At 46.7% G+C, this 72,089-nt stretch overlaps 1 protein-coding gene across 1 annotated transcript; it reads left to right on the forward strand.

Annotated features, from left to right (window-relative positions):
- Window positions 1-25,842: 25,842 nt before the first annotated feature.
- On the forward strand, window positions 25,843-55,747 carry LOC142819178 (uncharacterized). Its single transcript, XM_075904268.1, has 3 exons — window positions 25,843-26,313; window positions 26,509-26,828; window positions 55,118-55,747. The coding sequence occupies exons 1-3, from the start codon at window positions 25,968-25,970 to the stop codon at window positions 55,745-55,747; spliced, it is 1,296 nt and encodes a 431-aa protein (XP_075760383.1). The 5' UTR covers window positions 25,843-25,967.
- The last annotated feature ends 16,342 nt before the right edge of the window (window positions 55,748-72,089 follow it).

The raw sequence follows: 72,089 nt of genomic DNA on the forward strand, positions 1-72,089 counted from the left end.
TTAACTATACATAAAATAGCCTTTATAACATATAAAAAATAATCTGGGAATTTTTCATCAGATTTGGGAAATTTTTAGCGCTGGCCTGGGAAAAGTTGGCAACACCATATAGAAACACTGGACTCCATGAGCAAGCAGGCTGGCCAGATGCCTTTCTAAGGCCTGTGTGAGCTGGGGGAAACTGAGCCAGAAGCAGAGAGCAGGCTGCTGTTCCTCACTCTACAGCAGGTTAGTAATGGTGTTAACCTTCTTCCAGGGATCATGGGAAATTCTAATTATAGTAGGGAAAACTTGAGAGGGGAAAATACCTTCTTCTGTGTTAATTGTATGCTTTAAATGCTGTTTTGATTTTAGCCAAACTATTTTAGTTACTTTTTCAGTAACTGTAATTCTTCAGCTCCTCTTTAGATGTAGCAATGGGAAAAGAGTCACTTCTATTTTGTTGTTCTCAGTTTTTGTGTTTTCTTTAAATGTGTTCATTTGTGAGTTAACTGGCTGGATAATCAGGTGCCATATGCAGTGATCTACAAGAGAGGAAGAGTCTGTCTGGACTCCAACTGAGGATACCCTACAAGCAAGTGGAGAGATGGTTCAAACTTAGTATATGGTGCAGATTTGATGATCAGACACACAAACTGAGACTTCGCTGTAATTAAGCTTTCAGTTTCTTCTTATTGTGTTTGTGTGGACTAAACTGTTCAAATTTTACTTTTAGTTTTCTCTTTACGTTTACCGGAACTAGACAGTATCTGTCGGTTATAAAATATCTGTGTTATGTTGTAAGAATTAGATTTTCTTAAGATTTTATAAACTTATTCAGTTAAATTCATTTCTTTTGGAACTTGATTGTAAGTAGGCTGACACTGAGCAATCCTTGCTGAAATTCCTTAAGACTGAACTCTGGGTCTCCAGTTACTTTTTATGCGTATGACTACACTAGCCACCCTAGTTCGAACTAGGGTGGCTAATGTAGTCATTCGAACTTGCAAATGAAGCCTGGGTTTTAAATATCCCAGGCTTCATTTGCATGTTCCCAGGCGCCGCCATTTTTAAATGCCTGGTAGCTCGAACTACCTGCCCACGGCTACACGTTAGGCTACCTCTAGTCTTCACTCTAAAATTTCGAAATAAAGTGCTCTTTTGAGCCATCCCTTATTCTTCGTAGAATGAGGTTTTCAGGGATGGCGAAGAACACGTGCATTATTTTGAAAAAAAATTGAAATAGTGGACACATTCCTTTGATTCGTATCCCGAAGTAGCAACACAGTCTAGACGTACCCTTAGAAAGAGCTATTCAGGAGAAAGGAAGCTCTAGGAAAGAGTAGTTTTCAGAGAATGTGGACTAAGAAAAGGCTTCTCAGGCATAGAGAAATAACAGCAGAAAAGACTGAAGAGTTCTATAGGCTGCAGAGAATCTGAGGCCTTGCAGCAGAAGGATCTGTGGCTGGAACCTCAAGTTCTTTGTTTGGGACTTTTACGTTTTATCTGGGTTCTGAGGTAGAGCTTCTAAACTATTGTACCAGTGTTCCTCTCAGAAGGCCTTATTAAAAGGAGACAGAATGCTCTACTTGTTAGCTGAGTGATTTCTTCTTGATTGGGGTGGTTAAGTGATTTCATTAAAGGGGGGAGGGATAGCTCAGTGGTTATAGATTGTGAGTTCAATTCAGGGCTCACCCAGCGTGGTCAGTTCAATCCTTGAGGGGGTCATTTAGGGATCTGGGGCAAATCTGCCAGGGATGGTATTTGGTCCTGCTATGAGGGCAGTGGCATGGACTCAAGGTCTCTTCTAGTTTTATAAGATGGTATATCTTCATATATTATAAAGGGTGTGTGGCAAAGTCAGGCTGGACAGCTGCAAGAGGATAGTGGAAGGCAGGTATGTTGGACCTAGAATGATGAAGGTCTTTTCCCCCTGTAAGATGAAAAGGGGTCACCTCTTGTCAGCCAGGGACCCCTGAGTCCAATTAAGGGATGCTTGAGAACTTCTAAAAACTTTCCTTTTGTAAGAGAATAAGAGACAGTCTTCTGCAGGGCTAGTAGTAGCAGGGAGAAAATTTGCTCTCCTCCCAGCAGAGAAAATTAACTAACTGCCGGTGTATGGAAAGGACTGGCCTTCTGAGTCCAATTAACAAGGCCACCCCGGTCATCAGAAAGGGAGTAAGAAAAGGTATTCCTTTTGGTGTTGGGAATATGTTCCTTCTGTCTGGCAGAGGAGTTCCCCGGGCATACCCAGAGCCTTACATGGAAATTATTGAGAAACCCCAAGTGGGAAAATAAACACTATTTGGAGTGGGGACTGGCATATTACAGGCCCTTCCACAGCCAGAGGGGGAAGTGCTGAGCTCATAGATGGGGAAGATGTGCCACAGGGGAAACTGAGGCAGACTCATGCTTAGCCACAAGGGAGTGCTCAGAAGGTTACTGTCTCTTCTACACTTGTTCTTAAGAACAGGCTAGGCAAACACCTGTCAGACTGTCTAGGTGTACTTGGCCCTGTCTCAGCACGGGAATGGAGTTGGGGTTCTCTTGAGGTGTCTTCCAGCCCTGTGTTTCTGTCACTCTTTGTTTAGATCTCAGCACAAGACCAGGCCTTCTCAGAGACCTTGTCAACCCAGAAGTAGCATCTTCCCAGGACCATCCTGTGATTGGAGGAAGTAGAAGACAAGAAGGCTAGTAAAAACAACCAGGCTACGTCTACATTGGCCCCTTTTCCGGAAGGGGCATGTTAATTTCAGCGATCGAAATAGGGAAATCCGCGGGGAATTTAAATATCCCCCGTGGCATTTAAATAAAAATGTCCGCCGCTTTTTTCCAGCTTTTAGAAAAGCCGGAAAAGAGCGTCTACACTGGCCCCGATCCTCCGGAAAAAGCGCCCTTTTCCGGAGGATCTTATTCCTACTTCGAAGTAGGAATAAGATCCTCCGGAAAAGGGCGCTTTTTCCGGAGGATCGGGGCCAGTGTAGACGCTCTTTTCCGGCTTTTCTAAAAGCCGGAAAAAAGCGGCGGACATTTTTATTTAAATGCCGCGGGGGATATTTAAATCCCCCGCGGATTTCCCTATTACGATCGCTGAAATTAACATGCCCCTTCCGGAAAAGGGGCCAATGTAGACGTAGCCCCACAGAATGCAACACTCAAGCATCCACCAATGGGCCAAGAGGAGCCTATTAGAATATTGCGCGTTAGGAAAGGCTGATTGTGAGCTTTGATTTTTGGATGGCACTTGATGCATTTTCAATGTACATAAGCTGGACAGGACAGGATTCTCCTGTCTCTTGCCAAGTTTTATAGTAGCATAACTCCATTGGCTTCAGTAGTTATTCTGACTTATCTCAGTATGACTTGTTGGAAAATGAAACCCACAGATAAATCAGACAGCATGCTTCTGATCAGACCAAGTGTGTAGTAATGAGTGGGCCTGAGTGGGCTGTGGGCCACCCACTTAACATCCACTCCCACCCAAACTGAAGACAGAGCTCCCTGCCCCAAAGCCAGAGCCTGGCTACGTTGCTGTCTTGCTAGTGTTGTGCACTGCTGCTCTGGTCTCTGGCCCCAGCACTACTCTGGCAGGGCTACTGCTGGGGCAGGAAACCGAGGCAGCCTTGTGTGCCACTGACAGAGGGATGCAGCAGGGCTACCTGCTGAGAAGTTGGGGGAAGCAGGCCCCTATTCCTACTGCCCCCTCTTGCCAGGGCCCTGGATCCCTCATGTGCCCCTTCATTTCCTACACCTCTCCCCAGGACTCTGGACCCTCGTGCTCCCCTCCTCTTCCTGCCTCCCAGAACACCGGATCCCTGCCGGACCTTCCTCATGGCACGGATCCTTTCTGCGCACACAATCTTTCCTGTCCCCCAGAGCCCTCCATCCCTATTGTCCACCCCCAGCATTGCCCGCTCACCTGGAGACTGGGCCCACCCCACTCTTCCTGGCTTAGCTATGCCACTGGGTCAGGCTTTAAGGAAAGACTCCCATTCACTTCAATGGGCTTTGGATGCGGCCTACTGAGTGTGTTCACTTTGACTGTGGTTTTTGGCTATGGACTGGTTCATTTATGGATTAATTGGAGATCTCTTTGTGTGTTTCCAAATCATAACTGGAAGGAGCCTCTTGCCAGAGGTGAAATAATCTGCACCACACCCAGGATAGTACCTCTCCCCTGTACCTGCTAGGGTGTACTGACTGATAGGCAAGAGGGAGTAGGAACAAGGCACCATCTCCACACCATTGTTCAGCTCTGCTTAGTTCCGTGGGGAGTAGTGCCCAAAAACTGCTCCCCTCTCTCCACAGATACAGGGAACACGACTCCTGTTTGCAGGAACAAGAAAGGGATCCTTAGATGTCTTTACTCCAATACATGGCTGCATTGCTGGGCCACAGATATGCCCAATCTTAAGAACTGAAAGAGAGGGTTTAAGAATATAGTTTTTGGTTATATCATTTTCACTTTTAGCCTCTAATTTACATTTAATAATCAAGTTATTTTTATTAATTTTCTGTTGCTATTAAATCCTAAAAATTCTCACCAATTCACTTTTTTTCCCCTGGATCTGTGACTGGAGCTTTGCAATGCAAAGAACTAATTACTGGTATATAGTCTCATGCATTTAACATTGTCAGTGATAGGGACAAATCCCCATGGACTGGCTGTATGTGTATGAATTCATTAGAGCACATACTCCAAGTTCAAAGTACATTTTTGTTTGGCTTATTTTCCTAGTTATTTTTCTTGGGCATTTAAATTAGTTTATATATAAAGAAAACTGTAATTTTATTAGCAGCAGAAGAATAAAATCTTATTTTTAATTTGAGAAGAAATTGAATACAATGCATGCCATTATCTTTGCATGTAAAGAGAAAGTTAAACGGTAAATAATTAACATTAAGATTTATTCATGTTTCTCCAGTGGAAGAGAATTAGCTTGCTAGACACAGAGCAAAATATATTATTCATTCTCTTATGGTAAAAACAGGGAAATTGATATGAGAGTGTTTGGCATGAACTATAAAATCTCATTAGCTGCAACATTCTGAGGCAGTTTAAGAGGTGAAATATCTATTTTAGCCAGAGTAATATATGACGGTGTCATGAAACAGCATGGTATCCTCATGTTATTTTTTTAATTTCAAGGTGGTAGATACGCTATTAAAAACAAGTTCAGGTACGTGCACAATCTGGCAAACAGGCTCTCAACATTAGAGCACTGAGTAACTTCCCTTGCAGAAATTATTTGCAGACTGGCTTATTCACTGGCTTTGCTGCTTTGGAAAAAACTCATTGTTTGCCGTTGCCTGGTTGGCCACATCATCATCTACACAGAGATCTGCCCTTGGAGCTGGAGGTGTAACTGGCTAGGTTTGATTGTACTATTGTGCTAACCCTGTGGACCTAAGGGGTACACAGGGACTCCATTTCAGATTTCGGGGGGGGGGGGAGAGGGAGGAAGGGGCAACCTGTGCATGCCGTGATGGGGGGGAGGAGTGGAAGCATGCGGGGTGGACTGAGGACAGAGGCTTCAGCAGTGTTACTGAGCATGCTCAGTACAAGCCAAGCACCAAATGGTGCCAGGGGAACCAACTCCATCTGCCCTACCCCCCCCCCCACTTACACACCATCTCTATTTAGGGGCTCCTAAGGTACTGGAAAACTCTACTTTTTTGGCAGGTAACATTGCAGTTAGCTGACAGGAGCACTGTATCTAATTTCTATATAAAAGAAAGAAAATTAAATACATTTTAGACCCACTCAGCTCTAACACTAACATATTCTGACATCTTGTGGCAAGTCACTTAAGGGACACTGTTTAGGCTTAAATTTTAATGTTTATACTTACTTTGTTAGGGTATGTCTACACTACAAAGTTAATTTGAACTAACAGCCGTTATTTCAAATTAACTTTCATAGGCTCTACACATGCAAACCACTAATTCGAACTTCATTAGAACTAGCGGAGCGCTTAATTCGAACTAGGTAAACCTCATTCTACGAGGACTAACGCCTAGTTCGAATTAAGTAGTTTGAATTAAGGGCTGTGTAGCCACTTAATTCAAACTAGTTGGAGACTAGCCCTTCCCAGCTTGCCCTGGTGGCCACTCTGGGCCAAGCCAGGGAAACTCTTCTGCCCCCCTCCCAGCCCCGGAGTCCTTAAAGGGTACACCTCGTTCCACGAGAAGTAACGGTAGTTCGAATTAGAGAGCCTAATTCGAACTACCTACTCCGTGCCACGTGTAGCCGCAGGCACGGAGTCCGCACTAAGGAGAATTTAAAAATGGCAGCGCCCGGCAAGATGCAAATGAAGCCTGGGATATTTAAATGTTTTAATATTTTTAAATGTCCGCTAGTTTGGACTCCGTGCCCCGAGGAGTAACGGTAGTTCGGAATAGGAAGCCTAGTCTGAACTACCTAGTTCGTGCCGTGTGTAGCCGCGGGGCATGGAGTCCGAACTAGAGGACATTTAAAAATGGCGGCACCCGGCAACATGCAAATGAAGCCCGGGAAATTCAAATCCTGGGCTTCATTTGCAACTGCGGATGACTACATTACCCCCGCTAGTTCGAACCAGCAGGGTAGTGTAGACATACCCTCAGTCTCCTCTTTTCTAAGCTGAAAAGTCCCAGTCTCTTTAGCCTCTCTTCATATGGGACCTGTTCCAAACCTAGGCATTGTAGTTGCCCTTTTTTGAACCCTTTCCAAGGCCAAAATATATTTTTTGAAGTGAGGAGACCACATCTGAACACTGTACTGAAGATATGGAGTACCATAGTTGGATACTTCCCCTCCTCCTTCTTCCCCTGGCTTCCTCCGTCTAGCTCCCTCCTCCCAGATTTCCACCTCCCCTCTCCCACCCTCTCTCTTCCCCTCTCCTACCTCCTTATCCCAGTCTCCCCACAGGTTAATCCCTCCCCCCCCCAGTTTTGTTAAATAAAGAGAGTTTCTATTTTTGAACACACATGTCCTTTATTTTTTATATCAGGAAGGGGGGCTAGGGAGGGCGAAGTGGAAGGAGGTGAGGGAGGAATGGGCACGAGCCCCCAATGGGGAGGACTGGGGAGGCTCTGCGGGCTCCTTGGGGTGGAAGCTCTCCTGTAGGGCCTCCTGGATCCTGACAGCCCCCCGATTGACCCCTCCGGATGGCAGCCTGCGGCAAGTGCAGCCGGGCTGATGGTCAAGTGCTGTGATGTGCCGAGTGTGGGCACTCAGGGCACTCTAAGACAGGACTGCTTTGCTGTCTCTCATCGAGTTAAACAAGCAAGCAGGGAACCCTGAGAATTGTCTGTCTAGGGTGGGGGATCGGGTCCCTTTAAGCGCAGCTCTCGGCTAGCCTGAGGCAGCAGCTCCACACTCTAAGTCCTAACCTGGTGCCCTGCTGGCACTAGTTCCGGGCAGCCTTAACTTCGGTTCAGCGTCCACTCAATGTGGACATGCTAGTTTGAATTAGCAAAACGCTAATTCGAATTAGTTTTTAGGTCTAGATGCACTAATTCGAATTAGCTCAGTTTGAATTAACTAAACTAACTTTGAGGTAAATAGGATGAAGTTTAATAAGGACAAATGCAAAGTGCTCCACTTAGGAAGGAACAATCAGTTTCACACATACAGAATGGGAAGTGCCTTGCATGTAGAATAGTGATAGAAATGTAGCCGTGTTAGTCTAGGGTAGCTGAGAATGGGAAGTGACTGTCTAGGAAGGAGTGCTGCTGAAAGGGCTCTAGGGATCATAGTGGATCACAAGCTAAATATGAGCCAACAGTGTGATACTGTTGTAAAAAAAGCAAACATGATTCTGGAATGCCTTAACAGGAGTGCTGTGAGCAAGACATGAGACGTCATTCTTCTGCTCTTCTCTGTGCTGATTAGACCTCAATTGGAGTATTGTGTCCAGCCCTGAGCATCACATTTCAAGAAAGATGTGGAGAAACTGGAGAAGGCCTAAAGAAGAGAAACAAAAATGATTAAAGGTCTAGAAAACATGAGCTACGAGGGAAGACTGAAAGAATTGGGCTTGTTTTGTTTAGAAAAAAGAAGACTAAGAGGAAAAATGATAACTGTTCTCAAATATCTAAAAGGGTGTTATAAGGAGGAGGGAGAAAAATTGTTCTCCTTGACCTCTGATGATAGGACAAGAAGCAATGGGCTTAAATTGCAGCAAGGGAGGTTTAGGTTCAATATTAGGAAGTTTTCCCTAACTGTCAGGGTGGTTAAACACTGGAATATATTGCCTAGGCAGGTTATGGAATCTCCATCACTGGAGATATTTAAGACAAGAATGGATAGACATCTATCAGGGATGATCTAGACCATGGGTTCCCAAACTGGGGGGCATGCCTCCTTGGGGAGGTGACCCAGCCTCCCGCCCCCGTCAATATCCCCCAAGTTTTGCTGCTATTTTTGTTTTTCGTCCCCGGTCAGTTCCTTTTTTTTTTCCTCCACAAGTTTTGCTGCTATTTTGGAGAGGGGGAGGGGTATGAGGGTTTCTCAAAAATCAAAAAGGGTACGTGATGTTGAAAGGTTTGGGAACCACTGATCTGGTTCCTGTGCTTGGTCCTGCTGTGAGGACAAGGGACTGGACTCGATGACCTCGCGAGGTCCCTTCCAGTTCTATTTTTTTCCATGTGCATTACTTTTCACTTATCAACACTGAATTCCATCTGTCTTGGTGTTGCCCAATCACCAGAGGGTTCAAAGTCGGGAGGGGGACTACAGACCCTTAATCCTCCATAAATTGCACCCTTACCTTCCTGAATGAAGGAATTTGCTGGACCAGACGAGGTCTCCTGCCATCAGCCTCCCAGCTTGCCACCCTTCTCTGCCATCCGCTTGCCTTCTGGCCCTGGTTGGACCTGCTGCCAGGAGGCTCAGGCTGTCACATGCCAGTCCCAGGCCATAGCCCCACTGCTCCCAGGCTCAGGCTCCTGGACACCAACCCCAGGCCCAAGCCACACTGCCGCCAGGCTTGGGCTACTGGATTCCAGCCCCAAGCCCTGGCCTCACTGTCGCTGGGTTTGGATGCCATCCCCAGATGCTCGGCTTGGGTTGCTGAATGCTGGCCCCGGCCTTGCTGCCACTGTCTTCACCAGGGTCCCAGCTCTGGCAGGACTTCCAGCTGCCAGCCCCCCTGCCACAGGCGCCTAACAAGGCTACCAGCCCAGGCATCTCTGGTCCACCAACATCCATGATCCAGACCAAAGAGTCCTGGTTTAGGAAGGTAGGGTCTGTACTTATCTAGAGTCCCTGGGTTGTAGTTGGGGTGGTTAGTCTGTCTTGCTGCCTGTTCTATTGTTCCTCTTTCTAGGGTGCTAACTCAGAAGTAATTCACAAATGTCTACACAAGCTGAAAATTACACTTCCACCTTGGGTGTATATGTATCCTTAAATTATAGTTAGTATGTACCCCATTGTGTACAGTCATGAGCCTTTAAAATTCTCCCTGTCTAGCAAAGGATTTCCTGTCCTCCTGGGTGAATTCCACTGAGTAATATAAAATTCCTGTCAAAGCTAAAGGAAGCCACATGTTTCCCTTCCCCATCTTTTTTCTGAAGAACAGGATGAATTGTAAAAGCCCAAAAGTGTTATAACTAGGTCCAGCTCCTCTTAGCCTTGAGGGCGGGGGGCTGGACTCGATGACCTCTCGAGGTCCCTTCCAGTCCTATTATTCTATGATTCTATGATTAGTTATAAAGAATATGACGCATTTCTATACTGTAACATCCTTCTTGGGAAAACTCCGATGCTACCAAGCCAAAGTCCTGATTCTGTAAATAATTAACTTTACCCATTGTGAATAGCCTCCCTGACCTCATGGGGGTACCTACAGTCCACAGGTCTTTGTAGGCCCAGTTTCTGCAATTCACTCTGCACCAGCATAGCTGGATCCCATGCAAAGTGATTTTTAAAGTTGACAGGACTTTTGTGCTGAAGCAGGAATGCCTCTGCAGTCAGATGTAGGAGTGGTGCCTGATGTACTAATTGCCTGGATCACTTTGCCCACTGATAGCCAGCTAACTCTTCATTAAAATGCAGCAGACTTTGTATTATGCAGCAACGCTGGACACTACTGAAGTAAATTCCAGCTCAGGAAAGTACACTTTCCTACCTAGATTTTGATGTAGTGTCTGGTAAGTTATTCATTTTGATCAAAGAATAAGGGGTAACATTCTTATACGATAGAGTTTAAGAGCCATATCTGGTTAGGACCTTGTCTTCTTTCTTGTCTACAATATGGCACATCCAGTAGTAGAGAATTTGGGTGTTCACTTTTGATTGAGACTTCACCTCCCTACTTTGGAGTCTCAAATACTGATTTTGTCTTATGCATGCGCAGTGATCTTGTCACAAACATAATGCAAAGAAGGATAAAGAGGTCTCCTGCAGCATAATTATGTCCTCCCCCCTTCCCAGTAGACAAATAATAATTACCTGAACCAATTTATGTTTGACATATGGCAAAATTCTGTCCCCAGAATGTGGTGTCACTAATAATCTGACAGTTTGCAAATATACAGTCATGTGTGCTCTAATTCTTCAGCGAACTCTATGTTGGCAGATGCCTTGGAATAAATCTGGGCCCTGCTGGGGTCAACAGTAAAACTTGCATTGACATCTTCAGGGCCAGGATTTCACTAGAGAATTCAGGGGCACTCCTAGAAGATGCAGTCTCTGCCTGTATATGTATATGGCAGTAGAACAAATTAATAAGAAGCACCTGGATATCTAGGCACAAAATTAATATTACGAGCTTTGTTTAAAGGTACAATAGCAAGGACATATGGAGTTGAAGCTAGGAACAGTCTTGATCCGTAACCCATTTGTTTTTCATGGAAACACAAAATGGTAAATATTCAGCGTGCTTATTTTGTACAGATTTAGCTTCAGATGCCTTTCTAGTTCCTCTGTGTGCTACATTGTGGAAGAATATCACCTTAGGTGCCATTAGTTTAGTGAAAATTGCATCAGTCTTCTGAGCCCGTAATTGCCTCTCTAAATACAGTGTGCCATTATGTGGTTAGCTGAATTGCTTGGTGACCGAATGAATTTTTTTAAAGCAATCACTGGTACTGCTCTAGAGCCTCAGTTTCTGAGGTCAAGCTGTACCCTGAGTATTACAGAAAGCACTAATAGAGAAAGTACACCAGTCACTTGCCCATTCAGCTCTACTTCATTAAAAGTAGTTTATACAGACTCCATTTCAATGAAACTTCAGCCTGATCTTCAAACATTACTCATGTGCAGTCCTAAAACAGCTAACAGTTTTTTAACATGAATAATCCTGTTGATGATAACTAAATGACTTGAGTGAGGGTTGCAAGATCTGACTCAATCTGATTTATTTCCTTACTAGAGCATTTACTTGGTGTTGCCTGTGTCTTTCAGGGCAGGGTCTTAGGGATGTGTTTGGGGGGAATGCAGGAAGCTGGGGCAGAGGGAGGGTGTGAGATGGAAGGTTGAGGGAATGAGGAGGGTTTTAGGGTGGGGGTTTCCCCTGCTGTCCAGAAGCATATCCTCTCCCCCCACCCCAGCTCACCAGGGGACTGTTCTTTCCTCCCCATTTCCCTTCCCCCAGCCTGCCACAAGCCTGTTTTCTTCCCTCTCAGCCAGCTCCCCCTCCCTCCCGGGCCTGTTCTCCCCCTCCTGATCTCCCCCCACCACAGGAACCTTTTTGTTTCCTTCCAGAGGACAGGCTGTAGGATAGCTCTCCCCTGTGGGCTTGCTGACCCCAGTGGCCATTCTCATTTTGCATCCCTTTGAACAGCCCCTCCCTTTGCTTGTTATGGAAAACAGTCCTTTTCCTAGGACTTCCAGTTGTCCTGACACAGCCAAATCCTGACCTTGCTTTATGTTAGAAGAAGAGGAAGCTGCCTCCCAAATTTGGTGGCCTTAGCTCTCTCTGTTTAGGAGGAGTTCTTGAAGAAACAGACTTGCACACAGAAACACAGACAGACAAATGCACTCTAAAATATATAGTCTGTGTACTGTTAGTATAGGCCCTGTGTCAATTTCAGTTACGGAATGTCCATACTCAAAGCACCTTTGTCTTTCTAGAAACATACAGCAAAAAATTCTGATGTGGGCTCTGTGAGCTACTGTAATGTAAATACTATTAATTGTCTAATGTTAACATGCATCTTACTTCCTCCTATGTCCAGTAATATCAAGTCTCCCCACTCTCCTTTTTATTTTGCCTGCATTTTTACAAAGGTGGGGGATTTATCTGGTTGCATCTGTGTGTGGTGTATGAAAGAAGGAACAGAAATATCACACAAGCAGCTAGAGAAGAGCAAAGAAAAAGCAGAGAAAGAGAGCAAGAGAACTTTTGGATAAAGCGCTGGTTGAAAGAGGCTTGGGACTCTGAGCAGACTCAATTTCCTGTTTGATATTGCAGTCAGAGAAACAGGATTTTCTACCTTCTCTGTAGGCAAACTAGGTTGCACCAAATACCTGATTCCATCATCAATTTCTCTTCTTAAGCTGACTCCTAAAAATTGGTTAACTGCTTATGTCAAAAGGAGTAAAAACAGATAGCGTGAGCATGTTACAGAATCTCCTGAGAGTGTGTCACATTTAGAGATCACTTTGGCAAACCCTCTTGAAAGGTTATAATGATCAATGGACATCTGCTTTGAAAATAGATCTGCTTTTCTGGGTGAGTTTTGTATTTCATTTTAGCATTAATCACTCCCCTCCCTCATAACTTTAAGAGTTCAAGGCAAGAATGTTTTAAAAAGAGTCAGGTTTGGGGCGTGGGGGGTTGGGAAGAGCTTTCTTGAGGATAATCACCAATAGCTCATTAAGGCTGCTTGTGCTGACAGAACAGTCCCAAGAATCTGACCCTTTATTATTATCCTGTACGTGAGATTGAAAGCGTCTTCTTTAGCAAACATAAGCATCAGCCTTATTGTTCCATCATGCTTATTTTTAAACAGAGGGGGAGACTTTTTGTGAATTGATTTTATGTAGTCTGTTTAAAATTAGCATGTAACTGTGTGGCTGTCTAAACCAAAATAATCACTTCTTGCTCTGTCCTTAAACTATTCTTTCTCCTTCCTTCTGCCTTCCCCAACCTTTAGTGGAAAAGCAGCTATTTGAATACATTGCCTTATTACTGGCTGACACATCTCTTTCAGCAGCTTGTTCACCATCCACACAGACACAACAAAGTAAAAACAGAACAGCTATTTTGCCATTTTTCATCATTGACAACATTGCTAAACCTTCCGTGAAAGCGCTGTCTTTGGAAGAACAGGTGCCCGACAGAAACTGCTCCTGACTGAAATGAGCAGAATTGCTTTTTCCGTTCTGTGGACTTTTATTAGGACAAAAATTCAATTTCCAGACATTTGTCCAGGCACCTTTCATAGACCTTCCACTGCTCAGTGGCCATGAAGAATTCTTCAGTGTGTGGATAAAACAATACATGTAATTGACAACTACCCATAAGCCTTCCTGTTTAATTTAGGATTCACAGTGCTGGATATATGATTACTCAGTGAGCTGTTGGTGAAAATTGTACTTGCAAAATTAAGGTCTTATGTGACTCTAATGTATAACAATGTCTTGGGTTCCTACAACATCAGATGTTCCCTGTGTGAGCCCAGGAAGATGAATAGAATTAATATGTGTACGTCACCCTACGCTTTGAGCATGCAAATGAATTTCCTGCTCCTCAGGAATGCAAGCATGATCTATTGAGAGAACAGAATCAGACTGAAATTAGAAGCTAGAGCCTTGTGTAGCAAACTTGTAGAATGTGCTTGTGACTTTATAATTGTAAATTATAATGATGAAGAAATATCATGTTGAATATTTTAAGAACTATTTCCTCCAAAAATACACTGCACGAAATTGATCCTTGGCCTAATGCTGTATAATCCATATGGTCATAATTTTTAATCACTTCACAAATAGGATCAGCATTGGTAGGCAGGAACATACTTACTATTATCTACTGCATGTTACTGTTTTCTGTGAGGATTTTTCTCATCTTCATATTTATTTACCCCATCCAATATTTACATAGTTCAAAGAATAGATTTCTTCTTAAGAGAATTTGAATTATACTTTGTCTCAAAGCTTGATTTCATGTATGCAACATTGAACCACAAGACACCAGTTTTATAAGGTGGTATTTTGGGGAAATCTGTGCTTTTCCTTGTTCCTGCATAGTAGACAGGTTCTATCAATCTCTGTCATCTTGGCATGGGTAGGAATGGTTCAATCCAACCTTGACTTCAGGCGCTATCCTCCCTGTTTTTTATCTTCTCATCTTCATTGTAATTGTAGATTTTAATTAATAGTTCAGACTTTAGAAAATGAAGCATATTCCATGCCAGACTTTTGCCATTATTATACATTGATTACATCCTTGCTCTAGGAATTTGTTTTCCATATGAATTTAGAATTGGGTTTGTTTAGTTTAGAAAAGAGAAGACTCAGAGGGGAATATGATAGCAGCTTTCAAATATCTAAAAGGGTGTCACAAGGAAGAGGGATACAAATTATTCTCCTTACCTTTGATGATAGGACAAGAAGCGATGGGCAGCAAGGGAGGTTTAAGATGGACATTAGGAAAAACTTCCTAACTGCCAGGATGGTTAAACATTGGAATAAATTGCCTAGGGAGGTTGTGGAATCTCCATCATTAGAGATATTTAAGAACAGGTTAGACAAATATCTACTAGGGGTGATCTAGATGGTGCTTGGTGCTGCTGTACAGGTGGAGGGCTGGATTTGATGACCCCTCAAGGTCCCTTCCAGTTCTAGTATTCTGTGATTCTAGAAGGGGCAATCTAGAATTAGGTTGTGCTTTAAAAATCTAGCATGACCACCCTGACCTTGAGATATTGATTACCCACTTCTCCCATTGGGACTTTCTTATGTTCTGTCTTTTGTATGGGGAGTTGTGCTGTGCAGTTTTGGTCCATGGTCAGAGCTCCTATGAGCCTCTTTCAAGTTGTGTATCACCCTAACTCCCGTTAATTTCCAATTTAACACAATAAAAAACTGACAGCTGTGGGAAATTAAGGCAGTCAGACACAGGCTTTTACCAGAGAGAATGGGGCCCTCTATCAGGAATCTAGTAGAAATGTTCATCTTCTTGTTCTGGATACATATATTCCTCAATAACTGTGAATAAACATAGGGAATGCTTAATCTGCTAGTAGATACTCCATAAGGACAAATTCATTGGGCAAATTACTTTTTGCAAAGCTCTTTTTAATGAGTAATCTAGAAATTAGCAATTGTTTCCACTAGCATTGTTTGTGGGCTTGTAATATTTTCAAAGATTGTCAATTGGGTATTCAGTGGTAGGTATCTGTAATCTTCCTTGGGTGCAAACGCTACTGAGGTGGGTGGGGACTATCATTGATCTTAACTTCAGGTATAAACTTGGTAATGATCATTTGCCAGATTGGCTACTTGGTCTAAGACCCAAAATGATACCACAAATTGCAGTTCCCACCCACACTTCACAGCGGAGCAGATTCACCTTAACACTGCTCTCTAAAACAACCTCCAAAGTTTGTGTTGGGTTTGTTCTAACACCCCAACAGGCTAGCCATCTGGAACCTAGGCTCAAATTCTTTTGATCGTTCTTGCAAGTGGCAAGGGTGCTCAAAAACTCATAAGCTCAAGCTCTTTATTTTAAAGTGGTCTAGTGTGATTGAGAATCTCTTGAATGGCGGATCATGTGATTTGGCATTATAGGCTTTCACCCATGCTTCTTTTACAGTGAGCTTCAGCACTGAAGCTCCACTATGGGGGAAGGTAATTCAGTGTCTACACATTCAGGGCCTGACCAGTGCCTGCTAAGTCAGTGGGACACTTTAATGAGTTTTGAATTAGGTCCAACCCTATATAGCACTGCTTGTGGTTGTGAAGGAGGCCAGTTCCTACAGTGATTGAGTAATGTGAACAGTTGTCCATTGATAATTGTTGAGATGATCAACTTCTGCAAGAGGTTCTCCTGGAAAGATGATTTATTTCTAACCTCAACATTTTGTCTTCTCTTGAATATTGTTTTCCTTTATTCTGTCATATTAATTTATGACATTTTAATGTTAACCATCTTTCTGTGGTTGCATTGGCTTTATCCTCCCCCCAGCATGTATATTACTTCAAAGAGACTTTAACACCAGATTACAGAGGGAGACTTCAGAACTTGTATTTATGCTTAAATTTGACACTTTGTGCATGGCCCTTAATAAAGATACTAATTACCTTACACATTACAAAGACAGCCTCCCCACCTTTTGATATTCGCAGTAACTCCAGATTAGCCACTTACTTACAATAAGCTATTTCCTCCTTCCCTGTCTCTTCTTTGCCTCTCGCCCCACCTTTCTGTTTTAGTAGCTGCTTTGTTAGTTTATACTCTGTTTACTTTTTTCATTGTATTCCTTTGTTATATATGGTCATGCCAATTCACTTTCAGAATATGATCTGAAAAAGTGGGTCTGCCCCACAAAAGCTCAACATCTAATAAACTATCTTGTTAGACTTTAAAGCGCTACATAATTTTTTTCCTTCTGTTTTACCAAGATCAGACTAACATGGCTTCCTCTCTGTTACTTTTCAATCTTTCAAAATGTTCATTCATAGTAGGGATGTAAAGGACTAGTCGACCATCTGATAAGCAAATGCTAATTGGATAGACAACAGGATAGTTGACTAGTCGCTCTCCCCTCCCCCCCCCCCACATTCCCTCCCTGCCTCTATCAGAGAGAGGCAGCAAAGAGGGGAGAAGAGGGAAGTACTTAAAGTGGCAGCACCGCATGGTGCCTGGGGTCAGCTGTTCTATGTGGCGCTGCCACTTTGAATGCCCCGGGGAGCCCAGGATCATCTGGGGAGAAAGCGCACCATGGAGCCCAGGGCCAGCATGGAACTCAGAGTACCCCGCTGACTCCAGGCTCCATGTGGTGCTTTCGCTTTGAAATGCACAAGAACCCCTACTGGGGCTCTTGAGTATTTCAAAGTGGAAACACCCATGTGTAGCCTGGGGATTTCCCATTGGCCCTGGGCTTCATGCAGCATTCCAGGTTTGAAGAAAAACTTCCTTTTCTTTTAAACCTGCTCATTTGGTGCATTTCATTTCTTGTGTTATGGGAACAAATCAATAACTTTTCCTTATTCATTTTGGGTACGTCTACACAGCAACATTATTTCAAAATAACTTTACTGCCTCCTGTGTAGATGTGGACTATTTTGAAATGTCAAAACACTGTCAAGCTGGAGGTCTTCTTATTCCGACTCCTGTAACCTTCATTGTATGAGGAGGAGGGGAAGTTGGCGGAAGAGTGCTCTATTTCGAAATAAGTGCTGTGTAGACACTCCCTATTTTGAAATCAGCTATTTCGAATCAGATACACAATTGACGTAGCTCAGTTTGCATAGTTTATTTCGATTTTATAGACCCCCTCTCATATCCCCACTTAGTCTCCTCTTTTTTAAGTTGAAAATCACTCAATCCAATACCTTAAAAATAACATCTCTTCCTTTGATTTAACATTCCCTTGAATCAAATTAAGTCAATTAAACTTTACTGTCCTGACATGCCAAGAAATTGATGCCAAATTGTAGGAGAAAAACTCCTTCAGTATTGATCAGCAGTGGGCCTGATCCAATCATTTTTGTTTTGTTGTGTTCATGTCTTCCTGTATGTAGCTGTTTGGGAAAACTGCTGTTGAAACAGGTTTAATTTTCCCTTGGAAAATGCCATTTCCTCAAGTAAAACTTTTTGGAAAAGTGTATATTTCAACAATTTCTTGATGTAGACAGAGATGTCAGTAACAGTAGGGCATATTATGACTGTCTTGTCATTATGACATGATGATTTGAGACAATATAATAAACTTATGCCTTACTACTGGCATGTGGAAAAAATAATGTAAAATAAAGTGACATCAAATGAGAAATTGAAATGAGAACATCACTTTGAAATACAATTTTTCAAAACTAAGTTTCTCAGAACAAACGTTCTGGAATTTCTGCTTTTACAGGATCTCTCTCAAACATGGGTTTTTGTTTTCAGCTCGGACTGAGAACAGATGTCAAAAAATGGAAATTCCTAGTTTTTACCTGCTCTACTCCTGTATCCAGTGGTCAGCAATGTCCGTTCCTGATCTGGTGTCACGCTGCTACACAGTACAATACAGTGCTCTGCCATTTCTCTTCTTTCATTGCTTTGTACTAGAAGTCTTCTGATAACTTGAGGAAATAGCTTTCTTTTTGTCCCTCATATTTTGGACTTTGGTATGTGAAGTGCTTGTAGGTTCCAATGTTTCTTCTGGCACAATCTCATTGCTCAGGGTTGGCATTATGCTTTTTCTCCTGTTTCCCACCTATAAATGGTCACTAATTCTCTATTTGTGGAGAGTCTCCCTTAGTTTTGCACAGTTGATTGCAGTGAGATTTTCTTCAAGGGTATGTCTACACAGCGGGCTAAAGTTGAATTAAGCCATGCAACTTCAGCTGTGTCAATTTGCGTTGCTTAATTTGGCTTTTGGTGCTGTCTACACAGCAAGAAGTCGAAGGAAGAACACTTTTCCCTTGACTTCCCTTACTCCTCGTGAAATAAGGGTTTACAGGAGTCAGAGTTAGAAGTCCTTTTTCTTGAGATTTCGAAATAAAGGGTTGTAGTGTAGATGTGCACTATATTATTTCAGAATAATGTCAATTATTCCAAAATAACACTGCTTTGTAAACGTACCCTAAGGCTGTGTCTAGACTACACCTCTCTGTCGACAGAGAGATGTAGATTAGGCACATCAAAATTGCTAATGAGGCAGGGATTTAAATATCCTATGCTTCATTAGCATAAACATGGCTGCCGCTTTTTTCCAAAAAGGAGCTTTTTCAAAGAAAAAACGGCAGTTTAGACATGGATCTGTCGAAAATAAACCCTTTTTCAAAAGATCCTGTAAACCTCAGTGTTTGAGGAATACAGGTTTACAGGATCTTTCAAAAAAGGTTTATTTTCAACAGATCCGCGTCTAGACTTCCGTTCTTTTAAAAAGCTCCATTTCGAAAAAAATGGCGGCCATGTTTACACTAATGAAGCGCGGGATATTTAAATCCCTGCCTCATTAGCAATTTCGACGTGCCTAATCTATATCTCTCTGTCGACCACAGACGTACCCTAAGGGTATGTCTACACTACAAAGTTAGTTTGAACTAACAGACGTTAGTTCGAACTAACTTTGCTAGGCGCTACACTAGCGCTCCGTTAGTTCGAACTTAATTCAAACTAACGGAGCGCTTAGTTCGAACTAGGTAAACCTCATTTTACGAGGATTAAGCCTAGTTCGAACTAGATAGTTCGAATTAAGGGCTGTATAGACCCTTAATTCGAACTAGTGGGAGGCTAAGGCTTCCCAGGTTTCCCTGGTGGCCACTCTGGCCAACACCAGGGAAACTCTATTGCCCCCCTCCCGGCCCCGGAGCCCTTAAAGGGCCACGGGCTGGCTACACAGTTTGTGCCAGTTGCAAGGCTGCAAGCACCCGTGCCAGCAAACCCTGCACCTGCCACATGATGAGCCAGCCACCCGAGGACTCCCAGCCCTCCACTGCTCCCTAGGACCAGCCTGGTGGCTCCCAAGAGCCTGCCCGGGGGCGCAAAAGGCGGGCGCCCGCTTGGTCAAGTGCGGAGATCGTGGACCTCATCGAGGTTTGGGGGGAAGCCTCCAATGTCCACGATCTCCGCACTAGCCACAGGAACACGGCCGTCTACGGCCGCATGGCTGCCGGCCTGGCCTCCAGGGGCCACCAGCACAGCCGGGAGCAGGTCCGCTGCAAGGTCAAAGACCTGCGGCAGTCCTACTCCCGGGCCTGCCTGCCAGGGGCCGACCCAGAGGCCTGCCCCCACTTCCATGCCCTGGACCGCCTCCTGGGGGCTCATGCCGTCCCTGCCCCCCGGGACGTGATTGACCCCGGGGCAGAGGGCCCGCTCCTGGAGACGGAGGAGGAGGGCTCTGAGAGCCAGGAGCCTGCCGCCAGCCTGCCCGGGACCCGGGAGCCCCGAGGCACCCCACAGAGCCGCTCGCCTGTGTCGGCCGAGGCCGGGGAGGCGTCCACCTGTGAGTACCATCGTGTTCCCCTTATGTGTACGGGGGGCTGGGGCGAGAGGGAGCCCCGGGAGCGTGCGCCTGGGCCTTGCCCACCAAGGAGCAGCAGCTGGGGATCCTGCAGGGGCCCTGGCCTTGCAGAGGGGAGCTGGGTTTCACACACCTGGGCCCCTGGGGTAATTGACCGCTGGTCTTGTTGCACCACAGCTGCAGCACCTGGGCCTGCAGGGCGCACCACCCCGCCTGCAGCAGCTGCCCGTGCCCGGGCAAGCAGGAGAGCCAGGAATGAGGAGGACTACCAGAGGCGGCATCTCCGGTTCATGGACCACCAGGTCCGCACCCAGGACCACTGGGTCCAGGAGGACCTGAGGCTGCGCCGGAGGAGTCTGGAGGCCCTGGAGGAGCAGGGCCGTGCCCTGCGAGGCCACCTCCAGAGCCTGCTCGACCACTTCCCATTTCCTCCTCCCCCTGCTCCCCCTGCTGCTCCCCCTGCTGCTCCCGCTCCTGCTTCCTCCACACCCCCTGTCCCTCCTGCCCCCCCCCCACAACCATTTCCCACCAACACCCCCGGACCCGCAGTGTGGCGAGATGGGAGAGGCAGCCGGACTCCCACCCCTGAGCTTTCCTTTCCCTTCCTCCCTTCCCTCCCCTTCCAGCTCCCTCGTCCCAGGTTTCCCCCTCCCCTCTCCTACCCTCATTCCTCCCTTCCACCACCCACTTATGTGAAATAAACAGACATTTTTGTTTCAAAAACAGGTGTCTTAATTTGACAGTAGGTAGGGAGGAGAAAGGGGAAGGGGGGTAGGGTGGAAGAAGGCCCCAGTGGGGCATGAAGGGAGAGGTCAGTCCTCCTCCTCCACCAGGAAGCTCTCCCGCAGGGCTTCCCGGATCCGGACGGCCCCCCGCTGGGCTTCCTAGATGGCGACGGTGCGGGGCTGACCGTAGTGTCCAGCCATGCGGTCAGCCTCAGCCATCCAGGCTGGCAGGAAAGCCTCCCCCTTTCGCTCACACAAATTGTGGAGCACACAACATGCTGCCACCACGGGAGGGATGTTGTGCTCAGCCAGGTCCAGACGGGTGAGGAGGCATCGAAAGTGGGCTTTCAGTCGCCCGAAGGCCCCCTCCACCACGATGTGGGCCCTGGTCAGCCTGGCATTGAAGGCCTGGCGGGAGGGATTGAGGTGCCCCGTGTAGGGCTTCATGAGCCAGGGCTGCAGTGCGTAGGCGGCATCCCCCACCAGGCACACGGGCATGTCCACGTCCCTGACCCTGATGTGGCGGTTGGGGAAGAAGGTCCCGGCCTGCAGCCGCTGGCACACGGAGGAGTTGCGGTACACCCTGGCGTCGTGTGCTTTGCCAGACCAGCCCACATTAATGTCCGTGAACTGGCCCCGGTGGTCACAGACGGCCTGCAGGATCAGGGAGAAGTACCCCTTGCGGTTGACGTACCGGGACGCCTGGTGTTCCGGGGCACGGATAGGGATGTGCATCCCGTCGATGGCCCCCCCACAGTTGGGGAAGCCGAGGGCGCCGAATCCCCAGATGACGGCGTCTGGGTCGGCGAGGCGGACCACCCTGCGGAGCAGCACCCGGTTGATGGCCTTGATCACCTGCGGAGAGAGACACAGCAAAGCGCCAATCACTGGGGCGCCCGGGTGGCTGGGAGCATTCGTGCCCTGGCAGTGCCCCACGCCCCACTCCGGAAGCAACCCCCCTGGCGGCGTGTAGTATGGACGGGACAGCCCGACCCCTCCGGTGCGGGGCGCTTTCGCCTCCTTCCGCCCCCCCTTTGTCCCTGGGGCGGCCCATCCCCTCCTCGCAGCCCCCCTCCCCTCCCGGCTCGGTGGCCGACGAGCGCCGTACCTGCATGAGCACTGCTCCGACAGTGGATCTCCCCACGCCGAACTGGTTCCCGACGGATCGGTAGCTGTCCGGCGTGGAGAGCTTCCAGAGGGCGATGGCCACCCGCTTCTGGAGGGGGATGGCGGGTCTCATGCGAGTGTCCCTTCTGCGCAGGGCAGGGGCGAGCCACTCGCAGAGCTCCAGGAAGGTGTCCCTCCTCATCCTGAAGTTCTGGGTCCACTGTTGGTCCTCCCAGCGCTCCAGGACGATGTGGTTCCACCAGTCGGTGCTGGTGTCCAGACGCCAGACGCGGCGGGGCACGCCGGTGCCGGGGCGCCGCTGCGGCTCCTCCACGGCCCCCAGGGCGGCCAGGCGGAGAGGCAGGGGGCTGACGTTCCCCAGGTGGTGCCAGGCAGCCTCGAGCCATTGGTGGCAGGCTTGCAGCAGCAAGTCCAGAAAGTGCACGAGAAGGTGTAGGGTGAGCTGTGGCTCCATGCTGCCACCTGCGGCGGCGTCCCCGAAGGGAAGCACTGACACAGACGGGCACAGAGACCAACGCTTTGCTGTCCCTCGGCGAGGTTGGCAAGCAAGCAGGAAAAGCTGAGAACCGGCTGTCCGGGGGGGTCCCTTTAAGCTCGAGCCTCAGATAGCCTCAGACAGCAGCCACACAAAGCAACTACTGACCTGATGCCCTGCCAGAACCGGTTTCAGCTGCCCTTAAATGCCCCCCTGCATCCAATCAGTGTGGACGCGCTAATTCGAACTAGTTTTTAGTTCTAGATGCGTTAGTTCGAATTAGCTTAGTTCGAATTAACTAATTCGAACTAAGTTAGTTCGAATTAGCGTTGTAGTGTAGACATACCCTTTGTGTGGTAACCCTCCCCAGGTCTTTCCCAAATATAGAGCCCAGTGTTTCTGAAAATGTTCCACACGCCTGCTTTGGGAAAACCACTAGCGGGCCTGAAATCTTTAGGTAAATTAAGTGGTGCATAGCCATAGAGCCTCACATCTTCCGTTGACTCCAGTTTGCCATTTTCAGCCAAGGAGAGCCATAAGGCTCCATGGCTCCGGACCCTTCAGGTAAACAACGGGGAGTGTGCTCGCAGAACAGTTTGAGAAATACTAAGATAAGACTTTTGTTTGGGTCTCAGTATTTCTTTTGTTCTAGTCCTGCTCTCTTCTTTGTTTGCTCTGCTGTTTTTGTTTGCCTAAGCAGATAGGTGTGGGGAGGGACACTAACTTATCTCAGCGGTACATGAACAGTTCGTTATGGTTACTTATGAATGTGCTCCTCAATTTTCTGAAGTGGCTGAAATTCTGTTGCTCCTTTGGTACCTACTTCTGGAAAATACTTTGGAATATATAAATATGTTCTGAACTTTCTCCAGTCTGTCTTCATCTTTCCTGAAATGCATTGCCCAGAACTGGATGCAATAGAAAGAATGACTTTTTGTGTCCTGGTTACAGCACTCCTGTTAATATATCCTAGTATGACTTTTTTTTTTTTTTTTTTTGCAGTGTCACACAGTTTACTCACATTTACCTTGTGCTCCACTATGACTCCCAGGTCTCTTTGGGTATGTCTACACTACAAAGTTAATTCGAACTAACAGACGTTAGTTTGAATTAACTTTAATAGGCGCTATACACGCGAACCGCTAGTTCAAATTTAATTCGAACTAGCGGAGCGCTTAATTCGAACTAGGTAAACCTCATTCTACAAGGACTAACGCCTAATTTGAATTAACTATTTCGAATTAAGGGCTGTGTGGCCACTTAATTCGAACTAGTGGGAGGCTAGCCCTCCCCAGCTTGCCCTTGTGGCCACTCTGGGCACCACCAGGGAAACTTGTCTGCCCCCCTCCTGGCCCCGGAGCCCTTAAAGGGGCACGGGCTGGCTACGGTGCCCGTGCCAGGTGCAAGCCTGCCAGCACCCAGCCAGCAGACCCTGCACCTGGCACGGCACAAGCCAGCCACCCGCTGCCACCCAGCCCTCCGCCTCTTCCCGGGACCAGGCTGGCAGCTCCCGGGACCCTGCTCGGGTCCGCAAGAGGCGGGCACCCACCTAGTCTAGAGCGGACATCATGGACCTCATCCACGACCTCCGCACTAGGCACAGGAAAGTGGCCATCTAGGGCAGGATAGCTGCCAGCCTGGCCATCCAGGAGCAGGTTTGCCTGAAAATCAAGGTGGTCCAGTGAGACCCCCGACCCTGAGCCCTGAACTTAGAATGTCCGTACTGGGTCAGACCAAAGGTTCATCTAGCCCAGTAGCCTGTCTGCAAACAGCGGCCAACGCTAGGTACCCTGGAGGGGATGGACCGAAGACAATGACTGAGCCATTTGTCTCGTGCCATCCATCTCCAGCCTTCCACAAACTTTGGCCAGGGACACCATTTCTACCCCCTGGCTAATAGCACTCCATGGACCCAACCTCCATGACTTTATCTCACTTCTCTTTAAACTCTGTTATAGTTCTAACTTTCACAGCCTCCTGCAGCAAGGAGTTCCACAGATTGACTATTTGCTTTGTGAAGAACTTTCTTTTATTAGTTGAAGCCTGCTACCCATTCCTTTCCTTTGGTGTCCTCTAGTCCTTCTATTATGGGAACTAATGAAGAACTTTTCTTTATGCACCCTCTCCACACCACTTATGCTTTTATAGACCTCTATCATATCCCCCCTCAGTCTCTTCTTTTCTAAGCTGAAAAGTCCTAGTCTCTTTAGCCTCTCTTCATATGGGACTTGTTCCAAACCCCTGATCATTTTAGTTGCCCTCCCCTCTCCCACCTCCTTTTCCCAGTCTCCCCGAGTTTTGTTCAATAAAGAGAGTTTCTATTTTTGAACACGTGTCCTTTATTTTGTACATCAGGAAGGGGGGCTAGGGAGGAGGAAGTGGAAGGAGGTGAGGGAGGAAAGGGGTACAAGCCCCCGATGGGGAGGACTGGGGTGGCTCTGCGGGCTCCTCGGGGTGGAAGCTCTCCTGCAGCCCCCCAATTGCCTCCTCTCCCCAGATGGCAGCCTGCGGCAAGTGCAGCCGGGATGATGGCCGAGTGCTGTGATATGCTAAGTGTGGGTACTCCGGGCACTCCAAGCCAGGACTGCTTTGCAAGCGGGGCACCCCTGAGAACTGTCTGTCCGGGGTGTGGGTCGGGACCCTTTAAGCACAGCCCTCGGCTAGCCTGAGACAGCAGCTCCACGCTCTAAGTCCTCATCTGATGCCCTGCCGGCACTGCTTCCGGCCATCCTTAACCTCTGTTCAGGGTGCACTCCGTGTGGACATGCTAGTTCGAATTAGCAAAATGCTAATTCGAACTAGTTTTTAAGTCTAGCTGCGCTAATTCGAATTAGCTTAGTTCGAATTAACTAATTCGAACTAAGTTAGTTCGAATTAGCTCTGTAGTTTAGACATACCATTAGGAGTTCCTCTTGCTTATTCCCCATACTTCTGTTGTTAGTATACTGACAACTAAGATAGGGTATGTCTACACTAGAAAGTTAGTTCGAACTAACGGATGTTAGTTCGAACTAACTTTCCTAGGCGCTACACTAGCGCTCCGTTAGTTCGAACTTAATTCGAACTAACGGAGCGCTTAGTTCGAACTAGGTAAACCTCATTTTACGAGGACTAACGCCTAGTTCGGACTAGCTAGTTCGAACTAAGGGCTGTGTAGCCCTTTAGTTCGAACTAGTGGGAGGCTAAGGCTTCCCAGGTTTCCCTGGTGGCCACTCTGGCCAACACCAGGGAAACTCTATTGCCCCCCTCCCGGCCCCGGAGCCCTTAAAGGGCCACGGGCTGGCTACTCACTTTGTGCCAGTTGCAAGGCTGCAAGCACCCGTGCCTGCACAGCCTGCACCTGCCACAGGATGAGCCAGCCATCCGAGGGTTCCCAGCCCTCCACTGCTCCCCACGACCAGCCTGGCGGCTCCCGGGAGCCTGCCCGGGGGCGCAAAAGGCGGGCGCCCGCCTGGTCAAGTGCGGAGATCGTGGACCTCATCGAGGTTTGGGGGGAAGCCTCCAATGTCCACGATCTCCGCACTAGCCACCGGAACGCGGCCGTCTATGGACGCATGGCTGCCAGTCTGGCCGCCAGGGGCCACCAGCGCAGCCGGGAGCAGGTGCGCTGCAAAATTAAGGACTTGCGGCAGTCCTACTCCCAGGCCTGCCTGCCAGGGGCTGACCCGGAGGCCTGCCCCCACTTCCATGCCCTGGACCGCATCCTGGGGCCTCATGCCGTCCCTGCCCCCCGGGACGTGATTGACCCCGGGGCAGAGGGACCGCTCCTGGAGACGGAGGAGGAGGAGGAGGGCTCTGAGAGCCAGGAGCCTGCCGCCAGCCTTCCCAGGACCCGGGACCCCCGAGGCACCCCACAGAGCCGCTCGCCTGCATCATCAGAGGCCGGGGAGGCGTCCACCTGTGAGTACCCTCGTGTTCCCCTTATGTGTACGGGGGGCTGGGGCGAGAGGGAGCCCCGGGACCGTGCGCCTGGGCCTTGCCCACCACGGAGCAGCAGCTGGGGATCCTGCAGGGGCCCTGGCCTTGCAGAGGGGAGCTGGGTTTCACACACCTGGGCCCCTGGGGTCATTGACCGCTGGTCTTCTTGCACCACAGCTGCAGCACCGGGGCCTGCAGGGCGCACCACACCGCCTGCAGCAGCCGCCCGCGCCCGGGCAAGCAGGACAGCCAGGAACCAGGAGGACTACCAGAGGCGGCATCTCCGGTTCCTGGACCGACAGCTCCGTCTCCAGGACCACTGGGTCCAGGAGGACCTCAGGCTGCGCCAGAGGAGTCTGGAGGCCCTGGAGGAGCAGGGCCGTGCCCTGCGAGGCCACCTCCAGAGCCTGCTGGACTGCTTTCCATTTCCTCCTCCCCCTGCTTCCCCTCTTGCTCCCCCTCTTGCTCCCCCTGCTCCCCCTCCTTCTCCCCCTCTTGCTCCCCCTGCTCCCCCTCTTTCTCCCCCTCTTGCTCCCCCTGCTCCCCCTGCTCCTCCTGCTTCCGCTCCTGCTTCCGCTTCTGCTTCCTCCACACCCCCTGTCCTCTCTGCCCCCCCCTACACAACCATTCCCCACCGACGCCCCCGGACCCGCAGTGTGGCGAGACGGGAGAGGCAGCCGGACTCCCACCCCTGAGCTTTCCTTTCCCTTCCTCCCTTCCCTCCCCTCCCCTTCCAGCTCCCTTGTCCCAGGTTTCCCCCTCCCTTCTCCCACCTTCATTCCTCCCTCCCCCACCCCAGTTCTCTGAAATAAACAGACGTTTTTGTTTGAAAAACAGGTGTCTTTATTGTACAGTAGATAGGGAGGGGAAAGGGGAAGGGGGGGGGGTAGGGTGGAAGAAGGCCCCGGTGGGGCATGCAGGGAGAGGTCAGTCCTCCTCCTCCTCCACCTGGAAGCTCTCCCGCAGGGCTTCCCGGATCCGGATGGCCCCCCGCTGGGCTTCCCGGATGGCGGCGGTGCGGGGCTGACCGTAGTGTCCAGCCATGCGGTCAGCCTCAGCCATCCAGGCTGGCAAGAAAGCCTCCCCCTTCCGCTCACACAAATTGTGGAGCACACAACATGCCGCCACCACGGGAGGGATGTTGTGCTCGGCCAGGTCCAGACGGGTGAGGAGGCATCGAAAGCGGGCTTTCAGTCGCCCGAAGCACCCTCCACCACGATGCGGGCCCTGCTCAGCCTGTTATTGAAGGCCTGGCGGGAGGGATTGAGGTGCCCCGTGTAGGGCTTCATGAGCCACGGCTGCAGTGGGTAGGCGGCATCCCCCACCAGGCAGACGGGCATGTCCACGTCCCCGACCCTGATGTGGCGGTCGGGGAAGAAGGTCCCGTCCTGCAGCCGCTGGCACACGGAGGAGTTGCGGTACACCCGGGCGTCGTGTGCTTTGCCGGACCAGCCCACATTTATGTCCGTGAACTGTCCCCGGTGGTCACACATGGCCTGCAGGATGACGGAGAAGTACCCCTTGCGGTTCACGTAACGGGACGCCTGGTGTTCCGGGGCACGGATGGGGATGTGCGTCCCGTCGATGGCCCCCCCGCAGTTGGGGAAGCCGAGGGCGCCGAATCCCCGGATGACGGCGTCCGGGTCGGCGAGGCGGACCACCCTGCGGAGCAGCACCCGGTTGATGGCCTTGACCACCTGCGGAGAGAGACACAGAAAAGCGTCAATCAGTGGGGCGCCCGGGTGGCTGGGAGCGTGCGTGTCCTGGCAGTGCCCCACGCCCCACTCCCGGAAGCAACCCCCCTGGTGGCGTGTAGTACGGCCGGGACAGCCCGACCCCTCTGGTGTGGGGCGCTTTCGCCTCCTCCCGCCCCCCCCTTTGTCCCTGGGGCGGCCCATCCCCTCCTCGCAGCCCCCCTCCCCCCCGGCTCGGTGGCCGACGAGTGCCGTACCTGCATGAGCACTGCTCCGACAGTGGATCTCCCCACGCCGAACTGGTTCCCGACGGATCGGTAGCTGTCCGGCGTGGAGAGCTTCCAGAGGGCGATGGCCACCCGCTTCTGGAGGGGGATGGCGGGCCTCATGCGAGTGTCCCTTCTTTGCAGGGCAGGGGCGAGCCACTCGCAGAGCTCCAGGAAGGTGTCCCTCCTCATCCTAAAGTTCTGGGTCCACTGTCGGTCGTCCCAGCGCTCCAGGACGATGCGGTCCCACCAGTCGCTGCTGGTGTCCAGACGCCAGATGCGGCGGGGCACGCCGGTGCCGGGGCGCCGCCGCGGCTCCTCCACGGCCCCCAGGGCGGCCAGGCGGAGAGGCAGGGGGCTGACGTTCCCCAGGTGGTGCCAGGCAGCCTCGAGCCATTGGTGGCAGGCTTGCAGCAGCAAGTCCAGAACGTGCACCAGAAGGTGCAGGGCGAGCCGTGGCTCCATGTTGCCACCTGCGGCGGTCCCCCCCGAAGGGAAGCACCGACACAGACGGGCACAGAGACCGACGCTTTGCTGTCCCTCGGCGAGGTTGGCAAGCAAGCAGGAAAAGCTGAGAACCGGCTGTCCAGGGGGGGTCCCTTTAAGCACGAGCCTCAGATAGCCTCAGACAGCAGCCACACAAAGCAACTGCTGACCTGATGCCCTGCCAGAACCGGTTTCAGCTGCCCTTAAATGCCCCCCTGCGTCCAATCAGTGTGGACGCGCTAGTTCGAACTAGCAAAACGCTAGTTCGAACTAGTTTTTAGTTCTAGATGCGCTAGTTCGAACTAGCTTAGTTCGAATTAACTAATTCGAACTAAGTTAGTTCGAACTAGTGCTGTAGTGTAGACGTACCCATATTGATTGGTTTCACCTGGGATTAAGCAAGATGAACTGTAATAAACTTTGTATTGATGTCATTGAAATTTGCAAATTTTATTTTGCAAAATATACCAACAGTTTTTATATAATTCCACCTCATTCATTTGCATCTCCAACAGAGAATAGAGAACACTTGCTCCCCCTCAGCACATGGCCGGCAAGGAGCACATGGACAGATTGCTCTTATGTCCCAATAACTACTAGTATTAAGAGGATTTAAATGAAATAAAGAGACAAGGTGGGCCCCAGCATTTTCTTGTGTAATGGAACAGCTGGATTTTTTTCCATGGTGCCATTAATTACCAGTTATTCAGAGCAGGTAATTCATTTTTATAGCTTTTCAGATTATCTGTCTATCCCCTATACTGGGATTCACAGAATCTGAGAATTCTTATGCTGGATGCTCTTGTCGCTAAGGGGGAAAAAATCTTCCCAAGATGAAATGAGTGATATTGATCTTAAAATTCTATAAAGAAAGTGCTAAACGCTGGCATATTATATAAACTTCTGTTGTGTATTCCTTTATGTTCCACAGTGCCGTCCGAAGGTATCACACAAATAATGCTCTGAAACTGCCCTTTCTATTCTTATTCATTTGAAAGGTTTCCTTTTGACTAAGTACACTTAGAACCCCCATGAACAAACAACCAAAAATTAAATAAATTAGTGATTTCCCCCTTTCATCCCACCAACAGGATTGCCAATTATGGAATGGATATTTTGTATGGTCAATAAACATTTTTTTGTGTGCTGTCATTTCCCACACATCACTTTTTCAGTAATGGAGGTTATTGCTTTTGCTTGTGTTTCAAATTACGTTAAAAGTCCAACTGTGCAAAATCAATGTTTCAGTCAATCACATTTTAAGCTGTACTTGATAGCACATGTTCTTCCTATCATAATCTGGGTTATCTCCTTCAAAATTTGATAGAGCCAAAGCCTTGGGATCAGATAAGAAATATTAATGTAGTGTGCAGTTTAAACAAATCAATGTAGCACTCTGCCCTGAATGCTGGCAAAGTAAACAGCTGATTCACATTTGGCATGCAGCAGTTCCAACTACTTAGGTTGGGCAAAGTCCCTGCTATTTGTTTTCATATACGGTGAACAAGTAAAATCCTTTGCCATTAGTTGCTTGGAATCCTTAAGAAGGCAAGTGAGTTGGATTCAGATCTGTATAGGTACAAAAGCAAATTAATCTTCTTTGTAGGTAAAAGTGTAATTCTGAGAGGCAATGATTCCCAAAATCATTGCTTGAAAAAATCATCCAAGCACTGTTTTCTGCTTTATCTTAGCCTGAAATGGGGAACTTTCTCTTCCCGACATGAACATGTATTTTACATCCCAAATAGAGTTTGAGTGTTTTCTTAAACTGAACAGCTATTTATGCTTCTAGCTTTATATGAGGAGAGAATGATACTCACCAAATAAATAAAATGCTGTACACAGGGAAAATAGAAAGCAACATAGTCATTTTTAAAGTCTCAGTGACAATATATTTAAATACTATTTCTCAAAAAAGGTAAGTGTTTTCAAGAGTGGAAAAAAAAAAAAGCTGAGTTGTGTGTCCTATTTTGCTTCCCGTGCATGTTGTCAAGCTTGGTGAATTTTTTAGCAGCTGTCAAAGTAAATTTATTACAGAAGGAGGTCTAAGTTCTTGTGTAATCCAGAAGGGAAAAGCCCTACTGACGGCTTTACTTCATCTTTGTCTTTACAACACTTTAAAAGCTTCGCCTAGTTAGGATTTTGGGAATAGTATTAGTTGGATAGTCTTCAGCTGCTAAAGATTGTAGTGTCTGTATTTGAAAAAGAAGTGCATGATGGCTTAACTTCCAAACTACCTCTAACACCATCCTGATAGAGAGTATGGCTATTCTGAATATATACCCTGCTACATAGGGTGTAATTCAGTTGTGCTGCCTGGCCCATGCTACCTAAGAGCGCTTGCCATGATGTAAAGGGCCCAGTGCTCTGGCCACTCTTCAGGTGCAGCAGCTGCATTGGCCACTTTAAATCACCAGGGCATCTGCCTCTTTCGCCCTCCCGTCCTTCATCAGCAGTCCTGTGCTCGTGTAAATGGGATAGGCATGAGGCCATATAATTCTAAATGGCCATGTAGTGGGGTGATTAGGCCACCCATTACCCCCGGGGAGGGAATCCCCCTCCAGGAGCCATTGTGGACACAGCCTAGCCCCTCCCTATCACCTGACTGGAAGTCAGTGGGCAGGGCTAGGATTATAAAGAGCCAGGCTGAAAGCTCAGTCGGGGCCCAGCTTCAGTGGGAGATAGAGGCCTGCCCAGAGCTCCCTGCCACAGAGACCTGGTTAGGCCAACCAACCAACCAGCCTGCCCTCTGACTCAGAGGAACCGGAGGCCTACACCGAATTCCCTGAGAGGGAGACTGGGGTGGGGACTGGGCCTGCAGGGAAGGACCCCGAGGACCTGCCTGAACCCGAGGACCTGCCGGAGCCCTGACACCCGCCTGTACCCCGGGTCCGTGTGTGCCTGCCAAACTGGCAGGCCCCGCCAACCGTACCTGGGAGCCAGGAGGACCTGACTGACTGACCGGTGGGACCTCCCTGAATCCTGGTGCCAGCTGGCACCCCCGAATCCTAAGAATCTGCCAGAGCTGCTGGACAAGCAGAATCCCGAGGACCAGCCCAGACAACCCTGCCTGCTGCAGCCAGCCTACCTACCTGGAAGCTGCTGAGGCTTGGATTGGGCCGCCGGGACTCCTGCTGGAGGAGACCCTCCTTGACTCCCCAGGGGACCTGCTACAACCACAGGTACCCGCTGAGGGGGAGGAAGGAAGTGGCACAGGGAATAGCTTGGGCTGGTAAAAGCCCTAGGTCAGCACGTTTCGGGCTGGAGCCCCCGCTGTGCCAGCAGCAGCTGTCCTGCTGCTTCTAGGGCCCTGGGCTGGTGTGCAGTAGAGTGGGTGGGCCTGCGTCCCCGCCACCCACCTATTTGGTGGCAGTCTCTCCCTCACCACCTCTGTAGGTGAATGACCTGCCCAGCTCCTGAACCAGGAGCTTCCCTAAACTTGAGTGTTTGCTGCCACACCCTGAACCAGGGCCTGGCTCCCCCTGGTTGAACTGATACAGTGGTCGTTTGCAGCCCAGCCTGTACCCAGGCCTGGGCCTTTCATACTGTTTAGGGGTTTGCCCTGCCTTGCACCAGGGCCCGGGCCCAGTTTCTATGTTTGCTGCCCCCGCCGGTGACAGGCTTGGGGCCTCAGAACGCACGTACTGTGTTTGGACTGCCCGACCTAGAAGAAGGCTTGGGCCTCCTAAAGTGGCAGGACTATTGCTGCTGCCCTGCCCTGAACCAGGGCCTCAGGACTATATTGAACTTCTTCCCCAGTGGCTCGGACCTGAAGCAAGGCCGGGCACTTGAATGGTTTGCCTCTTGCCCTGACCTAACGTAAGGCCAGGAGTTGAACTTTGGGACTAGAGACTTGGGGGGCTATTTTTAAGAGGCTGCGCAGTGGGGTGGACGCGCCGCCCACTGAACTGGAGGCAGAGGACCCCCTCCAGGAGGCCTACCGGCCTACAGGCCACTACTGTTAAGAGACCAGAGTTTCAGGCCATCTTTACATTGAGTGCCTCTTACACTGCCAGTGACATAAAGAGTCCTTACTATAAATAAGAATCATGGCCTACTATACATTATTAGGGATGTTAAATATTGGTTAATTGAATAGTTGATTAATCTCATGAATTCTTGTCGGTTAGTTGACTAATCTATAGTCCCTGGACAGCCCTTGTCTGAGGGGAAGGGGTCTGACCTCCCAGACCCAGCATGAGCCGGGTTGCCTTCCCACTGGGCTCCTAATATACTTTAAATGCAGAGCTGCAACATGGGTAGGTCCAGGACCCAGTGCAAGTTGGGACTGAGCTAGGCTGCTGCCAGCTTGCTAAAAAATTTACTGGGAAGAGGTTGGAGGGAAATGCATGTAGTCTATAGCATTAACCGATACGCTTCAGCTTATCGGTTAATCGACTATACTATTACATCCCTACACAATATGGGAACGTCTACACCAGCTCATTAGTTCGAGCTAGGTAGGGTAATGAGGTGAGGAGTAATGATAGTTCGAATTAGGATCTTTAATTCGAACTACCTACTCCATGCCGCGTGTAGCCTTGGACACGGAGTTCGGACTAAGGGGGATTTTAAAATGGCGGCACCCAGGAACATGTAAATGAAGCCCGGGATATTTAAATCCTGGGCTTCATTTGCAACTCCGCTTGCCCTCATTACCCTACCTAACTCGAACTAACGAGCTAGTGTAAATGTACCCTATGTGATCTGTTTAGAACATCTGCCTGATTAAGGGATGGTCTTGAGGGGGGATGGTCCTGTGGGTGAAACTCTTCAGTATGTTGACTGTAGTTCTCAGCAACATTCCCTAGCCTCTGGATTTATTAATGCAAGAGTCAGAATGAGTCTTTTCAAGGTGTGATTCAACACTGTATTTTGCAAAAACTTTCCTACAAAATTAAAATTCAACACACCAAAACTCCAAGACCAGTGGCTCTCAACCTTTTCAGACTACTGTACCCTTTTAAGGAGTCAGATTTGTCTTGGTAACCCCAAATTTCAACCTCACTTAAAAACTAAGTCAGACATAAAAATGTAGAAATACCACAACACATTATTATTGAAAATTGCTTCTGTTCTCCTTTTACCATAGAATACAATAAATCAGTTGGAATATAAGTAGGGTACAGGTTGCATCTTCCTGAACTGGGACACTCTGGTCCAGCAACATCCACGGTCTGGCATGACCAAGAATGTTCCTGGATGAGAGATCCCCAGAGCAGGAGGGACAGCAGCTGGGAGCTCAGTGCAGCCCGATGAATCTGGTGGCAGCAGGACTGCAGCATTCCGGGCAGCAGCAGAGTGTGATCATTGATGCCTGGCAGTGGGCTTGGACCATGGCAGCTCAGGGGGATCCCTTTCCAGGGCTGTGTCAGCTGGGATGGTGTTGGGGCTGCAGTATCCTGGATAGAGGTGGTAGCAGTGTGATTGGGGCTGCTTGCTGACTGCTAGCAGGCAGGGCTGGGGCTGCATCAACCCCATCTGGGCTGTGTCTCAGATCTTTGCTATGTGGTAGAATTCTGGCTCGTATGAGTCAGAAGTAGCAGGTACTAGGTGTGATGCTAGTTGTTTTCTAGGTTGAAACCTTGTTTGCAAGCTCTTTGAAACATGCATCTGTCTACAAACCCTGAAGCCATGTGTGTATTGCTCTGGGATTTCTTTTCTTTGAGTTGGTGACACACACACAGGTGAGAGTTTCATACCAGGAAAACTTTATCTGTTTTTACTGGTCTCTGTTTCACTTGTTCTTGTATAACATGGATCTTACACATTCCCCAAAGAAACTGTACAAGCCTGAGTGAATGTCTCTTACTCTTCTTTCCAGGGTCAGTAAATATTGCATTAGTCATGTTCTCTTTGCAAATACTATTTCTAGTTGATTCATAGATTTGTTTAGCATCTTAAAGCTGAACTATGCGTAGAGAATATGCATTTTGGTGTGTTTACTAGCTTAAGTTGTTAGAAAGGAAGATGATACATGTACTCTAGTGATAGTGTTAATTTTCCTTTTTATTTAATTTCATATTAAATATCGTAAGCATAGCTCCTTGTTAATTATCTCTTGTTTTAATATATTTTCTTCCACACCTCTTGGACTATATATATATATATATATGTGTGTGTTTTGTTTGTATAAGAAATGTCAACCTGCTCAAAAGAAAATTCTGACATCAACATGGATGTGCTGTCTATTGCCCCACCACAGTTAGGGAACCCAAGCTTGGCAAAGCCCTTCACTATGTCCTCCATGTTTTCCAGAGTCACTGCCCTCCATAGCAGAAGTGTATTGATTGACTTGGCTTCTTGGATCACAATAGCAACACTGTAGATTTCTCCACTTCAAATTGATTCTCAAGTGACCAGTCTGGCATTGCAAGTTTCTACAGGGCTATTGCTGTGTGCTTCTCCACTGTCAGAATGAGTATCATTCTGGTATTTTGTGCCTCAGGGTGGGGAAAAACAATTTGCAAAGTTTCGTGAAAGTGGCCTTATACATGCGAAAGTTTTGCAGCCACTGCTGATCATCCCATACCTGCATCACAATGCAGTCCCAGCAGTCTGTGCTTGTCTCACCACATCAGAATTGGCATTCCATTGCTTGCAGAGGATCAAATGCTGGCTGCATTTTCAATTCATTCAACTCAAGTGCTTCACAGAACAGTATGTTCATGGCCTCCTGAGAGTCTTCCTCATTCTCGTAGACCCTGAATATGCTTTGGACAGACTCCAGCATTAGGTGCACCAAGATTAATGTCAGCAGCATAACGGTTTGATGATGAACAAGAGCCATGATGGGTACATGTTCATGCAGCTATGGTGTTTGCATGGATAACCAGCAAGAGAAGAAAGAGTGCAAATGGACTGTTTACCATTCCAGGGAGAGAGGGATTAGACGAGTGCATTATGGGCCGCTGATCACATGTACTCAGAACCACCCACTGCACAGTTTTGGTCCCAGCGTGTCCTTGGGAGCATAATCCAGAATGCAAAGGGGCACAGGCACTGTGGGGTAGTTACCCCCAGTACATGACTCTCAAAGTCAATGGTAGCCATCAAACTGGAGACATGCTACTTAGAAACTTACCTTAAAGAATTTAACTTTATCTCATTGTGTAGCTATGCTCTTTGGTGCTTTTGATATTCTTACTTTAAGATAGCTTCAGACTGCAAAATACCAGACTGGAGTTAAAACCAGAAAACTAAGGGACAAATTCAGCCTTGAGCCAAGCATGCACAACTGTACTAACTGTATTAGGCTAAATTTAGTCTTAGGTTTAAAGTATGATTTGGAAGTTTGTGGCAAATTGTTCAATAGTAATGATTGCTTGTTCATTGATCAAAAATCAGTCAATCCAAGATTATTCCTAAATGATAAAGGTATGTACATGACAGCGCCTATTATTGGGTTGTAATGGAATTCCAGATGTTTGCATTCAACCAAGATCAGCTGGAGCACATTGTAAATACAGGAGCCTCATAAAAGGAAGGTTGAAGGTTTCTAAGGGTATGTCTACACTGCAGCCCTAGTTCGAACATGTAGTCATTCGGACTTGCAATTGAAGCCCGGGATTTAAATATCCCGGGCTTTATTTGCATGTTCCCAGGCGCCACCATTTTTAAATGCCCCGTAGTTCGAATTGCAGGAGGAGTAACAGTAGTTCAAATTAGGAGCTTTAATTTGAGCTACCTAGCCAATGCCGCGTGTAGCCGCAGGCAGGTAGTTCGAACTATGGGGCATTTAAAAATGGCGTTGTCCGGGAACATGCAAATAAAGCCTGGGATATTTAAAAACCGGGCTTCATTTGCAAGTTCGAATGACTACATTAGCCACCCTAGTTCGAACTAGGGTGGCTAGTGTAGACATACCCTAAGAGACTGGAGCCTGATTTTCATTTTTCAAAGATTTTTACTTATTCCACTCTCTCTTCACAATTTGCTTTCATAGCTACATTTTTCTCATCTCTTAGTGCCTCTAGAGGACTCAGGCTCCTGTTCCCAGGTAAAACAGAAATCTATTTCCAGCCTTTAGTAGACTTCAGCATTGACACTACTTACACCCACTGAACCTGCCACAACATTTTCCACTCAGAAAAGGATATTGGATTTGAAACTATATTAAGATTTGCAGAGATGGAGACATGTTTAAATGACAAGGCAGATGTGTGGCTGGAAAAAAGAATTATGCATATTTCTTTATATATAAAAGTCTTAAAATGACTTTGCTCCAAGGGAAAAACAGGAGACTTTTCTGATAACTGTTGAGAAAACAACCTCCAAAGTAGCAAAACCATGTGTCACGATCCTCCAAAATTCAAACAGCTATGCATGGCTTATTAAATAATTACAGTTATCTTAATTGATCCAGAATAAAAACACTGTGTACATGGTAATCACAGTTTAAATGTGAAATAGTGTCCATTCAGTGTGGACACTATTTTTCGAAAAAGCAGATCGCTTTTTCGATGTGCTTTGGCAGTGTGAACGCACTCTTTCAGAAGAAGTTTTTCTGAAGAACTCTTTCGAAAGAAGCCTGCAGTCCAGATCAGTGGTCTCCAACTTTTTTAAAGCATGAGATCACTTTTTGAGTTTAAGTGCAATCCAAGATCTACCTCAAATCCAAATATCCTTGCCCTGCCTCCTTTGTGCCCCTTCTCCACGGCCCCGCCCCTGCTCACTCCATCCATCCCCCACCCTCCCTCACTTTCACCAGGCCGAGGCAGAGAGTTGGGGTGCAAGCGCTGGTCTTGGATTAAGGTATTCGGAGTGTGAGAGGGGCGCTGAGCTTGGGGCCGGCAGTTAGGGTGCTGGAGGGGGTTCTAGGTGCAGGCTCTGGGAGGGTGTTTGGATGCAGGAGTGTTCGGGGGTAGGGCAGAGGCTTAGGGTGCAGGAGGGGGTTCATAACTAGGGTAGGGTTTCAGGATGTGGGCTCCAGATGGGCACTGCTTGCCTCATGTGGCTCCTGGATGGTGGTGCAGTGGGACTAAGGCAGGCTCACCCCTGCCCTGGCCCTGTACCACTCCCAAAAGCAGCCAGCAAACTCCATCCCAAGTCCTGTTGTGTCCCTGTCTGCTCTGTGGAGATAGGATACAGGCTGGGAGAGGTGGCACCTTGACATCAGCGAACCTTCTTTCCCTCCCCTGCCCTGCACAGCAAGCGGGAGGCTCCTGGGGGTGGGAGGAAGGCAGTTCCAAAGCAAAGGGCAGGAGGTGCACAGCAGTGGGGGTAAGGGCAGCTGAAGTGCCGGCACGTGATAGCCTTTTGGCCAAACCAGTCAGGATCACCTGTCAGAGGCTCCAAGATTACTAGTAGATCCCGATCTATTAGTTGGTGACCACTGGTCTAGATGTAGCTTCTGAGAAGTGTTCTGGGATGGCTGCTGGGACTCAGAGCATCATAGAACACTACAACTGGAAGGGACCTCGAAAGGTCATCGAATCAATCCCCTGCTCATGGCAGAGCCAAGTAGCTCTCCTTTTAATAGGCCATTACCTTGCCTGGTTACTCCACTTCTTCTGTACCTGAAAGATTGTTTATGAGTATTCCCAGCCTCACAACATATTTCAGTAACCCACACATAGCAAAACTTCAAATACAACAATAGGACATAATACCCTGTAACGTTCAACAGATCAAGATCTTCAAAATACCTCATCAAGCATATTTTGTATGAAAACTGTGATAATTACATGGTGATGGTGAATTTAGGGGTTCTAGGGTGCTGCTTTAATGTACATAGTGCCACAATGGTTTAGACCTTACAGGTGTAGTAACTGTTCATAATGGCCACCCGTTTTTAAAGCTTCTTACACCGTACAGCTACTATTGCTCTGCCCCAGAATATGGAAGTCATGATGTGCGCACGCACACAATGGAGAAGTTTAGGTATAACCTTCATGTTTATACTGTGGTACTTTATGCACATGTGTGGGACAGTAAGTCTAAAGCAGTGTTTCTTAACCAATGGTATGAGTACTCTTAGGAGTTCTTGAGAGAAGTCTGGGGGGTACGTCAACACAACTGAAATTTGTAGAAAATGAATTTTTGTTATAAGTGTTACAGCGCTTTATTATTTTTGTACTTTTTACACCAAATTTCATCTCCCACCCGGCTACGATTAAGTTATTTAAACAAATGTGTTGCAATGGTAGACAAAATTTGTGTGTATCTGAAAACTGTAGGTGCTGGGGATACTTACAATTTTTTAAAAAGGGGTACTTAATAAAAAAAGATTGACACACACTGGTCTATAGAATGGGAGAGAGGATGAGGAGATTTGTGTTTTCGTTGACTCCTTTGGTCTCTGCATAGGGCAAAACAACTCAATTAAAAAGCCCCAAAACCTACAGAACTGCTGCCTGCTATAAATGGAGAAGCTGGCTTCAGCCTCTATTCTAGGGTTGGGCAAAAAGATGATCTGTGGGCCAGATCTGGCTTCGAGAGCCTGGAGGGGGATGGGAGACAGGCTTCTCATGCTGCTTCTGCCTCCTGCTGCAAACTAGACAGTTGCCTATTAGCTGGAGGCCTGTAGTAGGGGTTGGCTGTGAAGATTTTAAATTGTTTTGCCTGAGGCAATTCGGGAGTCTTTGGAAGGGACTGATGGCAGTCATTTTCCTCAGGCGAATCCAGTCAGAGACCCTGTATTTTAGGGTCACAGTACTGTGGGCATGTCTCTGTGGGCATGACACAGTCTCTATGGGCATGTCTACTCTGGGGAGATATTTCAAAATAACTCCCCTTATTTCGAAATAACAAGGCGAGAATCCACACTACAAAGCTTATTTCGAAATAAGGTGCTTGTTATTTCGAAATAATAACTCCTGCTTGTGAAGAGAAATCAGCTTATGTCAAAATAGTTAATATGAGAGTTATTTTGAATAATTACTTCAAAATAACCTGATAGAGGAGGCATAGCCTGTAATGTCAGAAGGAGACTAGTCTCGTTGTATCCGTATATTTAAAAAAAAGTATATCTTGTAAAATACTGACATATGTAACAGGACCACAGTGGGGAAACCTGCTTTTAAAAAAGTTTATTGGCTAATAGCTTTTGTTTAAATATTGTTCCTGAGTATATCAAATACTATTTACAATGTTTTAGTGTATATTAAGTGTTTCTATTGTTTACTAAGAAATTGCATAACTTTTCACAGTCAGATTAAAAAGACCCACATTAAAAAAGCTCTGAGACTTAATTCTGTATGATATTTGGAGCTTCTCTTAATGTTTGAATACAATATGTTGGTCTCGGTATGGGGGAGTATAGGAAGTTAACTCAATAGAGGTCTGTGGGGGCAGAGGGAGGTGGGGAACAGGCTGGGAGGAAAACAAAAGCTCGAGAAAGCCACCCCTCAGTAAACACTTGAGTTGTTATAAATGTAATACTAGAACTCTTGGGTCCACGGACTTTGCCTTGGTCTCCTGCTGAACCTACTGGCCTGGTTTTGCCCAGAAGGCTCATAACCTGGGAATGAAGAAGAACAAAAGAATAGCTGGGCTTAAAAATCCCCTCTCTAGAAAGTGGTAGTAGTTTTTGGAGTGAACCAGACAGATACATGACTGGATGTGATGCCTGAAGAATTTAAGCCTTTCTGGGTTACCATCAGGGATGTAAGCCTTAGGTGAGATAGGCATGTAGACTGTGTTTTGTGCTGAAAATCCTTTTTTTCACCTTCTCTGAAAGTTTTTTCTCTACTGCTGAAATAATACTTGTTTTAAGAATGCTGTTGGTCACTCATCTGATGAAGTGAGTTTTACCCACGAAAGCTCAAGATTATGTATACTTTGTTAGTCTCTAAGGGTATGTCTACACTGCCACCCTAGTTCGAACTAGGGTGGCTAATGTAGGCATTTGAAGTTGCAAATGAAGCCCGGGGTTTAAATATCCCGGGCTTCATTTGCATCTTGCAGGGCGCCGCCATTTTTAAATCCCCCTTAGTGCGGACTCCGTGCCCGTGGCTACACGCGGCACGGGGTAGGTAATTCGAATTAGGCTCTCTAATTTGAACTACCGGTACACCTCGTTCCACTGGCCAGTCTCAGAAATGGAAGCACTGGAGGGGCCCAGTATTATGTGCAGGATAAGTAGGGTTGCCAGAAGGTTTCAACAAAAATACTGTATACCCCCCCCAAAAAAAACGAGCAAAAAAATCTGTGGGGGGGGGAAGAGGAGTAGGGGGAGACCAAAGTTGTTGAGCAAAAAAGGACCTCAAGAGTTAAGCAAAAAAATAAGTAAAATAAAACATCATGGCTCCTTTAATTGCATACAGAGTCAGAATAGGGATAGAAAGAGAAGAGGTCGAGCACTAAGACCCAGGGAAGGCATTGCTTCCCCTTGCTCAGGGCTTTAGGGGTTTTTGCCAGCAGCCATCTTGATTTCTTGGTGGAGCCAGAAGCCAGCTTCCCTGTGGAACCAGGTAAGAGGAGGACTGGGGGCCCGGCCCAGTTGCTGAGTGTCTGTAGGGTTTCCAGGTGTCTGGTATTTTCACCTCCTGGCAGGGAAAAAACGAGAAAAAAACGGACATTTTAGGTGTCCGGTATTTTCTGAATTTTTTTACCAGACAGGAAGCAAAAATACCGGACTGTCTGAGTCAATACCGGACACCTAGCAACCCTAAGGATAAGACTAATGGAGACACAGGATACCACAGCCCATGGCCTAGTCTAAGTGGGAGAACTGCAAAACTCTACCCTGTGATAGGTCTTGTGTTTTTACCCTACTCCTGAGGGGGTGCATTTGGGGACCCAGGGACTCTGCTGCTGTGACAAATATCCTTATTTACAAGCCTTGCAAAAACAGAACTCGGGCCTGTACTTCCACAAAGAGGGAAACTGCAATTCAGGAAAAGGCAAGAGAATTGTTTTTTACAATGTGACCTGCATTTCTCTTGCCTGCCACATAGAGCTATACAACTTTTATTAGTAGCCATTTATGTAGGCATCATGCATATTACACTATCTCATACATATACATGCATATGTATGTAACTGCAGCCTTCTGCCAGTTGCTAGTGGTAGCAAGAAGGTCCAGGCCCCATCTGTCTAGGGTCTCTCTCTTACTTCTGCTCATCATTTTCTGGTGGTTTAGCCCCACTTGCAGTCCTTGGGAATATGGAACCACATCTGCCTTTTGATTTTGGGGAGGAGATGAAAATCAAATTAAAGAAACACTGATTAAGTTTGTTTATGGTGTTTGTATCTGGTGTGTGGTCAACAGGACAACTTCTGTGTATTAATAATCCAGGTGCAGAACTCTTAGGCATAGAACAAACCCAATTTATAATCAGGGAGAGGAGGGGATAACTCTAGGGCCATTTAAAGGAACTGTTGGAAGGAACTTGCACTGGAAAATTTCAATTCAATGAAACTGACACATTCCTTGGGAAAATGCCAATTCTGTTGAAACTTGAGTTAAACAAGGCAGGCTAGCCAGCCTTCCTGACTTTCTGAGCTTATCAGGCTGCCAGGGGAAGCATTTAGCTCCCTGGAGAATCAGGTAGCTATGCAGAAGCTTTGTAAAAAAAAACCCAAATCTTTCAATTCCACTGAAATGGAACTCTCTCCCTTGACATTTTTTTGATTATCTGGTTTTGGAATGATTTTTTTCCAAAATAATTTTTAATTTCTCAGTAGGAGGGAAGTTCCCATATTCTAGCCATCTCTAGTGAACCCTCTTCTTTCTGATCTAACCCAGAAAAGCCCATGTCACTAGGGTCTGTTTCAGTGTGCAGTTACCTTGCCCGGGTCTGCACAGCCCTGCCTGGAGGAGTACTGTGAAATGAGCTCTGTGCTATGTAAACTGTTTGCTTAAGCATAAAGAATTGCATGAGTTTGTTCAGGAAAAGGGATAAACCAGTCTGCTTTGTTAAACCTGGAGACAGAGCATAATTGTAATAAAATGGGCCGAAAAGCTAAAACAGAGAATTTAGTAACTTGTTATGGAAAAGTCACTAATTATGCTTCTAACACAATTCAGTTACACAATCTGTACCTGTTAATTTTTGTAAGTACTGTACCCCTCTTCTCACCCTCCCTCAGAAAAGAAGATTGTTTCAGTTAAGCTAAATGAAAAGAAATGTAAGAAAGAATGAATAATTTGGCTTCTAGGATGAAGATCCCTTTGATGCTTGGCAGGAATTGTATTTGCAAGTCCCCAATGCACTGATACGCTTGTGAAGAGAGCATGCGAACAAACCTAGGCAATACAGTTTGCTCTTCAGTAAAGAGTCCAGCATCATGAAAAGTTGCTGACCGTATGCTGAAGACTTTCATCTTGGCGCAGTCACCCTTTGAACTTCTAGAGGGATATGTGTGCTTGGCAGTATTTAAATTTTTCATCAACATCAGCCTTTCAGAACTTGAAATGCCCTGCATCTTCCCTTCTGAATCCACATATATCTGTGATCATTGTGCTTGGGTGACTTGAGGTTTGCCAGCTTGTTTTTATAGCAGATTTACAGTAAATGAAAGCAGGACAGTACAATCAATCCCTCTCAAACTGACTACTACTTTAACAGGCGGTATGAATGATCGGGGGGGGGGGGGGAGATTAATTCTACATGAAAGGTTGCATAATTTGCTATCCAATGCTGCTAATGAAACTAGCTCATATCTCCTTCCTCCTCATTTACCATACTGTATCTCAAAGAAAGCTGGACTAATATGATTTCAGACCACTTTTTAGTACTCATGGCTGTTGTATTTAGGGGAAATTATAACTTACATAATATTAGTGTTTCTTTACCCTTACTGTTTGCATCATGCAAATTTGCCCGGTCTTACATGTAACTAAAATTGCCTGCTTGAAAGCATGAAATATATTTTACTAAAATTATCATTTGAGAAGCTGTGATATATTTCACTGATTTTCTCCACCTCCTTAAATAATGGCTTATTAAAATATTCACAGTGTGAATCTGACTTAAAAGGGTGGAAATTTCAAAAGTGCTGAGCACTGACCAAACTCGATTCTCATTGGAGTCCTTGGCAAAACATCAATTGATTTCTCTGGGAACAGACAGAAGTCAGTGACCCATGTGAGGAGAATAGATGGGTTAAAATATTCAAGCCCCCCTCAATGATTTAGGAACACAAGTCCCACTAATTTCAATAAATAAATACCTGCCTTATACAAGACCATTAACGTCTAATATACATTTCACTGTTTGTTATTGTAAATCCTGACAATAAACCCTACACACGGAGTGCTCGGGGCAGAATTCTTCGATCCCATAAGTAGGTGGTTGCTCATCCACAGACTTGTGTATACAGGCAGTCCCCGACTTACGTGGATCCGTCTTATGTCGGATCCCTAGATACGAACGGGGTGAGGCAACTCCCGCACATGCGCAGCAGCATTCCCGGGGCTCGCTCACCTGGGTCCTAGGATCCTCCTCCTCCTCGGGCCGGCTCCGACTGGGGTCCCGCAGAGCTGCCGGGCAGAGGAAAAGTGCCTCCCCACGCCCGCTGCCCCCCCCACCCCCCTGCCAGCAACAGGCTGCCCCCTCCCCTGAGCAACAGGCTGCCGAACAGCAGACAAAAGCAGCCCCTCCGCCCCTCCTCCCCCTATACATGCTGGGCTCCCTGGGCAAACAAAGACTCCACCAAAACAAACAAAGTGCTGGCCTCATTGTGTTAGCAAAAAAAGGACCCTCCTCCTAGAACCCTGGGTGGTGTGTGGAAATAAAGCTATTAGCTCAAAGCATGGTGCAGAGCTGTTTGGTATTTGATGAGTTACTCCTTTAGTCCTGAGTTTGTCACAGGGACAGAAATAGATGTGAAATCTTCTGAACAGGGGAACAGACAGCAAAACAAACATTAGAGGGGAGTTAACCTTTCCCTATGCTATCCAAAACTAAAAAAAATGTTTGGCTAGAGTTTCCCCTACAATATGTACCAGTTCCGACTTACATACAAATTCAACTTAAGAACAAACCTACAGTCCCTATCTTGTACGTAACCCGGGGACTGCCTGTATTATGTATTCTCTTCTTTGACTTATCCACAGTGGATGATAATCTGTTCCACATCCTTTGCTTCAAGTTTTATAGACTCATGGGTTTAGCTCTGGCGGTCCTATGATCAAACCCTACTGTTGGCCAAGAAGGCAGCTTAAGATCCAGCTGTCTCACTTAGTCACCTGTGCACCACTAAGCTGCCTTGGATCCCACCGTATGTGGGTAGAACTGCAGGGTAGAAAACTTCAGATGACACCATTAGCTAATCTTATGGAAACCCCTGTGAGAACTGGTTCCTTCCCTGTGCTGTTCCTTGAGCTGTGCACCAAAGAATAACCACCTCCCCTGGGTAGGTTATAATGACACCATCTAGCTGAAGAATTTAGGGGAAGAGTTAATCATCCTTTTTCCCCACTGAGTCACAAGGGGCTTCTCATCAAAAGAGTTACCATTCACTGTGAGTAAGGGTGGCGGGATTATTGTTATTACTGTGCACATTATATTAACTTGGAGAGACTGGAAGAATGTCACCTCTAATGTCCTAAAACAAATCTGCCCCCAACAACTGGAATTGAGCCTCAACTCCTTCCAATTTTCAGGACTGAAATGCATAGTCTTTACTCATTCAAACCTCCCAGTGAACGTCAAAAGTCAAAATGAGCCCTGGTGTAAGTCCATTGTCGGTGGCATAATGGCTACTTTCATCTGGGCAGAATTTGACGTATTGCGTCTAATTCTCATTAACATGAAAGCCATTTTACAACACTTTCTAGCAGTGTGAGGAAGATTTAAGCAGAGGGCAACGGTATTTACACCCCCCCTTAAAACTCCATTACAAAGGCAGAGTGGTGTGAAAGGCCACATGTAAATACAAATGGGAACACAGTGCTCTGTTCAATCATAGCCATAAAAGTTGTGGATTTTTGTTCACTGTTTTGATGAGCTCCTCGCTAAGATTTCCCCTTCAGCTTCGTGTGTTGTAGCACCTGACTATTATGGGTTATATAAATTTCCCATGGTTTTGTCCCTAACCTCATTACCTTCAGATCTCTGTATGAAATTGCCAGAACCCAAGCTCCTGTTTAAAAGTCTTTCTCAACTTTATTGTCTTTTAGCTTTATATTGTCTCCCCTCATCTTTCCCTCACCCACATTCACCTGCACTTTTGCATCCTCAGCAAATTTCATTCCTTTACTGCATGTTCCATCTGCCAGGTAATTAACATATATAGTGAAAAAAAATTGGTCTTAATACTGACCCTTGTGGCATCCATTTGTCAGCTCCCTGAATCTCAAATGGCTTCTACACAAAGTGTTCTTTTCATATTGTGCTAGCAAAGAGCATGTGATGTAGAAAATGTATGAGTGGTTGTTTTTGTTTTTTGTTTTGTTTTGCTGAAGATCTTAGTTCCTACTTAAATGCACATAACATTAAGTGTGATGTCTCAAACATCTTCCATTCCCAGATTAAAAAGAATAAACATCGTAGCCCTGTATAAAATTTACCTTGCAGGAATTTTGAGAGACTAAGTAAATTATTATTCCCATTTTACAAATCCATACTCTGAGGAATGGAGAAATTAAGGACTAGATCTGGAAAGGTTATTAGACTCAGATTTGTAATGTCCAACTTCAGGTGTCTTGTCATCTACTGAAATCCATAGCCCAGTGATAGAGACCTGATGACACTTATGATAGGCCAAGAAAGATTTTAAGATTGACATGCTGTAATAGCAGGGATAAAGGAGACAGAAGAAAGAACTAGGTGGAGAAATCAAATCAGTATCTTGAGTGTTTGTATACTAACGCAAGAAGTATGGGGAATAAGCAGGAAAAACTCAAAATATTAGTAAATAAACACAACTTTGACATAATTTGCATCACAAAGATTTGGTGGGATAATACACGTGACTGCAATATTGGGATAGAAGGATACAACTTGCTCAGGAAGGACAGGTGGGGGAAAAAAGCGAGGAAGTGTTTACTGTGGGTATGTCTACACTACAGCACTAATTCGAACTAACTTAATTTGAATTAGTTAATTCGAACCAAGCTAATTCGAACTAGTGCATCTAGACCTAAAAACTAGTTCAAATTAGCATTTTGCCTATTCGAACTAGCATGTCCACATTGAGTGGACCCTGAACCGAGGTTAAGGATGGCCGGAAGCAGTGCCAGCAGGGCATCAGATTAGGACTTAGAGCGTGGAGCTGCTGTCTCAGGTTAGCCGAGGGCTGTGCTTAAAGGGACCCAACCCCAACCCCGGAAAGACAGTTCTCAGGGTTCCCCGCTCACCTGTCTAACTCGATGAGGGACAGCAAAGCAGTCCTGGCTTGGAGTGCCCTGAATGCCCACACTCGGCACATCACAGCACTCGGCCATCAGCCCGGCTGCACTTGCCACCCCAGTCCTCCCCATCGGGGAGCTCATACCCCATTCCTCCCTCACATCCTTCCACTTACTCCTCCCTAGCCCCCCTTCCTGATGTACAAAATAAAGGACACGTGTGTTCAAAAATAGAAACTCTCTTTATTGAACAAAACTCGGGGAGACTGGAAAAAGGATGTGGGAGAGGGGAAGAGGAAACCTGGGAGGAGGGAGCTGGAAGGGGGAAGCCAGGGGAAAAAGGAGGAGGGGAAGTATCAAACTATGGTACGCCATATCTTCAGTACTGTGTACAGATGTGGTCTCCTCACCCCAGAAAAGATATTTCGGCCTTGGAAAGGATTCAGAAAAGGGCAACTAAAATGATCAGGGGTTTGGAACAGGTCCCATATGAAGAGAGGCTAAAGAGATTGGGACTTTTCAGCTTAGAAAAGAGGAGACTGAGGGGGGATATAAGAGGTCTATAAAAGCATGAGTGGTGTGGAGAGGGTGCATAATGAAAAGTTCTTCATTAGTTCCCATAATAGAAGGACTAGAGGACACCAAATAAAATTAATGGACAGCAGGTTTAAAACTAATAACAGAAAGTTCTTCTTCACAAAGCAAATAGTCAACCTGTGGAACTCCTTGCTGAAGAAGGCTGTGAAGGCTAGAACTATAACAGAGTTTAAAGAGAAGTTAGATAAAGTCATGGAGGTTGGGTCCATGGAGTGCTATTAGCCAAGGGGTAGAAATGGTGTCCCTGGCCTCTGTTTGTGGAAGACTGGAGATGGATGGCACGAGACAAATGGCTTGGTCATTGTCTTTAGTCCATCCCCTCCAGGGTACCTAGTGCGGGCCGCTGTCAGCAGACAGACTACTGGGCTAGATGGACCTTTGGTCTGACCCAGTACGGCTGTTCTTATGTTTTTATGTTCTAAGCTCAGGGCTCAGGGTTGGGGGTCTCACTGGACCACCTTGATTTTCATGCAAACCTGCTCCTGGGTGGCCAGGCTGGCAGCTATCCTGCCCTAGACGGCCACTTTCCTGTGCCTAGTGCGGAGGTCGTGGATGAGGTCCACGATGTCCGCACTAGACCAGGCAGGCGCCTGCCTCTTGCGGCCTCGGGCAGGCTCCTGGGAGCTGCCAGCCTGGTCCCGGGAAGAGGCGGAGGGCTGGGTGGCACTGGGTGGCTGGCTCGTGCCGTGCCAGGTGCAGGGTCTGCTGGCTGGGTGCTGGCAGGCTTGCACCTGGCATGGGCACCGTAGCCAGCCCGTGCCCCTTTAAGGGCTCCGGGGCCAGGAGGGGGGCAGACAAGTTTCCCTGGTGGTGCCCAGAGTGGCCACAAGGGCAAGCTGGGGAGGGCTAGCCTCCCACTAGTTCGAATTAAGTGGCTACACAGCCCTTAATTTGAACTACTTAATTCAAACTAGGCGTTAGTCCTCATAGAATGAGGTTTACCTAGTTCAAATTAAGCGCTCCGCTAGTTCGAATTAAGTTCGAACTAGCGGTTTGTATGTGTAGCGCCTATCAAAGTTAATTCGAACTAACATCTGTTAGTTTGAATTAACTTTGTAGTGTAGACATACCCTTATATATTAAAAAGTTATACATTTGGACTGAGCTTGAGATGGACATAGGAGAGACAGACTTGTTTAGAGTCTCTGGGTAAGGAAAAAAGTGGTAGAAAATGAGAGAAATCATGGTAAGAGTCTATCACAGACCACTAAACCAGGAAGAAGAGGTGAATGAGGTTTTTATGTAATAACTAACAAAATTATCCAAAGCACAAGATTTGGAGGTGATAGGGGACTTCAGTTATTTAGACATCTGTTTGGGAAAATAACACAGCAGAGCCCAGATTAGCCAACACGTTCTTGAAATTTATTGGAGTTAATTTTTTATTTCAGAAGGCGGAAAGCGAGTTGGGGAGAGTTTTTTCTAGATTTGATTTAGACTAATTGGGAGGAACTGGTAGAAAATTTGAAAGTAGAAGTCGGCGTGGGTGAAAGTGATCACGAAATGGTAGAGTTCATGATTCTAAGGCATGGTGGGAGAGAGGAACAGCAAAATAAGGACCGTGGATTCAAAAAGACAGACATTCACAAACTCCAGGAATTTCTGACCAATGGGAGCTGCCTGTTTGCAGGACAGACAGCATGTGAAGAACTCCTCCCACTCATCCCACCCTCCAAGGCTGGCAGCATTCAGATTCAGCCACACGTGGCCCCTGCAGCCAATGCATGGGCAGGAAACCTGGCTGAGGAACTAGCTGGGCTGCGGGCCAGGAGCCACCCAGGTATGCGTCTCCAGGCCAGAACCTGCCTCTAGCACCCTCTCCTTCTGCAGCCCTCTGCCCTGCTCCTGCACCCATACCCAAACCCTCTGCAATCCTGCTCCTGTACCCATAATCTCTTCTAGCCCCTACACCTCCTCCTGCATTCCTGGCCTAGGTCACCCACCCCTAAAAGACCCTGTATCCTCTTCTACACTGCTCTTCCAGTTCACAACCCACTCCCAGATCCTGCATCCCAGTCCTTTGCCCCCGGTCACAACCCCTTCCTTTACCCAAAGTCCCTCCCAAATCCCACACCTCATCCTGCACCCGTCTCTTACTCCAAGCCCCCTTCTGCACCCAATCTCCATCCTCGACCCCACACCTCCTCCATTAATATCATGGAAGAATGTGACCCTGGACTAATTCATGGAGTGCCCCCCCCCTTAAAAATTATTGCCCACCCCTGATTTAGTGGCTTGGTGTTGAGGTGCTAACTACCCGTGGCTCCAGTTGACTTCAAATGGTGGTGTGAGTGCTGAAGCACCTTTGGAAAATCAGGGTCTTCTGAGGTAAAAGGTAAGTGCTTCCAATTAGCCTGTTTTTGTTTCTTGTACTGCATAAGGCTTGCAGAATGTAATTATGCCACATGCTTTGAACAGTGAGGTAAAAATACTTGTTGAATAAAGGAATGATTTTGTGAGGGACCCTATAGTATCATTGCTTACTTCAAGGGAAATATTGTAAAACTCTGTTGAAATTTGAGGGGAAAAGTATATCAAAGACATGCTGCAAACAACTTTAAACTCATAATTATCTTTCTACTTCATAGGCCAGAAGTAGATTCTAGTAGCCAAAAATTCAGCATGTGAAAAATCTTGTAAGTGCTTAACTGTTATTGCAGCAATGGAGAGGAAAATACTGAGGTAATTTAGTGCCTGTCGTTTTGCCTGAGGGTTACTTCAGCATATTCACTCAATAACCTGTTTTTGTTTATTGCCTCAACCATATTCTGAAGCATTCTTCTCCCCCCTTAAATTACTTGCACATCAAACTTTTATGCACAGGTGAATACCCAAGCAAGCTGCAGACTGTGAAGATGTGCCTTGCAGTAAATTCTGAATAAATTACCAAAAAGAGTTCATGCACATTCATGTGACCATTAATGTGAGAAGTAAATTTATTGTAAAAGAAGGGGAAAGCTATATGCTTTAATGTTAAGTACATAGGTTGGCATAGTATTATATTTAAATTTATTGGCTTAGCAGCCATGCATATATTTTAAAAAAACCACACACCTTCAAACAGAACTTTAATAGCACCCAATCTACACGTCATTACATGGAGTCAAACATTTATATCTCTAAACTAGAATGTCTGACATCAAGATCTGTGTGATGTAGAAAAGAAGCTGTAATTCCATACATTTGTTAGTTATTCCTTATAGTTATTAATTTTTATAAGGTAGCCATATTACTGTACAGTGCCTATGGTTGTCCCATACAATATGTAAGATTATACTATGCAATCTATTTGTGTAATGTATTGACTAAGTGGAATTATAAAGACAACATTTTCCCATCTATCTTTACTTGTTTTCTTAATTACTTATAATAATTAAAATGGCACATGAAAAGAATTAAAATAAAACCTTTGTCCTTTTCATCCTATGAATGTACAAGAGTTATCTAAAAAATATATCATTGATGGATGAATCAAAATCAGTTAGACCCTGATTCAAGAAGCATCCAAGTAACTCCTGTTGAGGACAAAGGAAGTTGGAGGAGCTTGATGCTCCCCAGGATCATGCCTTTTGTGACAGGGCACCTGCCCTGCACTGGCCCTTTAAGACCAAGACTCAGGCCCTGAGCCGGGGCTGGGAACAGAGAGCCCAGCTGAAGCTGTTAGGCTAGTGAGAGCCCAGCTGGCAGCTATATATGGAGAAGCACAGTGCTTAGGGAGGGGAAGCCAGTGAGGGGCTGACTGCGGAGGAAGCAGGAGCTCCCAGGAGGGAGACCTGCTGGGGATAGCCAGCAAGGGCTGGGAGAAGGCCAGCTAAGACTCCTCTGGCTAGGGGCCGGAGGCAAGGCCCAGGGTTTGGAGGCAGATCACAGCGCAGCTTAGGTAAGCAGGGCCGTGGAGATAATGCCAATGATGAGCAACCCGCACGGACTGTAATTTGCCCTGAGAGGGTCTAGATGAGGACAGTCGCGGCACTGAGGCACGGTGGGGGACCTGCACCCTGACACCTTTACTTTGACATTGTGATTTTACTTATCCCAGTAGTTGCACTGAAACAATTCATTTTCACCTTGGCTCCTCCCACTTTCTGCCTAAGTGGAATCTAAAGGTCCTACCAGCAGAAGTAAATCAGACTGTAGGTCATAAATGCTTTTCTGGAATAATGATCTATGGCATTTTGAGTTTTGACCAGATAGATGTTTTTATATGTAGAGCTGGCTGAAATACTTCTCTACCAAAAAAACGGAAAACTTTAATTGTGCATCCAAAAACTTTGGAAATGCCACCATTTCTGAACTAGGATTATTGTGCCTAATCCCACTTTCTCTTGGGGGCTACATCTAGACTGGCCCCTATTACGAAATAGCCATGCTAATTTCCAACTTTGGAATAGGGAAATCCACGGGGGATTTAAATATCCCCGTGGGATTTAAATAAACATGTCCACCGCTTTTTTTCTGGCTTGGGGAAAAGCCGGAAAAAAGCGTCTAGACTGGCGCGATCCTCTGGAATAAAGCCCTTTTCCGGAGGATCTCTTATTCCTACTTTCAGTGCCTACTTTCAAGTAGGAATAAGAGATCCTCCGGAAAAGGGCTTTATTCCGGAGGATCGCGCCAGTCTAGACGCTTTTTTCCGGCTTTTCCCCAAGCCAGAAAAAAAGAGGCGGACATGTTTATTTAAATCCCGCGGGGGATATTTAAATCCCGCGGGGGATTTCCCTATTCCAAAGTTGGAAATTAGCATGGCTATTTCGTAATAGGGGCCAGTCTAGACGTAGCCACGTTGTCTGAGATCCATGGCAAAATTACATCTCCCATGATGCACCATGACTTCCCCTCTTTGAACTACTGCAGTGAATAATCCAGTCACTCATCTTGTTGCACTATGGGAGATGCAGTTTGGCAGGGGAACCCAGTCCATAAAGGAGAATAGTAGCATAATGCAGCTGAATTTCGTAACTGAGTTTTTATACTAGTTTTGTTTTAGGTTACAAGCTGAACATTTTTTCAGTTTTCAGGTGTCTGACTTACATAAAAAAACCCAGCTTTGACAGCAAATTCTCAGCCAACCCTGTAGGTATGCTCTAAAGCACAGTTTAATAGGCTAGATGCAGGAATTACTGAGATAAATGTGTGTTATGCAGGAGGGCAGACTTAGATGATCATAGTGGTCCTTTCTGGCCTTAAAATCTATGAATGTGAATTATTGAGCTGGTTAGAAAAGACATCACATTTTCTTGACATTGCCTTCCTTCTTATTTTTCAATTAGATCTACACTTACTAGAGATGAAACTTTCAGAAAATTAAGGTAGAGAATCTAGCAAAGAAGCTTGCAACAGGTATGATATTTAAACAAACAAACCCTTTAAAGATGCCATCTTTAATAAGTAAACAGTCTGTGGATGATGTGGGGGCTTTTTTCAGTGCCTGATTGGATAACAGTATTACAAAAGGCGAGAAGTCTTGCGATCCTCTAACAACTTCAATTTGCTCTGCATCTGTTTATTCGATGGCTGGTATGAATTCAATTTGTAATTGGAATAAGATGTTGTCCTTGAAAAGATTATATACAGGCAGTCCCCGGGTTACATGGATCCGACTTACATCGGATCCCTACTTACAAACGGGGTGAGGCAACCCCGCACTAGCTGCTTCCCCCCAGCAGACCAGGGAGACGCGGAGTGGCTTTTCTCAGCAGATATCTCAGCTTGAGAATAAAGGACTGAGGGAAGTGAGGTGTGGGAGAATAAAACTGAGCTCTGGAGAAATGTTCTCATCGCAACACTCTAGCCTGGCACATAGACCTCCATCCTGGCAGCCGGCTCCAGTTCAATATGCATATCCTCCCCCTCCGAACCCATGATATGCGCAACAGTATGGCTACCCACCCCCGCCATATGCCACTCAATGGCAACCTTGGGAGCCATGTCCAAAGGAGAATTATGGACCCGGCTGACAATATCTGGTAGACTCCAGCATCCGTCACTCCAACAAATAAGAGAGCAGACCGTAAATACTTTATCGCTCCAAAGAATATGGACTTCCTTTTTACCCACCCACCTCCGAACTTCCTAGTAGTGGATTTGTTACGACACAAGGGTAAATGGCCTAATCTAAGAACGACCCCACAGGACAGGGACCACAAGGAAGTGGACATTATGGGCTGAAAAGTTTACTCTTCATCCACATTACTCCACAGGGCTGCAAACTATACTGCCATGCTTGCAGACTATGACCACGCTAATTATTCCAAGCTCCAGGACCTCCTCCAACACCTTCCGGAGCATAAACGGTCAACCCTGCTTCATATTATGCAGGAGGGCCATACCATCTCCTGCACAGCCTTGCAGTCTGCTATGAACGTGGCAGACACCGCAGCTCAAATTATGGCTATGTCGATTGTGCTCCGCAGAATTTCCTGGTTACAAGCATGTTGTACCTAGGGATCTACAACAAAAGGTTGAGAACTTGCCCTCTAGTCGAACCAACCTTTTTGCAGCTAAGACCGACGAGGTGTTGCATTCTATGAAGGACTCTCTTACTACTCTCAGGACCCTTGGAATGTATACTCCTCCATTCAAGAGAACTAGGTACCAGCCTTACCAACGTCCGAGAGAGCCATTCAGGCAACAACCCAAGTACGATTTCTGCAAACAAAGAACTCAGCACCGTAGACCAAAGCAAAAACAACAACAGCATGTTGCACCCCATCCACCATCGAGCAAACAGCAGGTTTGAAGGTCAGGTCGAGAGCCAGGAAGCCAATCCACTGACACTTCCAACTGATACCCTGCAGTTCCACCACCCCCTCCGGGCCTTTTTCCTCCAATGGTCCCTCATCACTTCAGACAAATGGGTCTTGGATCTCATTCAATCTGGTTACATTATCCCCTTTATCTCCCTTCCTCCCATCCACCCTCCTACCCTGTCTCTCTTCAGGGACCCTTCTCACGAAACTGTCCTCCTACAGGAGGTTTCACATCTTCTTCAACTGGGTGCAGTAGAACACGTACCACCACAATTCTGGGGCCAGGATTTCTACTCAACCTACTTTCTAACCCAGAAGAAGACGGGAGGGTGGTGACCCATCTTAGACCTCAGGCACCTCAACAAATACATCGCATACCACCATTTCAAGATGGTCACCCTATCAACTATCATTCCCATGCTCGATCAACACGATTGGCTTTTGGCTCTTGACCTTCAGGATGCCTATTTCCACATTACAATTCATCCTGATCACAGACGCTTTTTACGGTTTATGGTAGGCACCCAACACTACCAATACAGGGTGCTCCCGTTTGGTCTGTCCACGGCTCCCAGGGTGTTTTCCAAAACCCTGGCGGTCATATGGCCTCTCTTCGACACCAAGACATCATAATATTCGCGTATCTGGATGATTACCTCATAAAAGGTAGGTCCTTCGAGACAAAGGCCATGACAGATACCACAATAGCCCTTCTACTCAGCCTCGGGTTTCACATAAATTATGCAAAATCCATTCCAGAGGCTGGAATTCATAGGCACCCTCATCGACACGGTCAGAGCAAGGGCTACTCTTCCCGAGCACAGGTTTGCAACGATATGCGACTTTATCCGTGCAGTACAAGCGGTGCCGACTGTCACGGTCCGCGTCTGCCTCAAGATCCTCGGGCACATGGCCTCCATGACCTATGTTGTCAACCTAGCCAGATTCCACATGAGACCTCTCCCGTCCTGGCTCACAACGGTTTACAGGTCTTCCAGAGACCAATTTTCCAAGTCTGTCGCCATTCCACCACGCATCATCAACTCCCTGCTCTGGTGGACAATTCCTCAAAACATGTTACACGGCGTTCCTTTCCAACGCCCACCTTCCACTCTAACAGTTATAACAGATGCCTCACTCATGGGATGGGGAGCCCACTTGGGACACATCACAGCCCATGGCAAATGTTCATTTATGGAGCAGACTTTCCATATCAACCTCCTCGAGTTACAGGCGGGCAGATATGCATGCCAACATTTCGCTCAGTACATAGCTCATAAGTCTATTACCATCATGACAGTCAATACCACCTGCATGTACTACATTGACCGTCAAGGTGGCACTCGATCCCCTTCCCTTTGTTCGGAAGCTATTAAGCTCAGGAACTGATGCCTATCACACGGGGTCACCCCTTCGGCTGTTTACCTTCCCAGGATACTCAACGTCACAGCGGACACTCTAATCCAGCATGAATGGGAACTTGACAGACGTGTCCTCACTCCGCTCTTCCTTCATTGGGGCCAACCAGAGGTGGACTTCTTCACCACAAAGAACAACAGAAAATGCCACCTCTACTGCTCCAGAGGAGTCCTGGAGAAACTCTCCTTCGGAGATGCCTTTTCCATCACATGGGATGCCTCTCTCCTGTACGCCTTTTCCCCCCTTCCCGCTCCTACACAGAGTCCTCAACAAGATCAGAACGGACCATGCGCAAGTCATTCTAGTGGCACCTGCGTGGCCCAGACAAATGTGGTATCCTTACCTCCTCAAGATGGCGGTGATGGACCTGTATCCCTTTCCTCCTCACCACAACCTCCTCATGCAGAACCATGGTCGGACTCTTCATCCAGACATTCTCAAGCTCCATCTCCATGTCTGGCTCCTTCATGGCTCCAGGATGCCGAGACTGCCTGCTCAGAACAGGTGAAGGACATTCTGATTAATAGTAGAAGACATTCCACCAGGAAAACCTACCTGTACAAATGGACTCGATTCTCTCACTGGTATGCTCAAACCCACGCAAGCCCGCCATACCTCACTCCTTTACCTTCCTTACTGGACTACTTACTATCCCTAAAACAGTCTGGCCTAGAACTTAGCAGTAACAAGGTCCACGCCACCACCATAGCTGCCTTTCACCATTCCACGGATGGCACTTCTTTTCTCACTGACCCACTGACTAAACGCTTCTTTAAGGGACTGCAGAATACCTTTCCTCATGTCCATCCACCAGTCCCCATTTGGGACTTAAACCACGTTCTAAAGAGCCTGATAAAACCACCATTCGAACTTATAGCCACTTGCTCCTGGTCTCATTTGTCTATGAAAGTAGCCTTCCTCGTCGCCATTACGTCTAGCAGGAGGGTGAGTGAGCTTGCGGCCTTGATGGCCGACCCTGCATACACTGTATTTACAAAGGACAGGGTGATACTCCGACCCCACCCTAAGTTCCTCCCTAAAGTATCCTCCCCCTTCCACGTGAATGAACCCATACACTTACCTGCCTTCTTTCCGAAGCCTCATGCTGACCCAATCCAGACTGCATGGCACACTCTTGACATCCGACGAGCTTGGCATTCTATGTTGATCGCAGGAAGCCGTGGCAAGCCTCGCCTAGACTCTTTATCTCTTATGCTGAAAGATCTAAGGGACAAGCAGTCTCGTCTCAAAGAATTTCTAAATGGGTTACATCTTGCATTCGAACTTGTTACACCCTATATGACAAGCACTTACCTGGAACCATCACAGCTCATTCCACCAGGGCAGTAGCTGCCACGACCGCCTTTCTTCGTAACGTTCTACTCCAAGACATTTGCAACGCTGCTACCTGGTCATCTGACCACTCTTTTGTGCAACCTTATGCTCTTTCCTCTTCCATAGCATCCTCCATGGCAGTAGGACAGGCTGTATTATCCACAGTTACTACTGCATGGCTCCAAACCCACTTCCATGAGCCGACAACTGCTGTATAGTCACCCACAGGGACCACTCGAAGGAGGAGTTACTCACCTTGTGCAGTAATGGTGGTCCTTCGAGATGTGTCCCCATGGGTGCTCCATGACCCTCCCTCCTTCCCCTGCTTGGAGCCTTATACTTTAGTGGGTAAAGAAGGCACGGAGGAGCCGCGCCGTGCACACGCCCTTCAATTCCAACGACACTAGAGGGCGCCATGGCGCCTGCGTGGCACAGCAGAAATGGCTAGAAAAGTCTTTGGTTGCTGGCGCAAGGACGCACCAGCACCCACAATGGAGCACCCCCGGGGACACATCTCGAAGAACCACCATTATTGCACAAGGAAGGGATAGCTCAGTGGCTTGAGTATTGGCCTGCTAAACCCAGGGTTGTGAGTTTAATCCTTGTGGAGGCCATTTGGGGCAAAAATTTGTGAGGATGATACTTGGTCCTGCTGTGAAGGCAGGGGACTGGATTCAATGACCTTTCAAGGTCCCTTCCAGTTCTAGGACATAGGCAATCTCTATGTGTCCCATGCTTTTATAACTACTCCTGATAGAGAATAAGGCAGAGAGATCCAGAGATCAATGTCTTTTGCTTTATACAGCACAAATGAGTCCCAATAAGGCTGAATATGCCAACATAAATGCCAAAGCCTTTGTTCCACAGGTTTGTTTTGAAATTTATCACATTATAACATCACTTTCTCGTAATGTTACAATCTCTTCTCACAGTGGCCCTATGAAACATCTTGAGATTAAAATACTTGCTTCAGAAAGTTTGGAGAATTCCATCTCTAAAACATTTCCATTGAAAATGAAGTGATAGTGGAAGAATAATTTATGTAGGGGGAACACCAATGGGATTTAAAAAAAATTTGTGTTCCAATTGCGCACTTTCCTTTCTTCTTTGCTTTTGTATACCAGTTTGATCCTCTTTCAAGATGAAATCCATGGTGAATTTTTGGGCATCAAACAGATCCAGAATGTCTGTTTGGATGATATTTCTGAGATGTCTGACTGGATGATATTTCTTAGCATAAGCCTGGGGTTTGGTTTGTACTCTAGGTTTCTCAGGAATAAGGTGAATAACTAGTGCCTCATTCAACACTGTCACAGGATAATTCATAAGTAGAAAAGTACATCATAACTAGCCAGTGGTATGGCTTTTTCCCTTAGTTCTTACTCAAGGAAAACCCAGTGGAAGTAATTGTCACACTGTCTGCAGTAGCTCATAACCGTGAGCATCTACTTCAGGGCAGACTGCCAAAAGTAGGCCAGATATCCCAAAACAGTGGTATGTTCTATAATTAGATTTTACTAAAGCAATAACAAATGTGAACTCCAACAGTTCTACAATAGTCTTATAATAGAGAATGTTGGGGGTGTCCACTCTATAGTGTCCTAAAAAAGGTTTATTGATCCTTATGGAGGCTGTGTGAAAAGCAACAAAAAGGAAAAGGGCTGTGAGGAGCAGCCAGTCAGGACTGGGTAGGCCCATACAAAAGCTGCAGGGCAGAGTAGAGGCAGTAGCTGCCTGGAGCTCAAGGAGGGAAGATCAGGCTTCAAGCAGAAGGAAGAAGTATCATTGTTTTAGGACAGAGCAGTGCCAGCAGCAGTGACTATTCCTACGTGCCTGCAGGGATGTACAGGCTGGGGCCCTGAGGCAATAGCAAAGAGGGTCTTGGGGTGCTGCAAGCAGAGAGGACTAGGAAAATAGATTGAGAGGTAGGAGGGGATGCAGCATATGGCTGCTTTCCACAGGGTCCTGAGCCAAGACCTGGATTAATGGGTGAGCTGTGGTTCTCTTCTCTCCCCCGCCTCCCCGTCATACATGCACACTGACAACTGAGGAAGTGGCCAAGAGAATGGGCTGTAGCTGCCACTGGAGGAAGTGGCTGGACAGTTTACTTGGAAGGGGCTGTGTAGCTCCAGAGATGTACACCTGAAGAGAATGTGGTGGTCCTTGGAATGACATGGGTCCAGAAGCATAAGTAGTGCTAATTACCAGGACAACCAACTGGAGGTGCTGCAGTTATGAGTTCAGGTGGTGAGATGCGAGTCCCATCTAGCTGCCCATCCAGGCAAACTAGGTGATAAATGGGCATTTATACTCCCCCCGCCCAATTTCCAGGTCAAAAGAGTCATACTCATCAAGCTGATTTGTATCCTAGATCTCACATCAGATGCAACACTCATAGCCTATTCTACAGTAAATTAACTAAAGATTATTAATTAAGAAAAAGAAATGAGTTACTGAGAGGTTAAAACGGGTAAAAATATATGTACAGGTGAGTCAGTCTATAATTCCAGATGGTAGCAGAGATGGAGTAATCTGCCAGTTTCCCTGAAGTTTTTCAGGGCTACCAAGAATAACACTGGGAATCTCGGTTGTCTTGTTCAGTTACACTTCTCTGTTAGAATCCAAACAATCCAGAGATGAAAAATTTCTCCTTGTGTCCCTACTTATAGTGTCTTTTCACATTAAACAAGTTGATAGGATTACTACCCACATGGGCTCTTTCTTGGATGACAGAATAGGAATGGATTTAGGGCAAGCATAGATAATAAGTAGTCCATAGGCTGGACGAGGCATGGGCAGCTCCCAGGGGTTATGGATCACTGTTTCTGGCCAATGGGATCTGCGGGAAGCAGCATGGTCCAGGACACTGCTCATGTTCCCTTTCATTTTTTCCACTATGTGCAGAATACATTTTGTTATATGTATGACATTGTTGCTTGGGCAGCTGCCCAGCAGAGATTCAGATGCTGCCCAGCTGATTAATAAAGCACCCACAGCCAGAAGCATATGTTTCTATTAGTGGTGCATATTTGCACGTCTTGGAACACAACAAAATGTATTGCGCACATGAATGGAAAAATGAAAGGGAACATGAGTGGTGTCCTGGTCTGTGCTGCTTCCTGCTGCTTCTGTTGGCCAGGAACAGTGATCTGTATCCAACAGGAGCAGCAAGCAGCCATACCTGTGGATGCACAGGTAAATAACATGTCTGGCAGCCCATCAAAGACTAATCCTTGTGAACCTCTTGCCTGCAGGCTGTTTATTGTCCACTGCTGATTTGCGGTCTTTGATCTCCAATTATCACTCACAATGATCACTTGTTTTGAAATTAACATTTTCCTGTTAAATTTATTCATTCGTATTACACAAGCCTTCTTTCTTATTTAATGACAGGGGTATATACAATGTACATGTCTGCTATTCTATTAAAAGAAGGTACAGATAAATGAAAACAATTCATGCAACATCCCAGTAGTTTCCATGAAGTTTAAATGCATTCTAATATGTTTTAAAATTGCTTTGATCTGTATAAATATACAAGCAAATTTATTTGGCTTCCAGCTATGCATTTGTAAGGGTTTAGTGAGGTCTGCGGCTTTAGCATGGTCTAGCACCTGAGGGTATGTCTACACTACATGGCTCCGTCGACGGAGCCATGTAGATTTGTTTATTGGGCAAAGGGAAATGAAGCGGCGATTTAAATAATCGCCGCTTCATTTAAATTTACATGGCTGCCGCGCTGAGCCGACAAACAGCTGATCAGCTGTTTGTCGGCTCAGCACGGCAGCCATGTAAATTTAAATGAAGCGGCGATTATTTAAATCGCCGCTTCATCTCCCTTTGCCTACAAACCTCATCTACATGGCTTTGTCGATGGAGCCATGTAGTCTAGACACAGCCTGATTGTCCAGCATCACATTGTTATTCAGCACCTTTCAGCATTTCCCCCATTAACTTCAGTGGGGAGTTTTGCTTGACTCAGACCTAGAGCTGATTGGACACCAGTTAAGGCCAGGTCTACACTACTCTAGAAAGTTGACCTAAGTTATGAAGCTCCAGATATGAAAATATCATAGTTAGAATCAATGTATTTTAAATCAGATTTCTCTAGCCTCCCCACTACAGGAGGGAAAAACTCTTCTGTCGATTTCTCTTACTCCTTGCAACCTTGTGGAGTATTATGGTTGACAGGGGTGACATCAGCGGTTGATTAGTGGGTCCTTACTAGACCAGCTAAATCAAATCCTGGAAAATCAATTTCCAGAGCATCGATCTCTGGGTAAAGTAAACCTACCTGGCTTAAAGTAATATATTCAGTGAATGTTGCAGTTTTTTAATAACAAACAATTATATGAATGCTCATTTAAATAATACATCAAGTGGTGGTATTAAGAGCTGATAGACTGATCTACTGTCTCTACTCAGCAGGATCAATTGCTATATTCACTTTGAGTAGTATCGTACCCATGACCTGACTCTTAGCCAAGTAAGATACTAACCTTCCAATAATTTTTATGAGATTCAGTCTTTCCCCACCACACTCAGGAAATTCATGGGGGTTGGACTGCATAAAAAATTCAGAATTTACCTTTAAAGCTTATAATACACTTCTTGAAAACTAGTCTTCATATGTCACAGGAGTACATGCTACAGTAATAATTAAACATTAATGTGTGCTTTTTGTGGCAGCGAAGGTGGAGGAGATGCTTGTCTGGGACACTGCTGTGCCCTGGTGAGTTGTTAGCAGATGGCACAGTTTTGATTTGCAGGGACAGACCAGAGAAGGTGGCTCATTTTGTTTAACTTTCTGCTCTATATTTACATTTTGATTCTGTTTCCTTTGAAGTCAGTGGGACTTTTGCCATTGATGTAAATCAGAGGAGGCTTGATTCCTGTAATTATCTTAGTGATAACAGACTTTGCATATGCAGATGTGCTAATTTACATATATTTGTGTAATATGTGATCGACTACAGAACGAGACAAGATTTGGGTCAGGGAGATTCAGGGATGTGACAAGTAATGCGGCAAGAAAGATAAATGATGCAAGATAATGGCGACAATAGTAGATGACTAGACTAGAGCATGACGATGGTCAAAGGACTTGATCCAAAGCCTGTTGAAGTCAGTAGGTGGCTTTCTATGTATTTCAATGGGTTCTGGCCCTGGCCCTAAATCAGCAGTAGGCAATAACCGGCCCGCAGGCTGGACATGGTTCACCCCTGGTGAGCTGCCACCAATTTATTTACTTGTGCTTGCTCAGGTACAGGCGCATGTAGCTCCTGTTGGCCATGGATCTCTGTTCCCAGCCAGTGGGATCTGCAGGATGCAGTGTCCTGGTCTGTTTCTTGCAACTCCCATTGGCCAGGAACGGTGATCTGCAGCCAACAGGAGCTGCAAGTGCCCGTACCTGCGAAGGGGCAGGTAAATAAAGCAATGATGACCTACCAGATGCCATCTGGCTTATTGCCCACTCCTGCACTAAATGATATGCAGGATGATTGCATTAGTGCAGAGGATGGGGTGAAACATTTTGTATTTGGGTTAGAGGCACAATGTCCAGAGGTTATACCTAACCAGCATTTTGTGACTTACTGCCAACTTTTTTTTGAAGGCCACTTGGAGGGATCTCAGTAACTTATGCAAAAGCAGATATGTTCAGAAATCTGGGATGCATGGGAAAAAATAATTTCATTTTCCCATTCTCATGTATGACCACCATCATGCTTTTAGGTTCCTGTTTACATTTTTATTTCATCTATAAATCAGGTACCTTCCCCAATGCAGTAAAGCATTTAAATACATGCTGAAAGCTGTTTCTGTTGGGCAAAATATTTAAGAGCATGCTGAATAGGGGCGTCCTGTACAAACAGCCCGTGCAGTGTTCCCTTGTAAGCTGCGTGCTTGGGCAGCCACCTAGGCGAAATTCATATGCCCCGTGGCTGATTAGCAGAGTGCCCACAGTCACCCACAGGCGATAGCATGTGTTTCTGTTGATGGTGCACATCTGCATGTACCTTGGTGCACGTAAAAAAATATTCTGCATGTGGAGGGAAAAAATTAGAGGGAACACTGTCCCTATGTCCAAATTTTCATGTGAAGTCTCATCTAAGAGTATGTTGGGAAGAAAATACATTCTGTGCACTCTCTGATGGATAGATTTGACTTTTCTTCCTTCCCATATTTGTTTTCCTTAATATAAAACAAAAAAGTCTCTCTATTCTAAAAGCATGGGCTTTCTTTTTCTGTGTGAAAATAGGACACACATCATTATGAAGCCAGATATACCTTTACCACCAAGAATACTGGGGAATATTGTCCCCTCAACAAACATTTTAATTAAATTTTAAAAAATTACTTTGATCCATATTTTTTTTTAAAAATTGTCTTCATGTTAAAAAAAACTAAAACAAACAAAATAAGCCACCAGATCACCAAAATGATTAATTTGTGTTCTGAAAACAGAAACAAATTGACTGCTAAAACCCAAAATATTTTACTTTGATGAAAACCTAAATGTTTTTCAAATGACCATTTTTCCATTAAAAAAAATCTTTTATCAATATCAATTTCCTATAAGGAAACAGGTTTTGGAGGAAAAATTTCAATCAGCTGTAGCTACCTTCCTATGGTGGCTTAAATGACAAGAGTTTGATCTCACAGTTCTGTGAAGCACCAGAAAGTTTTACTTGACAGGTGTGGATTGCACTGGATTTGGACTCCCACATCATGGAGATTAGAAACCAGCTCAGAGGCTAATCCCTCCTTAACAAGATGAAATCTGAAACTCTATCCAGTGCAAATCAAAGTTCAGCTGCAGATAAAAACAACATACAGGTGTAAGAACCTAAACTAAAGGCTGGAATTAATTTGCTAAGATATTGTTCATATAATAGACTAGCAAAAGTACCTGGAGTTGCTTGGGTCTTTTTAAAAGAAAGGAAAATGAAGGCTGGAGTGAGGGTTCAGGGGTACGGAGAAGCTGGGGATGGGTGGCTTAGGGCAGAGGGTTAGGAGGTGTGGGAGGACTCAAGGCAGGGAGAAGGAGGTGAGGGTCAGAGGATGGGAGGTGGAGATGCAGGACTCAGGACACAGGGCTGGGAGGCGAGGGTGGGACTAACCAGCAGTGATTCCTTGTAGGGAGCTTTGACAGTGCTCCCTAACCAGCAGCTCCTCCCAAGGGGCTGCGACTGCCCTCCCCAGAGGGTGAGGATCGAAGTCTGTGCACTTGTTGGGTGGGACTTGGGGCTCTGCTCGCCAGCCTCCAGCTGCCCCACTCCAGCCCACAGCTGCTCCAAGGGGGCCTTGCATGGGGCAATGGCCAACCTTTCCTACAGCTTGCTGAGGGGGGTGGCACCTTGGGGGCTGACCCTGGCCTCCAGTTGTGCCCTGTTCTGCAGCTGGTCTAGAAGGGGCAGCATTTCGGGGGCTACACTTGGCCTCCAGCCACCTCCATCCAGTTTGGGGGGCACTCTAGAGGGCTGGGCAGGCTCTGAGGATGGCCCAGCCTTCAGTGCCTCCCCATGACCTGCAGGCTGTTGGGGCTGCCCCCACCTCCAGCGAGTCCCCTTCAACCTGCAGTCTGTCTATGCGGGGCTAGGCTCTGGCAGCTTCTTCCCCTCCAGAAAACCCCCTCCCCATGGCATGCAGGCTGGGGAGGTGAGCCTCTATGGGCTGCCACAGGCCTTCAGGGCTCCCTGTGACCTATAGGCTGGGAGGTGGGCTGAGGCTCTGGGTGCTGCCTCTTTCCAACTTGTCGAAATAGCGTAATTTGGCTTTTGGCGCTGTATATGCAGCAGGAAGTTGAAGGAAGAACACTCTTCCTTTGACTTCCCTCACACCTCGTGAAATGAGGGCACCATGAGTTGGAGTAAGACGTCCTCCAGCTCGACATTATTTTGGAATAAAGGCTTGTAGGGTAGATGCACATTTTGTTATTTCAGAATAATGTCAGTTATTCTGAAATAACGCTGCTGTGTAGATGTATCCCATGAAACTAATGGGAAAAAAACCCACAGTGCAAAAGTTCTATTTTGTGGGCTGTGTCAATAAAACAGGAGACATTTAATTGGAATTGCTATTCCACTGTGCACTCTTTATATTTATAGCACATTATTCAACTTTTCTATTGCAGTCTGGAGGCCTCAGAACAGGTGGGGCTTCACTGTGTTAGGCACTGTATAAACCGACAATGACAGGATCCAAACCAAAGAGCGCACAATTGTTGAACTAACTGCATATCAAGTATTCAGATCATAAACATAGACCCTGATTATGCAGTCTGATCTGTACAGGTGGATCCCTACTCCTGTGTATTCCAACAGCTCTGCAGCGCAGGTCCATATAGCCATAGGGTTCCAGCCTGTCCCTATGAGATTGCAGGATAAATATCTCACTTGGGTAAAACTATGTCTCTACTGGGATGAAAACTTCACAGCACCTACAAGAAGATAGAGACACGGTCCAGCAGGAGATGTCCTTGCCTGCAAGTCCGTACAGAAACAGCTCTCCCCTTTGGTCAAACCAGTATTTGGGCTGATAGAGGTATCTGAATGAAATTTCATGCTCCGTGATATGTAGGCTAGGCAGGATGATCTCATGATACTCAATCACCTTAAACTATATGAGGCTGCACTTCAGACACCTGAATTGGAGGATAATGTACCTGATGTGAGCAGTGCAAAGCAAAATAAGGGGGAATCACAGAAAACCACCAGTCCTGCAGACTTTGGAGAGACAACAGGAAACCCCCGCCTTTCAATGGCCCAAGTTGCAATCCTCCACACTTACATCCATTTTTGTAAGTATGGAAGGGGCTGAAACCTCCCAACTTACGTCCTTGACTTGCATTTACGATGGTGCACGGCGCCTGCCGTTAACGTGGGTTCGAATTACGATGCCCCTGACTTGAGATGCTTCCCCAGCAACCAATCGCGTCACAAGTCGGGGGCCACCTATATTCCTTGGCATTCTAGTCGGGCACTGTACTAGGATTGGCACTCACTTCCCTTGAGTGTCCCTGTTTGGCCTAGTGAGGGTTCCTGTACTGCCTCACTTTTTAAAAGCCTTGTGGCTACTTAGCCCTCTGACTGAGTCACACTCCTTGTGCAATCACAAACCCCTTCCAGGACACAGCTGTAACAGAAACCCATCCTGGTGCCCTCTGCAGAGTGCCTCCCCATTCAATGCCATTCCCTTAGTTTGTTGCCTCACTCTGAATGAGAGTGCTGTCTCTAGGGCAGAGATGGGGAACCTTTTTTGGGTCGGGGCTGCTGACCCACAGAAAAATCAGTCAGGGGCTGCACACAAGTGAGAAGCAAAAAAGAAAAAAAACCTAAATCCTCGCTAGCCAAGGCTAGTAGATTTTGTGTGCTCCAGCCCTACAGTGGGATGACCGGAGGGGTGGGGCGGGTTGGAGCACCAGCACAGTCCTGTGGGGGAGTCCCGAGCCTTGGGGGATGGGTTCAGGCAAGTTGGGGGCTGCATCCAGCCCCTGGGCCTAAGGTTTTCCACCCCTGAACTAGGGTTTTCCCGCCTGGAGATAAGTCCTTGCCCTTACTTCAGGGCTCTATCACAGATCATCAGTCTCTCAAGAGCTCTCCACTCTGAGCTGTCCCTGGTTCTGCTAACTAGTAACCCCACACACACATTCTGAGCTGTCCCTGTCCTTCTCCCTTCCAGGTTTGGGCCGCAATTAAGCTGCCTTAGTCCTGCAGCTTCTTATATAGTCCCTTCTGGCTCCTGATTGGCTAGCTTCCTCCTAGCCACCGAGGGTGTGTCTAGACTACATGCCTCCTTCGACGGAGGCATGTAGATTAGCGAGATCGGAAGAGGGAAATGAAGCCGCGATTAAAATAATCGCGGCTTCATTTAAATTTAAATGGCTGCCCCGATCTGCCGATCAGCTGTTTGTCGGCAGATTGGGGCAGTCTGGACGCGATGCGCCGACAAAGAAGGCTTACCTGTGCCGATGAAGAAAGGCTTCTTTGTCGGCGCATCGCGTCCAGACTGCCCCGATCTGCCGACAAACAGCTGATCGGCAGATCGGGGCAGCCATTTAAATTTAAATGAAGCCGCGATTATTTTAATCGCGGCTTCATTTCCCTCTTCCGATCTCGCTAATCTACATGCCTCCGTCGAAGGAGGCATGTAGTCTAGACACACCCCTAGAGGGCTTCTCTATGGCCCTTTTGTAGGGTTGCCAGATAGTTTCAACAAAAATACCAGACACGCTTGACATTACATCACAATCTACATGACATTTTATATTTATATTTTCTCAATTTGTTTCCCAGACAGAAAGCTCAAATATTGGACTGTCCTGTTCAAAACCAGACACCTGGCAACCCTGCCCTTTTGGCCTTAGTCCTAGCCCCATTATAGGCACCTTCCTCAGCAAGGATGGTGGGAGGACCAGGACAATGCAGAATCTTTCAATGCTGCTCAAACTCTGTTTGGTTGATTTTTTTCCTAAGAGAATAACAAAGAGAAATAATAGTGGTATCTGAATTAAATAGTTGTCCGAAAGTCTCCCGTCTAACTTTCCTTCAGTAAATGTAGCTTTGCTAACTACTCTTGTTTACCTAGACTCTGCAGGGTGTGCCCATTGAACCGTGCCAGCACTTTGACTGGCGGGAGCACGCAGCTCTCACAATGCTGTGTACAGTTAGCACACACCTCAGTTCATGGGTCCTTGCTTTACATACATGTCACCTTAGTAATGCTGGTAAGGGGAAAAAGCCTACACAGATGGAAGCCAGTGGAATCTGGCGGCCCTGCAGATGGGCAATGGGTAAAAAAATGTCTCACAGGTCTCACATAAAACCCTGATGGCCTACATGTGGCCCACCAGTTGCTCCCCTCCCCACCATTCTGAGGGCTTTCTCTCTTCAGATTCCCCTTTAGGTAGAGTTTACCAGTAAGTGCCTCATTGACTATGAAGTGGTAGTAAAGATAAAGGTATCTATAATATAGAATTTATTATATCTAATCATTTAATGTTGTGGTGGCTCTGAGAGGCCACTTCTGTGTCAGGATGATGTGATGATCGGCACTATAACAACCTGTAAAGCCTAGCTCCTTCGATCCCACCAATCCTTGCTGAACGTTTTTGAAAGTACCTTTTCAAACACGGTGCAAGTTGAGATTGTTTCAAAAATATGCTGCTGCTGTATATGAAAACAACTCCCTACCCTTCCTTTAAAATTAATTGTTGTCCTTTCTCTCTTTGATGAAACCTGAAGTTCCTACCCAAATGAAAGGAAATAAAAGCTTTAAGAGCTTGTAGCGAGGGGAAAAAAGTTCCCTATTAGACAATCCTATTGAGTTTTAGACTAGTTTGTGTTCTGCATGTAAGTGACCTGAAAAAAGAAAAAATAACCGAGCAAAAATTGCCTCAATAGGAGAGAAATGGGGAAAAAAGCTTGGTAAGTGTATATAGAATTTGAGGACTATAATAGGAGACCACACAATGTAAAAGAAAGCATGTGGGTATAGAACATACTGCACGGCATAGTGCATCTTTATTATGGACTTCTATTTTATAGGTTTGATTTTGTTCTGTATGAGAATTTTTTTTCCTATTAGTGCCCCTCAGATGTACTAAAATGCTGAATTTGGAGTGCTGCATTATTAACACACACAGTCATTCAGGGAAAGCATTCATTCAGGGTCACACGTTTGTTTTTCAAGTCTTTTGACACTTTTAAACATGGAGACATTTTATTTAAGAGCAAACTATAGAATTTTGATTATTCCATACTCAGTACTTTCTTTCTACCAAAAGAGTTGTTGTGTGCAGTCAAAGTCTGCTAAAAGGACACTTTGCAAAGTACACTGAGTCTTTTTTCTTTTTGGTAGGAATGGAAATCAAGGCAATTCTTCTTCTAGGTCACTAATCCCTTTTCAGAGCAGTGAAACTTCTAAGTCATGTTGACAATTGAAATTTTCAGCTAAAAGGGCAGAATCACACTAGAATGGTGCAAAGATGCATGTTCACTGCACAAATAACGAGACCTGTTTGTTTAATAAAACTACATTTTACATTTATTATCATTGTCACATAGCAAATGATGGAGCTTGTTCTAAGTACTGAGATTTGTAATGCATCCGTTAAAATGTTGTCCCACATTATGCACGATAGTACATTAAGCACAACCCTCAGACCAGGCACAGTGTTTGATAGTGTTTCCTAAATCTTACCCTTTATGGGAGCAATAGATGAAGGAACAATATGAAAGAAAAAAAATGAACACTTTCCATATTACAAAGGAAATGGACTACTCTCTTAGGGTCTGCTATTGATGTCAGAAAAGGAATAGGAAAAATAAGTTAAACTGCAACTTGTCTGAAATGATTTGTGCAAAGATCTTGTGTGTGTGAGCTTTCTCTTTGCTGTAATTTTCAGTGAATCTAATGTCAATAAAACGTATTGGATAGGCAGCCAAAAGGCTTGTACATCCTCCTGAAGCTAGTGAAGCTTCACTGATGTATACCACATGAAAATTTCAGGTATCTTTCAGAAAATACTATGTGAAAGGGGAGCCCTGCTAGCCTCAACAAAGCTCTAGTGAAGCAGCAGTGAAATACATTTTAAAGCTACCCCAGGTTTGTGTCAGTCCTAATTCTGTAATCACTCCTCATTCCTTAAACAGCTGTTGACCAAAAATAAGTAGGGAAAGATAGAATCAACCTCTTTTTTGTTACAGAATCACCAGGAAAGGGTGACCATTTCAACAAGGTTCAAATAAACACCTTCATTTCCCCTTCCCTCATACCCACTCACCCACCCACCAGCAACGGTACAATTGATGGAATAGACTGAGGGTAAAATGTGCAAAAGTGCCTATAGGCCAGATTGATAAAGGTACTTAGACATAAAAAAATGCAGATATAGGAAAGGTCAGATATAGACCAGAACTAGGGAAGGTTTGAGCAAGTGAGACGCTTGTGTCCTGTTGTTGTCCGCAGGAGTTAGGTGCTTAACCTGCTTAAGCAATTCTGTCAGTCACACTAGGCACACTGTTTACATCTTTAGGCATGTAATAGCCAGAGATGAAAGTAACTTAAATTTCTTACAAGTGCTGTTGTACCGCATCCTCGTGGTGGTGGTGGTTCAGAGCAGGAGGTGAGGGGGTTGCGAAATGTCACTTACATTTCTTGTGGGACTGTGGGATAGAGTGTGTGGGGCTTAGGGCAGGGAGCTGAGGTGGGTGGGGTGTGGGGGGGAGTGCTCAGGGCACTGGGTGGAAATAGGGGGGTGCAGGAGTCAGGATAGAAGCTTGAGGGTGTGGGCATAGGGATCATGGGGGGGGGGAGTCGTAGAGGGGCTGCAGCAGGATACTATTTCTAGCCTCTGGAAGCTGGAGTAGAGGCCAAAGCTGTGGAGGCAACTGGAGTTAAGGCCACATGGCTGGGGCCAGAGCTGAGGCTGCGTGGTGGCGGCAGGAGCTGGGGCTGGACCTGGGGCCATGTGGTGGCAGCCAGAGTTGGGGCCAGAGCTGGGGCTGCGTGGCAGAGGCGGGGCAGTGAGGTGGTGGCGGGAGCTGGGGCCACGTGGTGGGGGGCTGGGGCTGCATGGCGGGGCTGGAGCTGGAATGGAATCATGGTTTAAGGTGCCTCCCTCTACCAAAATCTGACAAAGCGTCCCTGGGTGTGGGAGGAGGCAGGAGTCAGGGTTGGGGAGTGTGAGGAGGGGCTCAAGGCAGAGGGATGCAGGTGTGAGGAGGGGCTCGAGACAGGAGGCTAGGGCGCAGGGCAGGGGACTGGATGCGTGAGGAGGGGGGCAGGGGAGTGTGTGGACACAGAGAGGGCACGGGTGCTATTTAGGGAGTGCAGGGGAGCTGAAGTCCCACCTCCAAGATTCGTATGAGGACGTCACTCGCTGTTCCCTTTCCTTACTTTCAGGGTGTGAGAGGGAAGCTCACAGTGTGGGTCAGTCATTCCTCTGCCCCCCGCCCTCCTCAGCCAGGAGAGAGGGGCATGCACTCAAGCTGTGTGCTGTCCTCTCACTCCCTGAACAGGAAGGGGAACAGCAAGCAGCATTCTGTATGAATCTCCAGGGTCAGGGGGCTTCACCTCCCCATACCCTGCTTAAATGATACCCTGGGGGAGCGCTAGTCTGAGGCAGTCCCAGTTTGGTGGAGGAGCATGCCCCCGCCCCAGCCCCTATGACTTGGTTGCCTTCTGCTTAGCATGAAGCTCCGGGAACCCGTCTGGGAACTGCACCATGCTTCCTCCTGCAGCCAAGCGCCCAACCAGCTGGATCTTTCTTGCCAGAGTGGTGCAGCAGAGTCTGCCGGCTCACTTTCACCTCTGCTAATAACATTGATAAGCTTGGCCCAAGTGATTTAGATACTTGCATCCCATTTTCAAAAATGACTTAGGAGTCTGTCTAATCAAAAGTGCATGGGACGGAGGCTCCTAAGTCATTTAGGTGATTCTGAAAATTTACCGCATAGCCTGAAAGCCTTCCACGCTGCAATGTGGGATTCTTCCTGCAATCGAAGGGCATGTTTACACTAGCCCCCTAGTTCAAACTAGGGAGACTAATGTAGGTATTCAAACTTGCAAATGAAGCTTGGGATTTAAATATCCCGGGCTTTATTTGCATCTTCCCATCCGGTCGCCATTTTTAAATGTCACAAGTCCGGACTAACTGCCCACGGCTACACGCGGCAGTTAAATGGTAATTCGAATTAAGTCCTTAGTTCAAATTACCTATTACTCCTCCTGGATTGAGGTGCAACAGGTAATTCAAACTAAGGACTTAGTTCAAATTACCGTTTAACTGCCATGTGTAGCCATGGGCAGTTAGTCTGGACTAGTGAAATTTAAAAATGGCGACCGGACGGGAGAGCCTACATTAGCCTCCCTAGTTCGAACTAAGGGACTAGTGTAGACATATCCAAAGAGAGTTCACTGGGACCATGAATCTGACCCTTTGTGAAAAATAAACATTAAACCCCTCAACCTGTGC

This window comes from Pelodiscus sinensis, chromosome 20 (genome assembly GCF_049634645.1).
Source record: "Pelodiscus sinensis isolate JC-2024 chromosome 20, ASM4963464v1, whole genome shotgun sequence".
Taxonomy (NCBI): Eukaryota; Metazoa; Chordata; order Testudines; family Trionychidae; genus Pelodiscus; species Pelodiscus sinensis.

What these genes read in the sequence shown, in the direction of transcription:
- LOC142819178 (XM_075904268.1), top strand. Translation starts at nt 25,968, where the DNA reads ATGGCTGCCAGTCTGGCCGCCAGGGGCCACCAGCGCAGCCGGGAGCAG. An exon ending in GGCCGGGGAGGCGTCCACCT is followed by an intron (nt 26,314 to 26,508) that starts GTGAGTACCCTC and finishes CTTGCACCACAG; the next exon opens with CTGCAGCACCGGGGCCTGCA. An exon ending in CCCCTCCTTCTCCCCCTCTT is followed by an intron (nt 26,829 to 55,117) that starts GCTCCCCCTGCT and finishes AATCCATTCCAG; the next exon opens with AGGCTGGAATTCATAGGCAC.